General features: G+C 35.3%; 1 protein-coding gene across 3 annotated transcripts; it reads right to left on the bottom strand.

Annotated features, from left to right (window-relative positions):
* Window positions 1-22,113: 22,113 nt before the first annotated feature.
* Window positions 22,114-68,591, bottom strand: CRISPLD1 (cysteine rich secretory protein LCCL domain containing 1). 3 transcript variants are annotated; one of them, XM_017885861.1, is made up of 15 exons: window positions 68,143-68,591; window positions 66,826-67,145; window positions 43,904-44,022; window positions 43,447-43,579; window positions 42,330-42,445; window positions 41,514-41,614; window positions 39,675-39,815; window positions 39,443-39,503; window positions 39,267-39,333; window positions 38,941-39,071; window positions 36,504-36,547; window positions 36,338-36,410; window positions 31,165-31,240; window positions 27,260-27,390; window positions 22,114-24,468 (listed from the first exon to the last, which is right to left on the bottom strand). In XM_017885861.1, exons 1-15 carry the CDS (start codon window positions 68,582-68,584, stop codon window positions 24,417-24,419), a joined length of 2,007 nt encoding a protein of 668 aa, XP_017741350.1. In that variant the 5' UTR covers window positions 68,585-68,591; the 3' UTR covers window positions 22,114-24,416. The 3 variants fall into 3 exon arrangements, with proteins under 3 accessions (XP_017741350.1, XP_017741368.1, XP_017741360.1); XM_017885879.1 differs by lacking the exons at window positions 66,826-67,145; window positions 68,143-68,591 and adding an exon at window positions 53,523-53,774 and having other exon boundaries at window positions 23,370-24,468; XM_017885871.1 differs by lacking the exons at window positions 42,330-42,445; window positions 66,826-67,145; window positions 68,143-68,591 and adding an exon at window positions 53,523-53,774 and having other exon boundaries at window positions 23,370-24,468.
* Window positions 68,592-72,089: the final 3,498 nt, after the last annotated feature.

The raw sequence follows: 72,089 nt of genomic DNA, 5'->3' as shown, positions 1-72,089 counted from the left end.
GGGAAAAGGTGCTAAGAGGACTTAGCCATTTCAAATCATTTCAAGCGTGTGGGCCCAGAAACATTAGATTTTACAGAACTGAAAGAAAATTCAGAGGTGATCATGAAATCATCATCAGTAATGTTTGTGTAATTGTACAGTTGTAAATGGTTTTGATTGCAGGAAATATTATAGAAGACTTGAATAATGTTGGCCTATGAAATAAAGACTTAAAACTTTGGAGATAGGAAGTTGAGTTACGATTCTATAACTCATCAAAATTATTGAACTCCTGCATTCCTACATTTTTTCCATTTTGCTATCCTCAGCATATTAGCTTCAATAAAATAAATTATTGCCACTTGTTGGTCACATAATGAATATCACAGCTCCAAACCATTGTATCCTCGCACAACTTTGTTTAAGGTAAAGGAGTATCTATTATTGTGTCCTTTTTTTCTCATGTATGGAGCAAAATTCTTGCCAGAACTAGCCTGTCCCCCAAGCAGACGCCTTCCTAAATATCTTTGTTCATAACTGAATTACCTTCTTAACCCTATAAAATCTGTGGTGGAATGAATATGGTGGCCATGATTAGGTCAGCTATCTATGCTTTATCCCGTAGGGAGTAGGGGTAGTCCTGTTTTTCTTGAGCATACTGGCTCCTAAAAATTGAGGTTCTATAAGATAATAAGGACTACTGGATAGGTTTAATGGTCTCATTTGGCAGAGTATCCATGAAACATAGGCTATCAGAAGACAAAGATAAACAATATGTATTTTAAAATTACTTTTTAAAGTTTTATCATGAAAAGCTCATATTAAAAGTAAAGTGAATAAATCAATGACTCCCCCTGCCCAGTATCAATCCACCAACTTTGACAGTTTTCAATATTTTGCCAGTCTTTTTTCACCCATACACTCACACTTTTTGTGGGATTATTTAAAGGAAATTTAAAAATCATAATATTTCATCCTAAAATATTTTGTTTTTTTTTAAGTGAAGTTATTCAAAAGCCTAACAATACTCTTATGACATTGCAAATTATATATTAAAACATAAATATAACCAACTTGTGCCAACATTTTAAAGGTCATGAAATGTCTTTAAATTTTATTTTAGAATAATCTTTAGATTTACAACATAGTTGCAAAAATAAGCCAGATAAATTCCTGCGTACTCTGTATCTAGCTTCCTCTAATACTACCATCTAACATAACTGCAGTGTAATAATAAAAACTAAAAAATTAACATTGACAAAGTACTATTAGCTGAACTCTAGACTTCATTTGCCTTTCCCCAATTTTTTCACCAATGTCCATTCTCTGTTCTAGGATCTAATCCAGGATATGACGTTCTGTTACCATGTCTCATTAGTCTCCTTCAACCTGTGACAATTGTGTAGAAATTCTTAGTACCTTCTTATAAAAAAAAAAAAAGAGAGAGATTTTTCTACAAAAAAATAATAAAATATGGTAAAATCTCAACAGCCGTACAGTAAGATTATCGTTTAAGCACGTTACCATTATTCACTCAGACCTTTTAATTCATTCAGCAAATATTATTGAACACATACTACCTTCTAGGTAGAAATAAGTAAGGAGTGAAAAGTTTACTGAATGTTTTCTGATCTATGAGAAAGAAATAAGGAAACTCTTTGGGAATTTGTCCTCATTCGTGAAATGACCTCTGCACTTTAATTAGGAAAAAAACCTTGCTTGGCCATACTGCACTGAAAGTCAACCTAAAGGATTATTTCCTCCAAAATAAAAACATAGTTTACAGTTTATAATGCCAAAAGTCCAATGCTTAAATCCCAGAGCAATTTCCTCTTTTTATTTTAATCAATAACTTGAATAATGAGATAGACCATTACTGTTCAACAATACCTGGTACTCTTCCTGGGGAAAGATTATATTTCCCTGCCTCCTTGAAAATAAACCTGGCCAATCACCTTGGCTAGTGAAATGTGAGTAGAAGAAACATGAGTCTCTTGTAGCGGGAAGTATGAAAAGTCAGTTATGTCCCTACATTTTCTTTTCCCTCAAGCAAAATCAGCAGCTATGTTCCATATACTACTCTGTCAGCCTGGGGCCCAGAATGAATACCACGATGATGTGGAGGATGGAAGCATCTCTCTATGTACTTATGTCATTCATTTCCCTCAGCAATATTTTGTATAGCTTTCAGTGTGCAGGAAGTTAGTATGCTCATCTTCTGTACTAGCTTTTTGCAGAGTCTTAAAATATTTTTTGTTTACATAGAAGTTGACTGCTATGAAGAAAGATGGTTTTCTTCTTTCTTTCCAAATATAATCCCTTCTATATCCTTTACTTTCCTTATTTTATTCTGGAAACTACAGTGTAATGCTTAATGGATGTGGTGAGAGCAGATATCACGGCCTTGCTCCTGACTATAGGAAAAATATTGCATTTTATTTTGCCAAATATAATTTTGAATTTGTGTATTTTGCTTTACCATTAGATTGGGGTTTTTTTCATGTATTTTGAACTCTGTTATTAGGTGAATGCATAATTAAGATTTCCATATTATCTTCATGAACTTATCTTTTATCAGCATGAAATGTCTTTTCTATACCATATGAATACTGATATCCCTTGTTCAAAGGCTTACTTTGTCTGATGCTAGTGTAACCATTTTAGCTATCTTTAATTAGTGTTTATGTAACATATCATTTTCCATTCTTTTATTCTTAATGTATTTGTGAATTTACATTTAAAGTGGGTTGCACTCATCTGCATCATGGGTATCCTTTTAATTTTTGTATTTTTCTATTAATCCTAATTTCTTCTTGTTATGTATCATCTTGCTAATTTTCCATGTGATACTTTCAGCTATTCTAAATATCTAAACCTTTTTTTGAACAATTGATACTTGTGAAAATATACAATCTATCTTCGCCTATTTAACATCTTTATAGAAAAATCTGGATGAAAGGTTATTATCAGTGAGTTTTTTATTTGTTCTCCATTCGTAAATGTTTAGTCATCTGTCAATACTGCAAGACCGTGGTTCATTGTTCTATCCTCACACAAATTCAGTTACCTACATACATTCTATCTATAGAAGGGGCTTGCTTAAAAATGACTGTGGGATAGTAAGTATGATGATATTATCTTAAATATTTTACTTGTAGTTATTTTCAATGGTGCTCCTGAAAATAGATTTTTCTTGAAAGGAATTAATTATTTGCTCTTGATCATCAATGCTCTCTTTCAAAAAATAAATTTATTTGGCTTTCGTCTATCTTATCATGTAAAGAATAGAATAATTTATATGCATGTAGAACATAATACTCAATAAATTTTATTATTAGAACATTCATGCTATGGTCATATTGTTTTTTAAAATTCAGTTGTGCTTTATTTAGGTTATTATCCTACCATTAAATATTCTCAATGCAAGCTAATTTAAATCCTTGTTTTTTAAAATTATACATAGGTTTTCTTCCATTTCTTCTACGTCTATCAGGGTTTCAAAGACAGAAAAAAAAATTCTTCAACATTTCTTGACCTATCACGTCTCAGTGTGACACTTTTTAACAAGGTTAAATAAGAAATTTAATTCTCGTATAGGTATAAAAGGAAATGATGGCCAGTATAGATTTATCTGTGTTCATCTGAGGAAGACTCAGAAGAACTTAAACATATCTGCTAAGATATAGCACCAAACTAATGAGAACAAAAACAGCCCTTCTTTGTCTTTCATGGCAACATTTATTTTTCCTGGAAATAAATGTTTATCTTGCTTTGCATTAAGAATTGTGTTTCTTTTAATTGTAGAGAAATTGTAAGTCAATATTGTGGATGCTTTTATTTAAACACTCTTTTATTATATTGCATTGTTCAAAACCCATAGAGGCAACAGATGAGTAGCTGTGAAATACATATGAACATTTCTCACTTTCATTCATCATTCTAAAAGTTCCTATTTTTTATTTTTAAGGAAAAAAATTCTCAAATCCTTTGCCCGTGTTTTTTTTTTATTTTTTATTTTATTTTTATTTTTCTGAACTTTTCCATTTCTCTGCTTTTACCCTAGCCCAGGTTTTCACATCTATATCTGTTTCTCCTTTCCAGTTGAGTGCTCCAACCAGTGAGCAAGGCTGCCAGTAAGTAAAGATTTACTCAGCGTGTGAGGACGTGGAGGAGTATTTGGCTGGTGCATGCCCAGCCTAGCTTTCTCTGGCAGGGCTACACTGAAGACTACTGTCAAACAGAACTTCATATTGACCAAAAGACCTGGGGAAGAGCCATTAGAACTAGCGGAAATTATCTGTGGGTTGGTCTACTTTTTTTTTTTTTTTTTTTTTTCACTGTGAAGGACTATGCCTTCTTTCCTTTCAGGATTGCTATATTTCTTCAATTGACTTAAGAAAAATGTTTAAATGTTTAAACAAGATGGCATGTATAAAGAAGGAAAAACAATGCAACATATCCAACAAAGTTTATTATTTAGTTATACCTGTTAGTAAAAAATCACATAAAGAATTTCAAATTTATATTTAAGTATTTAAATGTTTGCAAAGGCCTCACATTTATTGTATGACAGGCCAAATGCTGTAATTTTAACACTTTATCATTGGTGGTATTGCAAGGGAATAGAGTGGGTGAATATAAAAGTAAATACTGCATATATAAGAAATTATTTGCCTAGCGATCCTATGTAAATGGTTCTTAATATGTTCAAATTATATGTGTATGTATTCTTGGACATAAATTACAAAATACACAAGTATTTGTGGATAATGTCTTCTTTTAAAAATTATTTTAGAGGCATGGTCTCACTTCATTGTCTATGCTGGAGCATAGTGGTTCAATCATAACCTCAGACTCCTGGGCTCAAGCGATCCTCCTGCCTCAGCCTCCCAAATAGTTAGGACTACTGGACTGCACTGAATGCCTGGTTAATTTTTCTTTTCTTTTTTTTTTTTTATCTTTTGTAGAGATGCGGTCTCTCTCTGTTGGCCATGCTGATCTTCATCTCCTGACCTCAAGTGATCCTCCTGCCTTGGCCTATCTTTGAGGCTGCTGAACTTTGCATGGGCTTTTGTAATTGTGATAGGTCCTGAAGATACCATTGATCTGATTTAATAAAAAATATAAAAATTATGGAGGTAGAGTATAGGCAAAAGTATAGGACACCTAATATCACACCTGTTTCTCAAACTGGACTATTTAACTAACAAAATTAACTTTATACTTTATATGGAAATATAAACATGTGTGACTAGCTAGAAAATTTCTTAGAAACACAAGTAATAAGCCACACAATGCATTAAAGTATATCATAAAGCAAATCAATAAAAAATTTTAGTATTGGATGATCAACAAATCAGTGAATCAGAAAACACATCCAATAATTATATCAAATATTTCTGAAAATTTAGCTCAAATATGGTAACATTTTCAAATTTATATGGAAAACATAGATTATTCAAAAAACACTATTAGGAAAATGGACAGTCACTTGGAAAATATAGTTGAATTTCTCCTTCCCTCAGTCCTTCCTACCAAAATAAGTTTTAGATTGATTTAACATTTGAACATAATCAATACCACTTTAAAGTACTTTTAAAAATTGAAGATTTCTTTAAAGCATGCTGGATAAGAATGGTTCATAAATAAGAACAAAATGCAGAATTATCATTTAAAAGATTTGATTGTTAACAACATACAGATGCAGATAATTAAAAGTGAAGAGAAAAATGACTTGGGAAAGTGTTTGGAAATTAATATTGAAAGTATTTATTTTTTAATTAGATAGTGTAGCATAATAGTTAAGAGAGTTCATACCCATGTTTGTACACCTTCATAAACACACACAAAGATATGTGTATGTGTGACTGTAAAAGCATACCAAGTTTAGCTGGCATTATAAAGGGAAACTGGGATTCAGAGTAATAATAAGACTTGCTTTCCATCCCATATCCTTCAATCTTCTTGATTTTTTAAATTGTTGTCATGGGTTACATTACCTTTTCTTTATAAAATACAGTTTATAAAAATAAACATTTCTGACCTTCTGGTTCCAGTCATAGTAGAATACTTTGATTTGAACTAATTCTCCAGCACATAACAACTACAAAATCTGGAAAAAATTTGTAAAACACATATTTGAAGGTTTTGAAAAATCAAGCCATGTCGGCAGGTCTTGAAGAGCTGTAATCCCTGACAGGAGGGAGGAGTACATTGACCTCTCATTCTTTCTGGCCTTTTCAGTGAAGTTTTTTCCCACATCCCAGACAAGGGGAATAGAACCCAAACACAAATGCAAATATTATTGTGATGAGAAGACTGAGATTTGCTTAAAGGACTGCCATACTTACTGGGATTTCAAGGGCAAATACCAGGTAGGAGAAAACCTCAGAGACAGAGTCCAAAATTGGTCTACAAATCTCTTCTAATCTATTGGCAGACTCCTAAACTGTACATTAACAAGGTAAAATTAACAAATGAAAACAGGAGAAAACAAAAAAACTCGAAGCAAACTAAAAGCAGAAAGAAAGAAAGAAAGAAAAAGAGAAAACAAACAACCAAATACAAACTACTTAGCAAGAAATAGCATCTGAAAAAATTAAAATGACAAAGCAGAGATGGCAGTAGCCACATGGTTGTTGGAAGAGAAGCTGGAGTTCAGCCCCAGCCACATGGGTGGCTTTGCTAAGTACCTAAGACTTTCAGGCCCACAAGGCTATGCTCTAATAATAAGGCTAAACCCTGGAAATAAGAACAAAAGTAAAATATCTAGCCCAAACAAAGCCTGAAAGCCTTAATAGCACCAAAGTCATACACTGGTTTGACTTTGAAAAGTCAGTCTGCTTTCCACAAGAAAATTTAGCCCCCCAGAGGAAGATGACATCATAAATGACCAATTCTATTTGAACTGTAAACAATATATTAGAGCTTCATTTAAAATATTATGCAAAAAGCAGCATTTAACCTATTACTCTTGTTTCAATTTATCACTGGAGTAATATGTCTTATGCTACATTTGTTATTAAATTAAAATCTTAAAGCTTTTCTTCTAAAATCTTGGGAAAATTTCATGCAACTATGTGACAGAAAAATATAATTTTATGTTAATATAATACTTACCATATTGGTTTATTAGATTTTCCATTTCCTAGAAGTGCATGGTTTAACTTATTTGTATAGCACAGTTAACAAAATCAACAAGTCAGTGTGTGATTTGATGTATTTGCTTTGAAGCCACTTATCTTAGAAGTTTCAAATAGGTTATGGATAAGTGATAGTCTTAACAACTTATGTCAGTTCTTGTCAACTTACAAAGTGCCATACATCTCTGTGTGTCTCTTGTTTACAACACATATAAAAGAATGTGAAAATATTTTTATTTCTTTTCTTTTTTATTTTATTTTATTTTATTTTATTTTATTTTATTTTAAGTTCCAGAATACATGTGCAGAATGTGCAGGTTTGTTACGTAGGTAAATGTGTGCTATGACGGTTTGCTGTATCTATCAACCCATCACCTAGGTATTAAGCTCCACGTGCATTAGTTTTTTATTCTGATGCTCTAACTACCCCCTCTCCCCCAACAGACTCCAGTTTGTGTTTTACCTTTCCCATGTCCATGTGTTTTTATTGTTTAGCTCCCATTTGTAAGTGAGAACATGCAGTGTTTGGTTTTCTATTCTTGTATTAGTTTGCTGAGGATAATGGCTTTCAGCTCCAACCATCTCCTTGCAAAGGACATGATCTCGTTCCTTTTTATAGCTGCATAGTGTTCCATAGTGTATACATACCATATTTTCTTTATCCTGTCTATCACTGATGGGCATTTGGGTTGATTCTGTGTCTTTGCTATTGTGAATAGTGCTGTAATGAACATACATGTCCTTGTATCTTTATAATATAATGATTTATATTTCTTTGGGTACATACCCCATAATGGGATTGCTGGGTTAAAAGGTATTTCTGGTCCTAGGTCTTTGAGGAATCACCACACTGTCTTTCACAATGGTTTAATTTTCATTCCCACTAACAGTGTAAAACCATTACTATTCCTCCACAGTCTCGCCATCATCTGTTGTTTCTTGGCTTTTTAATAATTGCCATTCTGACTGGCATAAGATTACAGGTATCTCATTGTGGTTTTGATTTGCATTTCCCTAATGATCAATGACATCATTTAGAATTTCTGTGATTTTTCATCCAATCCAGACACATGAGGCATACAAAAAGAAAGGAAAAAAGTGTGACCAAAACTCAAGAGATAAGATAAACAATATAGAGAAATCTACAAGTTAATTTAATATTTTAAGTACCAGTTAGTTATCAGTCAGGTTGGCAAAAACTAAAGATAGAGAAAATTGTAAGAGCAGCCAAAGAAAATGATAGTTTGTGTCCAAATAGACAATTTTTCCATGGACAGGGGACTGTTGGGGGGAAGATGGTTTTGGGGTGATATTTCCACCTCAGATCATCAGGCATTAGATTCTCACAAGGAGCTGCGTGAGCAGCTGGGTCCCTCGCACGAGTAGTTCACAACAGGGTTCATGCTCCTATGAGAACTAATGCCACTGCTTATCTCATAAAAAGCGGAGCTCAGGTGGTAGTGCTCGCTGGCCCACTGCTCACCTCCTGCAGTGCAGCCCTTTTTCTAACAGGCCACAGATGAGTACTGGTCTCATACTTTATACTTATTCTAAAAAGCTTATTGTCATAGAGAGTTGATGCACCTTAGATTAGGTTGTCTATATATCTAATGAAAAAGATGCTGTCTGTGGGACAGGAAATAATTAAATAAGAAAACAGAGTCTAAAGTGATATTTCAAGAGTTCAAATCCTGACTCCAATATTTATTTTCTGGGTGGATTTGAGGAAGTTACTTAACTCCTCTTACCATCTATAAAATGAACATGATAGTAACAATACTCTTCACATTGAGTTGTAGTGTGGGTTGTGTGAATTTGTGTATGAACTGCCTAGGACAGTGTCTGGCACAATTAAGAACAATATGAAAACAGCTCTAATTAGTATTACTTATAATCACATTTGATACACTTTAGAGTATTTCACATAGACACAGTTGTCTGGCAGCCTTTTAGTATCTTAGTGACAATGTATATGTTAGTTAAGATGATTTTTACTTTTTAGAAAATAACTTCTGATGGACCAAGCAAATGTTTCTAAATTGATACATTAAGCTGTCTGATTAAGTATTTCTTATTAATGAAGTGCACACCATTATATTTAGACTGCTTATACTCTAATCACTGATTTTTGATACTTTTGAAGTTTGTGAAGATGTATTAAAATCATTGAGGTATCAGGGCTCTAACATTTGATTTTAGGTCTTATTCTTGGCTTTTCTCAAGAACATATAAAATATGATTGGAAGTCTAAATACATTACTTTTATTAGTCACAGCTCCATGTAATTTTGGCAAAAACAGGGCATCTTCAACTTTTTTGATTCTGCAAACCAAGGGAATGAAAGATAGATTAGATGAACACTAAAAGATTTTTTTCACACACTTTCAATCTGTGAAAATGTAAATTTATACACTTATTGAAACTCACTCACAACATATACAGAGACTGTCCAGCTATAGTTCTCAAAATATCTGAAGATTTTAGTTTTGTATTGTCAATTAAAACCATGTCAAAGTTATGAGATGATTTCTAGCACATCTGTTATGGATAATACTATCATAATTTTTCCTTCTATTAAACATTATTTCCACAGTGCCAGAGCAATAAGCCAACTAGGAGCAAAAATCCTATTATTAAGCAGCTATAACAGCCTTTAATTCTTTTCTTCCTCTGATATATAATAATTGAAGTCAGTTATTTTAAGACTTCTGGTAGGTGTCTTTAAGTTTAAAACAAAACTTGTTTGTATTTAACAGCTATAAATAAACACCTCTTAGTTAAGTGCAAATTCATGATTTTGCTTACTTTGATTATTGCATTTACACTTGCAATAGTTTCCATATTCATTAACTAGTGAAAAACTACCTTTACACCAGTACAGTTCATTCAATTCTACATAATAACTTTTCAGGCAATTCTTCAATTTCCAAAACTGTTAAATGTGTATGTATATATATTTTATATGCTGTTAAAATGGGGATGTTATGAGAGCTTCCAAATTGGGTGTTTATCAGATACTTTATATGCAGAATTTACAAAACATGTGTCTGTGAACAATTTCCACGACACCTATGATGTAGATAAAGATATAAGATCAAGTCAGAGTAAGGAAGAGTCAGAAGATTTAGTGAATGGATGCCATTAGAGAGAGTGTGGTCATACTGGGAGTTCCCGCCACTTTGCGGCGGTAAGTAAAGAGATAAAGTCCCGAATTCCCAGAATGTGTCAGTGTGAGGGATGTGTGGCCTTGTAGGAAATATCTAAATTCTTTCCCCCTTAGATATAAAATTATCTCAAGGGCTGGGAGAGTACTTGTAGAAAGATTCCTGATTCTGAGATGAAAAACGAGTCCTCATCTTGTTCTATTTACTAGAATAAATATGTACATATTTATACACATTTATAAAAGAGACCCCAAGGAATGAAAAACTATAGAACACACAAAAAAGAATGACCCCAATGGGGTTGGAAACAACTGCTCGAAAGTAGGATAAGAAGTAAGTTGAAAGACCAGAAGATGACCAAAGTTGTAAAGTTAGGTAGCCACCAACTCTTGGTGTTTGCACGTGAGAGAGAAAGGAAAAGTCTTACCTTTGGATGAACATTGACTAACATTTAGGTAATTTCTAAATACCTTCTATTGTTTTAAAATTAAGTCCTTGTTTGCAACTTAAAATAAGCATTGACTATTTATTTCTGAAGACTGAGCAGAAAAATCATGAACTCTTCCCAAGTGTTTATCCACAGGCAGGGGAAATTACCCCACTGAACACATTTTAAAGAAATGGTCATAGAACAAAAGTTATGTTTCAGTTACATAGCATCTTGTTCTGGTTTAACATGGTTAGGGATTTTCTTGCATCAATATATCATATACAGTTTTAATTACTGATAACAGCCTGAATCAATATCTCCATCTCAAACCTTCCTATAGCTTCTTATGTAAGTGGATGTACTTTACGTGGAGTAAGTCACTTTTACATGGAAAAGGGAAATGCCATGGATGGTCCAGCTACTTCTGTGCTGACTACTGCTACTAAAATACTTAGCCATTCTGATATCTACAACTGGAGGCAGACACCAGTAGCATCATGTGGTCAATCTGCTTATAAACCTATTTACTAAATCTTAACTTCAGTTATTACATTGTTGCAGTGAATAGCCACCTGATTACCTTTTACAGATTCTAGTTCTCTGGTGAAATTGTCCATCTTGTCATCTATATTTTTTTTTAGCATGTTTATCATGGTTTATCTAAGTCTATGGCTAATTATTCTATTAACTGAGTCATCTATATATCTGGTTGTGTGTCTGTCTATTTTTATTCTATTTCTTTTCCTTTTTAAAGAAATTTATTTATTTTTGAGATGGAGTCTCACTCTGTCACCCAGGCTGGAGGGCAGTGATGTGATCTCTGTTCATTGCAAGCTCCACCTCCCTGGTTCACACCATTCTCCTGCCTCAGCCTCCTGAGTAGCTGGGACTACAGGCGCCCGCCACCACACTCGGCTAATATTTTTTTGCTTTCACTGTGTTAGCCAGGATGGTCTCGATCTCCTGACCGCATGATCTGCCTACCTCAGCCTCCCAAAGTGCTGGGATTACAGGTGTGAGTCACTGTGCCTGGCCCTATTTCTTTTCATAGCTTGGCATTTATTTTTTTGTTAAGTGCTGGGTATTTTGTGTTAAAATGATAAAAGTTGTTGATGTTGTTACTTCCTTTCAGAAATGATTCACCATATCCTCTGGCAATGAGCAGAAAGGCAGATCATTTCAAACCAGTCAGGGACTGTCTCCATCAGCCTCACACCACCTCTGGTTTATCTCCACTCCTAAGATGGAGCATTTTGGCATCTCAAATTTTCCTAGGGCCCTCATTATTGGCAAGTCTTGACTCCCATTGTCTATCACTGTGATATTGCCAAAAGTTTTTTTTTTTTCTAGTTATTCCATGTTTGGTTTTTTAGCATCTTGTCTTTCAGAGTATAATCAGCAACTTCCCTGACCTCAAGGGGAACATTATTCAGGCCTTACTACTACTTTGCGCCTTTCTTCTTTGCCAGACATGACACCTTAGATTTTGGCTGCTTTTGCGTCCGTAAACCTGAAATTTTCTCTTCAATGAGTAAAAAAACGCATTGTTAGTTTATGTCTCTCAACAGTCACTCTCTGCCTAGCTGTCCAGCTTTGTATTCAACACGAAAGTTAGGACTTGTCCTGTGGGAAAGAGGAATATGTGTAAAGTTGGTCCTACTTCAGTAATCTTGCTTTTCCCATGAAGTCTGGTCTTTTGTATCTTAGCTGTCTTAGCAGTTCTAATCTGTCTTCAAACGGATTGGTTGTGAAAAATGTTATCTGACTATTCTAATTCTTGGTAAGCATTGTTTCACTATTATAGTCAGAAGTGGAAATTCTACACTGAGTCTTGAAGGACAAATTGGGGTTGGCAAGTTGTAAAAAGCATATAGTATTACAGGCAAGAAACTACTATTATAAAAGCACAAAGTGAATAGCAACTATGCTGTGTCTTCTGGACATAGAATTCTAAGAACAGTTGTAGCACAAGATTGAAGAGGGATGAATTTAGACAGATGTTCTGGGTCCAGGTAAGCAAAGACTTTATCTTTCCAAGTAACTTAGGTTTTTATCCTACAGATATTGGGGTGCCATTAATGAATTTTGACATATAAATTATATAAGATATATATTGTAAAAAATAACTCCTATGATATTGTAAAGAATAAATTTGAAAGTGGCAAGACTAGCAAGAAGATCATTTAGGCTGGTGTTGCTATAATTCAAGCAAGAAAGCCTGAGGATTTAAAGTAAGATAGCAGCAGTGATAACAGAGAGGAGCATAACAGAGTCAGTGTAATTTTCTGGTGGATGAAACATAATAAAGGAAAAGACTGATTCAGAAATAGCTCAAGTTTTTGGCTGAAGGAAAGTATTACCATTCAGTTGTATATGGAATACAAACAACACAGATTTGTTAGGGAAGAGAAGAATGTATTTGATTTGTTGACTTTAAGATGCCTCAACTATATGAAGATATACAGTAGTTGGTTATACTTACGTGCCTGGATATTATTGCAGAGATCTTGGCCAGAAACAGATTAGGATGTCATTGTGGGTTAGGTAGTAGTCGTGAGAGTGGATAGGATCTCCTAGGAAAAACTTGGTCCTTGTTTTCCACTAGCAATCTTGCTTAGTTACAGCTTATCAGTCCTTCCCAATGAAATAAAGATAAAACCCAGGAAGAGTGCTTCTAGACGTCTTCTAGAAGTTGTTATAAATTTGTTTGGACTGCAACACATTTTAAGGTTTGCCAGAGATATTTGCTGAGACCAGCTCAGTCGGGGAGACCCTAACCCAGCAGTGCTAGAGGAAATAAAGACACACACACGGAAATATAATGTGTGGAGTGTGAAATCAGGGGACTCACAGCCTTCAGAGCTGATAGCCCTGAACAGAGATTTACCCACATATTTATTGACAGCAAGCCAGTGATAAACATTGTTTCTATAGATTATAGATTAACTAAAAGTATTCTTTACAGGAAACAAAGGGATGGGCCAAAGCAAAGGGATGGGCTCTGGCTAGTTATCTGCAGCAGGAACATGTCCTAAAAAGGTTCATATTGCTCATGCTATTGTTTGTGGTTTAGGAACGCCTTCATTCCAGTAAATCCACAACCTTCAGCGTGGGCATCATGGCCATCATGAACATGTCACAGTGCTGCAGAGATTTTGTTTATGGCCAGTTTTGGGGCCAGTTTATGGCAGATTTGGGGACCTATCTCCAGCATGTCCCCCTTCTTGTTTTTGCAGGGCAATAAAAGCAAAGGCAGCTTTATCACAGTGAGCTACTTCTCTCAGGAGTCGGGATCTGCATCTGCAGACTCTACAGAGAAAAACAACATGGATTAATAACACAATCATCATTGAAATCACAGAGCCTCCAAGTGTTTTTATCTATGTTAATGGGTTACTAGCTGCTAATCCATCTGAAGCTCTTTCAAGCACTCCAGTTCCTGGCATTAAGGTCAGGTGTGCCTGGGATGCTTTAAATATTTGTTCTCTTAATTTTTCAACATCCAAAGACAAGTTTGTAGAGTGTCCTTCTAGATGCTTATGTATTCTTTCCCAAATTTTGATCTTATTAAGAGCCATTAATAGTTTCCACAAATTCTTATGTTTAGCTCCTAGAGCAGGCCATATCATTTGAGGTTGAGGTGCCACTATATGCCATGTTTCCAGATAATAAGAACTCTTGCCATATTTCTTACTATTTCTACCATCTGACCATTTTGTTTAGACCAGCTGAACATAGTGTGGCCATGGCATGCCGATTGAGAGTTGCAATTCAAGCTAAACATCCCCTTAGGGGACCAATCAATAATGATTCCATAGGAATTGTTGCACAGCACCTCTGCCTGTTCTGCAGTGTACTCTTCCCAAATAAATACGTTCATTATTTCTGGCCAGGTCCAATTCTGTTTACAAATAGACTTTTCAGGATGGTATGCCTCAATTAAAGGAGCAGATTTATTATGGTAAATACTGAGATCAGAAAGCATGTGTAACTGTGTCATAGAGTGATTACAACCAGGCATTATTGCCAGCCAAGATTGATAAATATGCCCAACAAGTATAATTGTTTTCTGTGTCAGCCCTTGTTGAAAGAATACTCATGACAATGGTGATCACTGCTATCATAGATATCACTAAATTACTCATTATGACTCATTGTCCTGCTTTCCTCAGGTTTTCTTCTTCCATCTGTGACAGCTTCTTAATCTGTCCCCAGGTAGGTGGCTATGGTCAATGGGTGTTGCTCGTGACAGTTGGGGTTCTCCTCAGCATCAGTCTCGACATGGCTGCAACCGGGGGTCCTTGGGATCCTCCTGGAATCTCTTCCTCAGCATTGGGCTCATGACAAGGTTTCAGGTGTCTTGATGGTATCCAAATCGGCTGATGATTCTGGCCTGGAGAAACACAAGCATAACCTCACCCCAGGTTATTATTTTACCTATTTCCCAACTATTTGTTATTGGATCTCTCCAGCAAACCAGTTGTTCTGCTTCTGTCTTTGCAGCTGGTTTCTGTAGATGCTGTTTAGCTGCTGATAGCATATGACCTTTAGGCAGGCTCAAAAAATTTAAAGTGGATAATGCTAGATTCAATTGCATATGGGGTGTTCTGTAGTCCCTGTTTCCCCCTTTCTGCTTTTGCAATTGTCATTTTAGAGAGAGATTCATTCATTCTACAATGGCTTGTCCTTGAGAATTATATGGGATGTCAGTAATGTGTTTACTATTCCATACAGAGAAAAATGTAGCTAGAGTTTGGCTACTATAGCCTGGGGCATTGTCAGTTTTAATAGAAGCTGTAATGCCCATCACCACAAAACACTGCAAAAGGTGACATTTAACACAGGCTGAAGACTCTCCTGATTGGCATGTAGCCCAGAAAAAGTGAGAAAAGGTGCCCACATATACATGTACATAAGCTGGTCTCCCAAATGAGGAAACATGTGTGGCATCTATTTGCCAAAGAGAATTAGGTTCCAATCCTCGAGGATTAACTCCTCCTGTAAAAGATGAGGAATGTACCATTTGGCAAGTTGGTCATCCCTGGATAACAGCTTTAGCTTCTTTCCAGGTAATGCTGTATCTGCATTTGAGACCAGAGGCATTAACATGGGTTAAATTGTGAAAGTGTCTAGCATTAGATATTGCAGTAGCAACTAGGCGATCAGCCATTTCATTCCCTTCAGTTAAAGGTTCTGAAGAGGTGTATGAGCCCTAATGTGAGTGATGTAAAAAGGGTACATTCTACTCCTTACTGCTGTTTGCAATTGGGTAAATAAAGTCCTCAGTTGTTCATGTGTGTGAAATCATAACTGAGCATTTTTAACTAACTGTGTAGAAGGAACCACATATGAAGAATCAGAAATCACATTAACAGGCATATTAAAAGCAGTCAATACCTCAACTACAGTTACAAGCTCCACTTTCTGAGCTGAAATATAGGGCATCTGAAAAACTTTACCTTTCAAGCCAGAATAAGAAGCTTTACCATTACTAGACTCATTTGTAAAAACATTCTCAGCATCTTCAACTGGTTTAAATTTAGAGATTTTAGGGAGAATCCAATTAGTTAATTTCAAAATTGAAACAGTTCCATTTTAAGAAAATGATTATTGAGAATACCCCCAAAGTCAGCTAAAAGGGTTTGCCAAGTAAGACTATTTATAAAAGCTTGCTATATTTATGCCTTCATGATAAGGACAATAATTTTTCCAGGATCATACCCATGTAATTTAACAATCCGAGTTCTCCCATTACCTATCATAGTAGAGATTGGATCCAAATAAGGAGTCAAAGTCCGTGAATTAGTATGCAGAAGAAAAAGCCGCTCTACAAGATCTTGCTCTTGAATAATAACACCAGTAGGTGAATACTGAGTTGGAAAAATTAGAAAATCTAAAGCCTTTTTTGGATTTATTCTACTTATTTGAGCTTTATGGACTTGCTTCTTAATTAGCTGTAGCTCTACCTTAGCCTCCTTTGTTAATTGAAGAGGGCTAGTGAGACTAGGATCTCCTCTAAGGATAGAAAATAGATTACTCATGGCATAGGTAGGAATGCCTAGAGCAGGTCATGTCCAATTAATGTCCTCTAGTAATTTTTGAAAGTCATTCAATGTTTTCACTTGATCCCTACATATGGCTACTTTCTGTGGCACAATGGTAGTGTCATTTACTAAGGTTCCCAAGTAGGAGTAAGGAGTAGTAGTCTGAATTTTGTCAGGAGCTATAACTAAACCAGTGCGAGAAATCAAATTTTGCAGGTGATCATAACATTGGAGTAATATTTCTCGAGTGGGGGCAGCACAAAATATATAATCCATATAATGAATGACGTAACACTGTGAAAATTTTTTACGAGTAGGTTCAATTGCTTGCCCTACATAAGTCTGGCAAATTGTTGGACTGTTTAACATGCCTTGTGGCAACACTTTCCAGTGAAAACACTTAGCAGACTGCACATTGTTTACTGCAGGAATTGTAAATGCAAACCATTCAGTCTTGCTCAGCTAAGGGGATAGTAAACAGTCTTTTAAATCTTTGACTATTAAAGGCCAATTTACTTGTATTAATGAAAGGATGGAGCAATTTTAGTGTCTGTTAATAGGTGAAAGATAAGACAATTGCTGGATATTCATACAATAAAATACCACTCAATCATAAAAAGAAGAAAATTACTACTAAATGTAACAGTATGAACAAATCTCAAAAACATTATGCTGAGCAAGAAAGGCAAGGCAGAAGACAGTAATACTATATATTAATATAAAACTCTAGAAAAGAGAAATCTAATAGTGACAAAATGTGCAACAGTTGTTGCCTGAATCTGAGGTCATTTGGGGAATTGACCAGGAAGAACCAGATAATATGGGGGGGTTTGAACATGTTTTATATCTTAATTATAGTGGTGGCATATACAAATGTATACATTTGCCAATACTCATGTTATGGTTTGAATTGTGTCCCCACTAAATTCATATGTTTAAGTGTCCCAGTACCTCAGAAGGTGACCTCATAGGGAAATAGCGTCATTGCTGATGTAATTAGCTAATATGAGGTCCTGCTGGAGTAGGATGGGTCCCTAATCCTACATGACCAGTATCCTTATAAAAAAAAGAGACATTTGGACACAGACCCACACACATGGAGAGTGCTGGGTGAAAATTACATTAATGCCACAAGCCAAGGAATGCATAAAATTGTCAGCAAATCAACTGACGGTAGGAGAGAGGCATGGAACAGAACCTTCCCTAGTACCTTCAGAGAGAGCTTGGCCCTGCCAACACATTCATCATGAATTTCTAGCCTCCAGAACAGTGAAACAATACATTTCTATTGTTTAAGCCACTTAGTCTGTGGAACATCATTGCAGCAGTCCCAGGAAACTAATACAAGTCATCAGAATGAATAATTAAAAGCATACATCTTTTGTATTTAAATTATTCCTCAATACATTTGATTTAAAACGATTGAACATGGTTCATGAAAATCTGAAATAAAATCCACACAACCTCTGAGAAAATGTAATATACATATGGAATTATCATTTAGTTAGTGTTCAGCAAGTGCTAGCTAATTTCAGCCATGTTCTATCATTTAATTTAATTCTGTTATCAACCCTGTGAGGAAGTAATTATAATTCCCATATTACATATGAGCAAAATATGCTTAAGCAAAGTTTAATGAAACTTGAATGGCATTAGCCAACTAGAAAGAAGCAAAGTGACTTGGAAACACAACGTTTTCCCCTAGAATTGCATTGTTATATCACAGTTTATGCCTAATTTTACATGATTATTAATGATATCTAATGTTATGTATATGGATATCTATGTGCATTTTGCATTTCTGTCTTTAACAAGAAATTTTCTGTTACGTTTTTCACTTCAATGCTTCTCCCCAAATTCCTACATTCTAAGCACAACCACCAAGCATGTCATCATTCTTGCTTCCTGAAGTTCAATGGCTAAGTTTTAACTACTTTAACGTCTTCCAAAATATGGTTTTCTTATTCTTTGATGGTTTCTTTTCTACACTAGTCTGTTCTTGTTTTATGGGTGTACTGTATTCCCTGAGGATATTGATGGTAAGATTTTAAGAGGTACTTTTCTCTGAAACATCTGCTTCTTCTGGTGTCAGTTGATGTGATGCTTGCTTTTCTGTGCTTTTGTCTGACAGTTCATTTTGTCTGTTTTTATATCTGTTTGAAGAACTGGATTGATTAAAGTAGGTATCTCTCATTGTTAACCTGTCACCTGGATAAGAGAGGTCTGATTTAAAGTTGTTTATGTGTATCATGGCATGTTAATTAGTTGGACTCATTTGAGGGTATGTGGGCAGGGTGGGGTTGAAGGGTAGAGTGAAATCCAGGAGTCCACTTGAATGAAAATCAGAAGGCAGATTCTTCAAGCACTTTGCTTTATGGTTGTGCCTAAAGAGAAGCCTTCTCCTCAACTGCACCCTTCTCTTGGGTGGGCGCTGAGCTGAGGCTCCATGTGTTCTGAATTGTCAATATGATTTCAACTGCCATCTACTTTCAGGATATCCATGCTTTTATGAGCACAATATTTTTATTTGTCTTTATTTCCCTTTTTATGAATTGGTGAAAGGGAAGTAATTCAGTGTGTTTTCTTGAAAAGTAGTTTATTAATTCCAAATCTACAGAACACAAACCTCATCCTTTCCTGGTGTTCCCTGAATCAATGTTCTTTTTAAAATTTGTTGTAGTCTACTTTTAAAGAAAGCTAAATCTCTACTCTTCTTCTACAGATCTTTCTACATCTAACAAATGTATGGCATATTCAAAAATTACAGAATTCTGTATAAGAATATTTCTAAACCTGATGTAAGGAGAGCTAGTGAAATTATTCCCTGTCCCCATGGAAATGTCCAGCAGTAGCAAGAGATGGGCTTTGGATTTAGAGAGACGGAAACATGAATCACATTTCCCAAACTCAAGGCCCTAGACAGTGTAGATTAACCTTTTAGAATCTACATTCTGAGACATAAGAATGGGAAAATAATATTGTCTCACAAGTTTGTTGTGAGAAGCAAATACATTAAATGTATAGCAGTGTTTCTAAAATATTGTTGGTTCTCAATACACGTCATCCTCTCTTCCTGCTCTCAATCATCTTCAATTCATTGCTTATAGACATATTAATCATGTAAGAATCAAACTCCAGATCCCAGGAGTATTAAAGAACTTTATTGTAAAGAGTTATAAAACTCAAAGTTCGTTATTAATACAGAATGTATCTCATACTTTGCTCCTGTGCTCAAAATCTGAATTCCTGAGTGCCTTTTGAGTATACTGGTATGTGTCACATCATAGCGTTATTCATGTTGGGCATCTGTTAGAGCACCAACAGTGCCTTTTAACCCTAGAGATTCTTTCAACCTCTCTCTGCTCCCCCGTTTACATGTCCAGACTCAATACGGCATGCCTTTGACTTTTTGTTGCTGTTGTTTCTAGAGTATTCCTGTCATAAAGTATTTTGCATAGTGTTTATTTATGTAAGAAATTATTCCCCTTCCAAGTTACTTCTACTCATCCTTAAGTTCTTCTGAACTTTGTCAGTTCCTCAGGAAAGTCATCTTTACTCTTCCCCCAAGGTCAAGTCCCACTTTTCAATACTGCCTTGGTACTATACAGACTTTCTTTGTAGTAACAAAGCTCTATAATCTCCATTGTTTCCTGTATTTACTTATGTGATTACCTAATTAATAATGTTTATCTCACTAGAATCTAATTTCCTGAGGGAATTTTTGTTTATAAACATATCTACAGGGATCAGCACAAACCTATAGCAGATTGTAGGAACTCAGTTTTTGGATGAATGAAAGCAGAAAGCTTCAGAACGGGTTATTTGTTTTCGTTATATTGTCCCTAATCATGCTGCTCTCATATCATTTTGTAAAAAATTCTTATCTGTATTAGCATAAGGACTCAATCAGGTTAGGCTTTTTAAAAGCATTTCTAATTTTTTTTTTTGAGACTAAGTCTTGCTCTGTTGCCCAGACTGGAGTGCTGTGGTGCAATCACAGCTCACTGTAGCCTCAACTTCCTGGGCTCAGGTGGTCCTCCAACCTCAGCCACCCAAGTAGCTGGGACTAGAAGCAGGCAACACCATGCCTGGCTGATTTTTGTAGAGATGGGGTTTCATCATGCACAGACTGGTCTCAAACTCCTGGGCTTAAGTGATTTACTCACCTTGGCCCCACAAAGTGCTGGACCACAAGCCTGAGCCACCACACCCAGCCTCTAATGATATTTGTAATCTGTTCGTGCCTTTTAATTATGTATCTCTAATTTCTACTTCATCTTCTGTACATGTTTCTTTTTAAAACTGAGCTTATCAGACACAGTCATGTGTAGGCCCTTTGCTTTTCATCTTCATCAGTATAGTGGTAAACATAATTGCCAATTCACTATTGTTAGCAATCATTGGAAAATTAGTTTTTATAACTTAATGGTCCAGTGCAAGGATGTTTGCTTATCAGCATTGTTTCACACTCTGGTAATTCTGTGCAAAGTGACATAAGGATTAGGGGATAAGAGGAAGTAGAGAATATCTAATTGTTAAGAGCAGCGTTCTAACGAGTTTGCCTGCCTTTTTAAAATCTCAAACTGATATAATTTCGACTTAATTACAACAAATTAATAAAAGAGGATCAGATTATTTCACTAAACTATTTCTTCAGCTCCTGAATATTATGGTGCCAGGGTAGAAGTATCACCTCAGATAAGTTTTTAAAATCAACTCTAACAATGTAATTCTTTGTGCAATGAATTAGCTTAAAGTCCAAATCTGAAATTTGGTGTGTCTGCAAAAACGATAGCTCTGTTTCTTTGCTTGGCTCACCATGCTATTTAGAAGAGTTTACATTTCTTTAAAAACATTTTAGAATGGCTAGAGAACAGTCAAGATATAGAGTACAGTATTGAAAAGTGGACCCTGTGATATGCAAATTATCTAATATTAGTAATTTATTTTCAAAATACTATGCTTGAAATACATAATAATTTTTAATACGTGAAGAGCATTAAAGTAATACATGGTCTGGTAAACTTTAAATGCTAAAGTAATATTAATACTATTCTATAAGCATTGATCTGTTTTAAATCCACATGTCTATCAATAAATTATTTTCACTAGCTATAGTACTTTATGTTTGTGTTGACATCACATTATAATGTGGAAAAAATCATTTTCATCAAAATAAAATTACGAATTTTTGGAATGCTCACTCAACAATACTGATAAACCATTTGTAGAGTCCACGGACGTAAAAATCATTGAGATAATTGTGCTCTTGGGTAGAGAGTATTACCATTCACAAAGAGCTTATCTTTTAAAGAATATAATAAAACACAAATTAAATAACTAAAATGGCCAAATTAAAAGGATATCATATTAGCATTTAATTCTTACAAGGAGAATCACAGGAAAATTCCTGGAGGATTTCACATTTACTTAAGTGCCAAAGGATCAATAGTATATGACAGACGAATAGTTTCCCCAAACTAAATAACAAAAATTATGATTATAATAATAGAAAATGGCATCCAGTGATCACATACGTTTATTATTCCTTTAAGTACATTACACATAATGTGTCAATTAATTCGTAGAGCAATCTCAAGGAGATATTATTTGCTCCATTTTACAGGTAAGGTAAATTGAAGCTAAATAACTTACCTGAGGCCACGCCTTGTGTCGAAGATAGGTAAACAATATGAACAAGACTACGGAAGTTCTCAAATGTTTTTACAAGGGTTTTCAGTTTTTCTTAAGCAATGGAAACTCACGGAAGAGTTAATTTCGAGGGTTCTGGGGCTGGGAAATATGAATGCATTAAAAAGGAATGGAGAAAGACACAAAGAAGAGGCTCCAGCTGAAGACATTACAATAGTAAGGGGAATTGATGATGGAGATCTAAACTAAGAGCAAATAGAAGAAAATCTTATACTGACAGAACTGATGGGGCTTCCCTGTTGTGGGAGGAGCAGTAAGGACCAGAAAAAGAGTCTATGTAAAGTCACGCTATTGAAGAAGGTGGTAATGTATCCTTTCAAAAAAATGTTCCCATAAAAATCTGCTTTTAAGTTTTGCAATCTTTAATGTATACATCATTGTTTTAATTACCAGTATTTGAAACCACTTAGCTATAAGCCAATACTTATGAAACGATCAAAAATGTTGATGTCTTTATAATTTGCACTCCAGAAGCTATTTATGTGAGTCCTTCTTCTTTTACTTTTGTATTATCCGCTCTCTTGCTTTCCTTGATCACTGCATGGTATTTATCTCTTTTATTCCTCCTAAGCTCCTAATCATTTACCTTCTAAAAGTATTTAAAGTATTTATTGTCCTGTCAATTCTTTTATAATCACTTTGTATCTTTCAGATTTTTTCCTACTTTATAAATTCATCTCTCTTTATTCAAAATCTCCCTTGCTATGTTTCTAAATATGTGTTTCTCTTTCACATGCAAATACTGAAATAATTAGGTCGATTTTGTAGACATCTGGTATGAAGTATGTTATTGATACTAACGTCAATAAACCAAATTTAGAAGACTTACAATAATTTTGTTCATTTATCTTAAAGTGATTTCTAAATCAAAATAAGCATGCAAAAGGAACTGAAAATAAAACTTTGAAACATGATTAATTTTAATATGTTTATGGGAAATAGTAAATCCACCAGCAGCAAAAAAAAATTACCAAAACTAACATTTTACAGATTTTAGTTTCAAAGCACAATACATTTTTCATAGAAACAAATATATCACCATTATAGGCACCATGATATGGCAATATTTATACACAAGGTCATTTACCATTTTAAAAAAAAATCAGTGGCAATGGTGATGTAATACATTAGTTCATCTTTGTTCAACTTTTTGCAATTATACTTCCTGGCCTGCAGGAGTATTTGCCAGGATACAAAAGAAAATATGTGATCTCAATTTTAACAGTACATAGAAAGCTCTGGCTGCCCATGCTTAACCCTACATTTACTACCTGATCACTAGGAATGTTTTCATACCACTACTCTGACTTTATTACATTTATTTTTAAGGCCACTCCCAAGGAATCAAACATTTTAACAGATTCATTTGGATATTAAAGGATTATTTTATATAAAATAAGGGCAATATCAGAACTTAATATTCTATATGCCTAAATTAACAGAAGAAAAACACTTTAGTTATTAAGTGGAAAATTATTTGAGATTATTTGGAGTTGATAATGGCATAGCATTGAACTGGGGAAAATGTGATAAGGTTTCTTTCAGTTTTATAGTCGATTTTTTTAAATGTACTAGGTGATTTTCTGAGGGCCATTCACATTCAATGTTTAGATTCATTTTATTAGTGGCATATACAAAGCACCATATAATATATGAAATGTAGAACAATCATGACTATGTAATTAACTGTAGAAATAACTGCTAAGAAAATATAGCAATATTTAACACAGGATTTCTAAAACCATTATGTTTTAATTACTTTTCCCAAAGCTAATGTCCCATGTTTTATTTTATAGACTTTGTTTATCAAGATTTATATGTATTTGGCACTTTTTTGGGCTGAAAATAGTTGATGTACTCTGTACAGTAATGTTACAGTTTTATACAAAATTCAGAAATACTGCATTTGGAATAGTCTTTACGATCCTCTTCCAAGTATTCCATTTCACACAACAGCAAATACTCTGAATGCCTTTCCTCCTGGAGGATTCTGTAAACTGCAAAAAAAAAAAACAAACAAACAAAAAAAAAAACACAAAGTATATTGATATCTCTATACATAATCCTTCTTATAAATCATGCTTTCTTATGACAGTCAAGAAAGCAGCCCTACGAATCCAGATGGTCAAGTTTCTTAGACTACTATAATTTCTAGTTATTGGAAAGCTTGAACAAAAGAGCTTAACTCTTGGTTCCATGCTGGGCTGCAAGTACTAACGACATTTAAGATGTGTAATGGTAATAATAGTAGTTGCTACAGAATTTCATAGATTCTACATTATGTTTTCCTATATTACCTCCTTTCATTCTAATAACAGTTTAGCAGCTGTTATTCAATTTTAATGGGGAATACTGAGACTCAGATTTACAATTGATATGCATGGTTACAAGCTAAAAATACAGCTGATACTTAGGCAATACTCTAGAGTACTAGCTTATTATCATTGTCCAAGTCTGACAAAATTTAAATTACATTGCTATCATACCGATTAATACTCTTAACATCTATAATTTCAAGAAAAATATTAGTAAGTATATTTAATGGTCAAATCTGAAAGGACCCAAGAATATCTTCACTGAAATGAAAAAATACACACACACACACACACACACACAGACACACACACACAGACACACACACACATACACATACACATACAGACACACACACACATACACACAGACACAGACACACACACACAGGGAACACACCCACACACAATACACATACAGACACACACACACATAACACAGACATCAGACCACACCACAGACACACACACACACACAGAGCATTCAATCCTCATTTTGAAAGTACATTTAAATAGAAGTTAAAGTAATGCCAGACTCATAAATTTTTACTCTTTATTAGATCTGTTTAATTTATTAGCAACATATAATCAGGGTATTTTTGTTTAAAAATTCTAGTTAAACAGTTGGCTAGTACCATTAATTCATTATTATTGAAATCAACTGTAGCTTTTGAGTTTTACATAAGTTTTATTTCCTTAATATTACAAAAGACTTTTGGATCGCAAGTAAAATTAGAATGCTAAGAAAGAGACAAGTGAAATTATCTTTATATATATTGTTCGTACAGAAAAAAGGAGAGAATTTTTGAGTGAGCAAAAATAAGGGTATCCACAAAGGTGCAACACACAACACATAATATATGTGCTGCATGCATTGCCAGGATTTTCATGCAAGTAGAGGCCATCAAACATTGTGTACACAGTAATATACTGGAAAAAGCACATATCTCTGAGCCTACGGATGAATCTAGCTTTGGTTACAAGTTTATATGAATTTGGGCACATCATTTAATCCGCTCGGGAGTCTCAGTTAACATATATTATATGTCTATGGTGTATATGATATGTATATGTGGTATATATGATATATTAAAATGTATGTTAGATATACACATCATACATACCACAGAAAACACATATATTATACATAAATATACATATGCACCTCACAATATATAGCCACACACATATACATACACACACGTATATACACACATTTATACATATCACAGGACCACAGACACACACACATATACATACACACACACGCGCACACACACATATCTATATCTATATCTATATCTCTATATATATACATATATCTCTGGGTATAGGCCTGACATTTCAAGGCTGTTGAAGCTGAGCTAACATACTTAGAGTGCTCAGGAGCATCTAACATCTGGAATATTCATAGTAGGTACTCAATAATTATTATACCGTTTTATTAGGATATCATCTATCATTTTATAGTTTTAAAATAAATCTAAGAATTATGAGGCATGAATAAAACCATATCACTCAGTTTAGCTTATAAAGTTGCATATCCAATTTCATAACTCAAAGATTCATTTTATATATTATTCTGCTTAAAGAGGACATGAGCAGGTTGTAGAGATGTCACTTTCTCAACACTCACCTCTTGATATAGTCTAATATGAAAACAGATAATGCAGATTTGTATTTTTGAGAGGATGACACCCAGATGGTTATGTGGAAGGTAATCTAGATACCCCGTATGACACATCCTTTGGTGTACATATGTGTGCTCTCCATTGGCAATTTTGAAGAACCCAGGAAATACCTAAAAGTTAGGGATTTTTCTATATACAAATAAATAGGACTTTTAATATTACTTTTATAAGTAACAATGATTTAAAAAATCACCATTGCTTCATTCATTTTAATATTTAGTGATACCTGATAAAGTGAGTTACAAGAATTTTCTCACATCACCAAAATATATGACACTAGTGGGTGGATTAAATAATATGAAAAATGACCTGAAAGAGTTCATTTATATCACACTAGGCATCTAAATTCAAATCAATTAGAGTTTGGTTCTAGGGAAAATCAGACATTGTTTTTGTCAAATACTTTGTCAGATAACTGGATTACAGAAATATTCTGTGCCTTGCTCACCTAGAAAGAATTAAATATAAAAACTAATCTAGAAAATCCAAAAGAGGATGAAAGAAAGTTCCTAATTATAAGATCAATTAACAAAAGAGTAGTTCTGACTTGTAATCCGATTTTCATGTTGATTTTTATAAGCCTGCAGGAGACAGGCACCTCTGGTACTACAGCTTCTCCCATCCCTGGAAGGCTGACTGGTACACAAGTGTGCAAAGAAACACACTGACTCTGCCACTTAACTTTGAAAACAATTAAAACTATTAAAGTGGGTCAACTGTGCAGCAATCATGAATAGAGTGATGGATGGTATTTAAAATTATACATACATATGTTTTGTTTTTACCTTTCTGAGAAGATTCCATTCTGAAAAGAAGCAATGTAGGTCTTTCTTTTGTCCACAGGCATTACATCAACATAACCACCGTGATTTCGAACCACTCCAGCATGTACTGCTGCTCTGCAGATACTGGACAGCTGCGAAGGCAAGGAAACAAACCAACTGCCATTATTGGAAATTCCTGTTGGACTTGTCCAGCCTATTCTTCCATTATTAATAGACTGAAGTCGCTGACATCCTGATGTCATGGATAGCCAGTGAGCAGCTACAGGATGAGGTTTTATGCATAAAGGAGTGTTTGAAATGTCACAAAGTCAAAGCCAATTCGGAGCAAGCCTGAAAGCCAACCTTAAAGGTGATGCAATGGTAAGACCCCTCCCCAATCTAATCTAGCAAGCACCTGTTCTTTCCAAACAGTAGGCTTTAGAGTATCAAAGCAATAAAAAGCAAATTAGCTTCTTTTATCTCTTCTAGCTCCTGTTTGTCATTCTTCAGTTTTAGCCTTTGTTCTATACTGGGCTCACTCTGACTAAATGCTCACAGGTTAGATTATTCATCCCTCAGGTATGTTCACTTTTGCCTAATACAAACTCCACCATAGTTCTACATATGACTATGGCCCCTGTTCCAAAATACAAGAAATGGGGTAGTTTTTTTCTTAGTAAATAATATAATCTACACAGAGAAGCTTTGCCTAATAACCCTAAAAAGAAAAAAAAATGAAGAATCATCATAGCTTCTACCTAGATTTGTAATGCCTGTCAATTTAGTTTGAATGGTCTGACATGAAATACTAGGAAAGTCCTGTGATTACATTGTACTAGTCGTATAATCTGAATTGAATGGGATTTCTATGGAGAAGAAAATTATTGTTTCAGTTCCAATACTTTCAAATTTTTAAAACTAATGAATTCTAAAAGTCAGATCATTTCTTTTGGCCCATTAAAATCTTCAAGTTTAACATTTGCTTTAGTCCAAATGTTTTACCAAACTTTGTCAACAACTAAGTACAATCCAAGGAAATCCGACCAAAAAAAATATTTTAACTGTTTCAGTATAAAACAATCCATGTCAAATGCCCATGGGTCTTTTCTGATTCCATTGGTGTGTTCTTTTCTCTCTATGCACATGTGAGTGATTTAATATGCTTTTTTAAGTTCACATAAGCATGTATATCTTACATGACCTTGCTTTATTACTGTGCTGTGAACTCTAGAGCATCAGTCAGTATTTATTAGATCAGAGTCTGAATGCCAAGCTGTTTAATCCTTTCCATGCTTTTGCTGTATCGCAAAATACCATGTATCTAAAACTTCTATCCTTATTCAAAGGCATTTTCTTCAACATTTAAAGTCCCACTGAATTACATTTGCATCCAATATGGTTCCTAACAGATAGAATTAAAAATAATTCTGTGCACATTTCAGTATTTGTTGTGTTAAAAGAGTATTAATCAACATTTTCCCCAAGGCAACAAAAGTGCTTAGATATAACGTTTACTAAGTCCAAGTACTTAATATGTTTTGAGGCTATTGTATTGCCTGCAATTGTGCATTCAGCAGGCATCTCTATTTGAGTTCAAAGGTCAGAAGACATTTTCTTTTCATACTCAGACTTCATAAACACTAATATATGATGAAATTATTTGTCTGTAAAAATAGAATTTTTAATGAATGCAGAAATATATAATAAACTATAAATAAAAGTTCAAATAAACACAATGTACAAGGTCTAACTAAAAATGGAAGGAAAGAAAGAGAAAGGAAGGAGGGAGGGAAGAAGGGAAGGAGGGAGGGATTCTGGCTGCTTGTTTCTCACATTTTCATACTTTATTTGGAGAGATAATGTATTTTGTCAGGCCAGGGAAGACTGGCAACTAATGATTGGATCTCTGATTTCGTACTTGACATTTGACAATAATCTTTGTATTTCCAACTTACTCTTCAAATGACCTATATAATACACACATTACACACCCATTTCACTGAGGGTAGAAAGATAAAATGATCTCAGGATATGAGTTCTAACAAAACCTTAACTCTAGCAAATAGATGGCTTTAAAGGTATAGAAGTATACAGGATATTTTGAAAGATTTTCACTGTACGTGACTAAAATTAAAAGTTCTCCTGCTTAAAGGGAAAATCTGAAAAGTATTATTTCTTTGGAAATCTCTGTTGAGTTCAGATATGCACATTCCTATATATTTGTTAATCTACTTGTTTCAACAAATATTTATGTGCAAGGTACTTGGTTAATATCTGATGTAACTATGTGCTCTAAGCTCTGTTCAGGCAGGACGTGCCTGTCTTGTTCACGGCTTGGCAGACATCAAATTCGTGATCAAAAAACGATGAATGAATAACCCAGCTGCTGCCCTTGAGAAACTTACAAACTAATAAAAGAGATAGGGTAATAATCATAATATCAAATACAACAGGCTAAGTGCCAAAAGGAGAAAATGAAGTGATAGGGGTTGAAATAGGAGCAACTTCATACTTGGGTTGGAAGGTCCAGCAACACATCCTCACAGAGAAAGTGGCAATAATTTAGGTTTTGAAGAATGATCACAATTTTGACACAAAATTTTCAAAAATACTGCATTTCAACAGAGGCAAGAATATAAGCACAAATGTGAAGACTAGCACGTTCAAGATACCAGCACGACATTTCAGTAGCACATAAGACTAGTTCAAATCTGGAGCTTGAGAGAGACTCAGAATCGGAGAATAACTGCAAAAGTAAAGCTGAACTGAAAAAAATCTAGACCTAAGTAAGCTCACCAAGAGAAATAGGTGGTAATATACATATTCAGTCCTCTTTACATGATCAAATTCCCTTAATATTCTATTGAGTATGTGCATAAGACATTTCCTAAATTTGCATTTGTAACTCTCTGGTTTAGAAATCTGTAACGCTTTCTAAGCGTTTGCCTCATGAAACGTAAACTCATCAGCATGCGCTTTCAGACTTTGTCCGCACACTGATGTGAACTGGATTCCTCTCTCTCTCAGACTAATTTGGTTGAAGCCCCTTTTCGTTCCGATTTTCAGCAGATCAGAGACAAAGCTATCTGCTAGACTGATGTGCAGCTCATTTACTCTTAACTCCATTACTTTGTAAATGTCACTTATCCCACTAGAACATGTTCCCTGATTCTCTTTACCAATGGACACTAAAACCCTGGCTCAACAAGCACTTAACAGGCCTGGCACCTTGGAAGGCCAAGGCAGGAGGACTGCTTGAGGCCACACCAGCCTGGGCAACACAGTGAGACCCCCTCTCTACAACAACAGAAAAAGAGCCAGGCATGGTGTCATGTATTTGTTCTTCTAGCTACTTGGGAGGCTGAGGCAGGAGGATCACTTGAGCCCAAGTTTGAGGTTAAACTGAGATAATGACTATGCCACTGCACTCCAGCCTGAGCCATCACAGCTCATATTCCTTGTCCAACTCCACTAAAGTCATCTCTTAAAACATCCCCTCAATTAGTTCTCTTTTGCATATATTTTAATGTAGCATCTCTATGACTCTATGCTACATTTTAAATGGCTGTTTGGCAGTGCAGATATTATTTAGACTTTTGACGAATTCTTAATTATCCAGTTTAGACTTCAAATACTAAAGAATCAAAAGAAAAACGAAACACATTTTCCTTCCCAACAATGACTATAGACTATTTCATATGTGTCTTATATAAAACATATGGGGAGAATGTGAAGAAAAATTTTGTCATATTTTACATATGGATATTAATTTTTCAGTGATATGGATGTTTAACTCTTCTGAGAATGCCTATTAACAAAGTCTGTTTCTTTGCTCTGTATATAAATATACATATATACATTTAAATGTGTCTATACATTTATATATATACATGAATGTTGAAAGCTGTATAAATTAGGATACTTACATCAGAATAAATTCGAGTTCCAATTACACGAGCATAATGTGGATTTGCTTGCATACAGTTACGAGGACAGTATACTCTGAAAAAATAATATATATATATATTAAGTAAGCTGGTTACTTAAGTCTTTCTTAGTAAAACCACAGAAATGCATACACAAAGTAAGCTCAACATTCTAAACCCTACTCATTTTTTTCTCCTGAAATAGGTCAATTGTATAAACCCAGGCAGTAGACACAATTGCTTCTGTTTATCTGTTTCTATCTTTTGGCATAAATGTGATTTAAAAAAATTAGGAAGCTCTCTAATGTGGGGATTTCAAGCCAAAAGAAACACCAGAAAGCAACTCTATGTATCTGAGAAGTTGGTACCCAATATATCTGTAGAATTTAGTAAACCAATAACTTGGAAAATCTGAATCACTGTCTGCCTCATACATCTCATAGTTTCTCTTCTTTATATTTACATCTTTGGAATCTCATTCAGTTTCATGGTTTTAATTATCATCTTCAAATGGCTGATTTCCAAATTTACATTTCCAATTGGGACCTCTCAATTCCAAACTTGAATATCCTACTGCTTGTTCAACATCTCCACTTAGCTATAATAAACATCTCAAGCTTACCACATATGAAACCAAATTCCTAATCTCCTTCTCTAGTTCCCAAATCTGTTCTTTCCGTAGGCTTCCCATTGCAATAAATGGCACCTCCATGATTCCAAGTGCTCAGGCCAGAAACCTTTCTATCCTCAATCCCTCTCTTAATCTCACACCTTACATTCAACCCATCAGCAATTTATATTGGCTGTACATGAAAACATATCCAAGATGAGAGCATCCCCAAGCACTTCAATCATGGTAACTCTGGGCTCTATCATCTACTGTTTAACTGACTGCAATAGGCTCTTCTAGGCTTCTTCTATGGTCTCCCTGCTTCCAATTTGGCCCTCTCCAATCTGTTTTCCATACTTGTATCAAAACATAAAAGTCCAGCCAGGTGCCGTGGCTCACGCCTGTATTCCCAGCGTGGGTGGATCACCTGAGGTCAGAAGTTCGTGACCAGCCTGGCCAACATGGTGAAACCCCGTCTCTATTAAAAATACAAAAATTAGCTGGGCATGGTGCTGGGTACCTGTAATCCCACTTCTCGGGAGGCTGAGGCAGGAGAATTGCTGGAACCTGAGAGGCGGAGGTTGCAGTGATCTGAGATCATGCCACTGCACTCCAGCCTGGGCAACGCAGCAAGACTCTGTCTCAAAACAAAACAAAATGAAACAACAACAAAAAATGTACAATTTCAAACACATCATTCCTCTGCTCCAAATATTTCAGTGGCTTCCATCACATTCAGAGTAAATGACAAGAGCCTCAGGAAGGTCAATAAGTCCTGCATCTTCTATCCTCACTGCCTTTCCAACTTTATATCTAACTCCTTTCCCACTTTCTCACGCTACTCCAGTCACACTGGCCTAATGGTTATTCCTCAAACACACACAATAGCCTTCTGCCTTAGAGCCTTTGCATTTGTCTTCCTCTCTGCATGGAATGCTCTTTCTCTAGAAATCCCACTGCCTTACTGATATCTGGTTGGCTTAGCTCACTTAAAAGACATTTCCCAACACTTTTTTTGTTGTTCAGGCTCTAATACAATATGACCAAAAGCTTTTATTTAAACATACGATCCAATTATCAATATTTAATCAATCACATGATATTTTTAAAAATCTACTCCCAAAGTTCAAGAAACTGTCAAATGGCACTTCACTTTTTATCAAGTGGCTCGTGTGCATTCTCACACACACACACACACACACCCATCACTAAAAGGAAACACAAACTAAAACTGGAAAAAACACAATTTTAAGTAGTAAATGAGACTCTCAACATAATTATGTGATAATCATTGGTGGATGATAGCATCAACAATTTTCCTAACAGTATTCTAAATATACTTCAGTTGAAACTACCCTTGCCAATTGAAGCAGATCTTCCTTAAGATAGCTTTTAATAAATAGTTATAGTTCTTATTTCTAAAATTTGTATAACACTGTATACTCTAGCGTGCACATACTTCACATAACATGGAAACCAGAACCATTTAAATATAAGTAATAAATACATCTGAGTTTCTATAACTTTGAATTAAAGGATTGATTGTTGTAAAAGATGCTGTCTGGGGTTTCTGCAGGAGGAAGGGTGTCCCCTTTGACTGGAAACTGGTCCCATTGTATTTGAGAACTGCTAGGCGTTCACTGCTATCCTTACGGTTATAAAATCACTTGCTCTGCATGCTCTGCACTCTATCTTGCCCATATTCAGCTATTGGTTTGCGGAATGCCAAAGTCAGTAATCCGAGTTGAGTTAGTTTCCACTTAGATGAGTTCAGGTAAAACAAAGATTGGGGGAAGTTTTTGCTTGTTTGTATTCCAATCTGTTTTAACAGCTTGTTACATACTACTGAGAAGGTAGGTACTGGTCCAGCAAACTTTTTTTGTTTGTTTGTTTTGTTGTTGTTTTTTGTTTTACCTACAATTTGCTGGTAAACTTTGAATGAAAATGCTGACATACTTTTACATCTTGAGCGTTTAATAAATTTTAAAGATCTAATTGTTTATAGATATACGTAAAACTGGATAACATTTCTTATAATTTTTATAAGACATTAAGTAATAATTACTACAGAGTAACCAAATGGTTACTAAGTAAGTTAGATAGAGTTTATTTTGAATTGTTCTACCCGACATGGAAACTTTCAAGGACATGACTTGTAGGTAAATCTTATTTCTTCAAGGTGTTCTTGAGCTAATGTAATGTAATTTAATTTATTTATTGTCATTTTTTCTCCAGAATAGACTATGCCTCACCCTACTTAAGTGATATGAAATTCTAAAAGAAATGTACCAACTACATGGTTCCCTAAAAGTTATAACCTGTCATATATATAATATCATTATAACCTAGTTTATGAAACTATTACAAATTTTATATGGGAAAAACAAAAGACAATTTTGTTTCACTGAGATAAAAAAACCGGGAGAAGCTTTTCAGACTACTTAAGGTCAATATTATGTATAAATTGTCATTTCTACGGATTTATTATATTGGTAACAGTAAAGGCTAAAATTAAATTTAAAAAATTTATATCATTTTCCCTATTTCGATGTTTTGCCTTCTGAAACAAGCCAAGAAATAGGGAGGTTGTTTATTAATGCTTTACTTGATTTATCCCTTTTGCAACAATATTGATATAGCTTGTTTTGTAGTTACAAAATTACCATTTATTGAGCATCTACTATTGAGAACCTTATGTTAGAATGCTGGACAGAGACTATCCTTATTGTTTGGTCCTCATAAACCTAGTCACATGGCTGACATAAGGCTAGGCATACTATTGGTACTTAGTAGGTATTTAATAAATATTTATAAATTTAAATTCTAAAGTTCCTGTTTTTTTCACATATTACGATGCTAAAATTTACCAGCTTCACCTAGCAATACATCTTTACGTTCTTCTATAAAACTGCAATTTGTAAGTGTAGGGGTCTTGAGAAATCTGAAAAAAAACATTTCTGCAAAACTGTCTAAGACTACAGAGCAAACAATGATTTAATCAAATATGTGGGCCTTATAAGAGCATAATTGGTCAAGCTCTAGTACGGGAGATTGTATTTTTATCACAAAAATATTCAGCATATAATTCATTGGTGAACAAATGGCAAAAAGTATATGATGCACTTCACCCAGTAAGAGGTCCTCAAATTATCCTGCATACTTGGTAATCTGCGGATTTCAGCAAACACAAGCTGAGGACTTCTAAAATTCTCAATTAGAGTGCACCAAGTTAGCTGACCAAAAATACTATAACAGCAGTCCTGCATTAGTAGAGACAAATGATTTGAAAAGAACAAGGCTATGTGTATGTGAGGAAGTCTATTGTTTATATCACATCTGTAACTTAGAAACTGATAGAAAATGAAGTACTCTGTTATCTGAAGATCACAGTCTTCTGTTACAAAGATTCCGTTATGTACCTTGTGAACAGCCAATTCCATTCTTTAAGTGAAATGTTGCTTTCATTGTAAAAGGGTAAGTAATGACGTTTTCCAAAGTAGGTAAACTTTTCCACAAAATTAAGCTCCTTAAATTTTAGGTATGTTGTCAAATTACAATTATATCTTGAAATCTCATTACTAGTTTTAGAAGTAGTGTGGATATTTGCATTAATGGAAATAGTGCAGATAGAACTAAGACTGGATATATGGAGACATGATTCATTTTTCCTATCTACTGATTATGGATTAAACCATAATACTTCTAACAGTTTTCATCTTAGCTTGGCCAAGATAAATAAAGCTTTTTTCATGATTTTATAGTACATAAATTCTATTATAATTCTGTAAAAGAGAATATACAAAAAATAAAAGAAAGGCAAAGATGGGCTTTTTAACTTACCAAATGCAATCAGATTGATCTAATTTAAAAAACTGTACAATAATGTTAAAAATATGAATTATGCCACTTTAGTTTCTGTTGTAAGAAACTGTTAGGAACTGAATGATTTTGTCCCTTCAAAGTTCGTATGTTGAAGTCTCAATCCCCAATTTGACTGAACTTGGAGACACAGGGCCTTTATGAAGGTAATTAATGTTGAATGAGGTCATAAGGGGGGGTCCTTATCCAATAGGATTAGTGTCCTTATAAGAAGAGATGTAAGAGAGAGAGCTCTCTTTCTCCCTCCACCATGTGAGGACACAGAGAAGGTGGCTATCTGTAGACCAGGAAGAGAGCCCTCATCAGGATCCGAATCAGTCAGCACTTTGATCTTGAACTTCTCAACCTCCAGAACTGTGAGAAACAAATTTCTATTGTTTATACCACCCAGTCAATGCTATTTTGTTACAGCAGCCAGAGCAGACTAATAAAGGACTCTTTGTAGCACAGATGAATATACAGATTACATGCATAAACCCTGATATTATGAAATAGCAGAGAATACTTTTGCATTGGGAGAGAGTACACTCGGCCTGCCTGGAGTGCATGTAGTTTATGATGTTCCATTGCTCCCTCCAGCTTAGCAGTTCAAGATTATACATCTTTTGAATCCCAGAGACACCAGAATTTCAGGCGAAAACAGTTATCGTAGGGCCAAAGTTCCCTATGTGTACACTGGTTTACCTTGGGCAATGTGAAGCAGGCTTATGAAATGGACAGAGCTGTTCCACAGTTGTTTCACAAGTCACAGCCTGAACTGAAGAATTAAAACACAAAACAATGAGTGAATCCTTTGAAAGCAATAACATATTACATAGTACTAAGAAAATAAGATGACGAATGTGCTAACCTGTTACTTTAGAGACTGTGAAGGAATTGGCAGACTGATATTTGCTGAAGGTAAAAATACAGAAATGTTCATTATTTTCATATAGTCATCATAAGCAGCAGCATCATTTCCGGAATCTTTCAAGTCTATGAACACTTAATTTTCCTTTTAAACACTTATTACACTAGACAAGTAGCAATATAAGAATGCATCATCAGTTTTATGCTAAATCCATGTTATCATCAGTTATTAACCAAATCAATACCATTCTTAAGGTGATCTCTTTTCATTATTAATCTCAAAAACTTATAGATAATAGCATAAAGCTATATCTATTTTGATTCCTATCAAAATTAAAACCCTCAAATACTAATTTCCTGCCTCCACAAGACCAAACTATTTATTCTTTCACAACAGGAAATACAAGACAATGCTGTTAAAAGACCACAAAAAATAAGTACCAAAGGGAGTGTACATTATTACTTTTTTGTTCCCCCTAGTATCTAGCAAAATGTCTACAGTAAAATGAATTAACTTCTCCTCTTTACATGCATTATTACAATGCTGAAATATAAGATCACACACACAATTACACATCAAAATTTTAATTGGTTGATGTATATCCATATTTTTAGAAAAACATCTATTGCAAAAGGTAAGGCTACTTTAACGTGGTACACTCTCTGAATACATTAGCTCAGAACTGAAGGTGTAAAATTTTAACAACTCTTTATTTCTGTCAGCTTCAAATTCAGTATTTAATATTCCTCATCTATAATGTATCCAAAAGAAATAACATTCTCTGAGGCACAAAATATACAACCTATTAAATATAGCCTTCAAGTTTCAAGAGAATTTCTATAATAGAGATAATTAAAAATTAAGAGGAAAAAAAGTAAATAACAGGATAAATGTCCTTTAATGGAACACCCACCGCTTGGCTTACTAAAGCTAATAACTACTATTTATTACTTATTGAAAGTAATTAATAAATGTTTGCCAAGTGAATAGGTTAATTAATGAATATTTCTATAGAACTTTTGGCCAAGTGTGGTGGCTCACGCCTGTAATCCTGGCACTACGGGAGGTTGAGGCTGATGGATCACTTGAAGTCAGGAGTTTGAGACCAGCCTGGCCAACCTGGTGAAACCCCATCTCTACTAAAAATAACAATTAGTTGGACATGGTTGCAAGTGCCTGTGGTCCCATCTACTTGGGAGGCTGAGGCAGGAAAAGTTGAACTTGTGAGACTCTGTCTTAACAACAACAAAAATTGCTAAAAAGAGTTATCACTAACAGCTAAAAACCACCCATCAAGCCTTTGAATAAGGCTGTATATGCTGGGTGCGTGGGCTCATGTCTGTAATCCCAGCACTTTGGGAGGCCGAGGTGGGTGGATTAACTGCAGTCAGGAGTTCAAGACCAGCCTGGCCAACATGGCTACTAAAAATACAAAAATTAGCCGGGTGTGGTGGTGCGTGCCTATAATCCCAGCTACTTGGGAGGCTGAGGCAGGAGAATCACTTGAGCCCGGGAGGTGGAGGTTGCAGTGACCTGAGATCACGCCACTGCACTCCAGTCTGGGTGACAGAGTGTGACCCTGTCTCAAAAAGCAAAAAAAACAAAACAAACAAATGAAAAACAACAATAAAAAAAGATTACATAGGAGATCATTCCACAAATTTTAAGAGTTCCTAATAGTTTTTTATAGTTATTAATTCTAACTTAACCCCACTGTGAAGATTTCATGCAACTGTATTGTAACAAAAGAGACAATGTCAAATTTCCTAAGAAAAGGCATTCTGTATGAAGTTCAGTAATGTTTACTGTTTTACTTAGAGGAAAAGACACTAAAAGGTATTTCAAAAGCCCCATTTTCTACTTTCTATACAGTACATATAAAAATGCACAGTGTTTTGGAATAAGGTATTTGGTATACCTTATAGGAGAAACATTAATAAAATTAAATGCTTTTATATTGAGATACTTTTAAATGGACAAAAGAAAGATGACATAGCATAACACATATTTAGAGAACTTTTCAAAATGCTCTTTTCTGTAATGTAATTTGATCTTATCAACAAAGTTAATGGTACGTGAAATAAGCCATTTTCCCTAAATAGGACAAGAAGAACATGCAAATTAATTACCCTTCTCAGGGTATTTTCTGTCAAGCTAAAAAATTATTGCTTTACATTGAGAAGTAACTGTAAATTTACACATTTTAATGCAACTCAAAATTTGAAGTTTTAGCATGCCCATTACAAGCAAAAGAGTTCAACTTTGTCCTTAGATGCTTTATCTTCTTTCTGTCTAATAAAACTACAAGCTAAATGAGCCTTGAAAATTACCAAATCATTTCTTCTTAAATTATTCTATGCTTTGCTCTTAAAAAAATGTGTTAGCTCATTGTTACAATTTAAAATTATCTGGTCCAAAAGATTATTTGTGTACTTACCCAATTGTCTGAATACCATTTCTATTAGACTTGATGAAATAATGTTTTCTTCCTTGTCTAGTGATATCTACCCAACCACCATCATTGTCTATTATACCATAATGAATTGCAGCTCTACAGATGCTGGATTGCTTGGAAAAAAGTAGGAGATAAAAGGATGTTAAAAATATAAGAGTTCTGCATAAGTCCAAACTATTTACCATTTATATGATTTTAAATTAAACTTTTCTGAGCAAAATATACTTATGTAAGTTATTTTGCACAATAAAAATCAAACATTATATGGAAGGACCCTATCCTCAAATAATTACATTTATAATACTTACCATTTCATAATGTACACTGCCAATAACTTTAGCTTTACTATCCACACAGCCAGCAGGACATTCATACCTAAATAAAAGTAATTGAGCACAAAATTTAGTTTCTCTGAATGTCAGTACAAAATACAAATATTTATTATATTCAGTCAATTAATTTTCAAAATAATAACAAATATTACCTATTGCAGGTTGTTCCTTTGCACTGATCTCTTAATCTTACTTCACAAGAAACAATTTGGGCTATAAAGAAAAAAATACCAAAATAACTCATATAATATAAAAGCAGTTGTAATTCATTATATAGCCTGATGACAAAATTTTTCCATTCTATAAATGTTCAAATTAATAAAATCTTGATGGACATACCATTTAGGTACCTAAGAAATTTTATAAGTAATGTAGAGGTCTTACACATTTGCTGTGTGCTTATGACTTCATTTCTGCTACTATCATCTGATCTTGTCCGGACATGGGTGTCATGGACTTGTGACTGTTGGCGTTCTACTTCATTTGTTTCCTCTTCTCGAGGGGTATAATACCTGTCTGACCCTTCTGTTAGAGAAAGCAGATTTAGGAACTATTAACCCTATTTTACATGTGCACAAATTATCAAATAATAATATACTTTGATACTCCTGTTAACATTGAGAACTAGAAAAATCAGTACTTTTTTTTGCACAGGATTTGGCTTCAGGCGGTTATCTTAGGTACTGCACTGGAGTAAATGAAATACACACATAAGCCTTTTAAGTCCTTGATTCATTTATGTTAATGTTTGGCTAATATTCAATGAAGCCGCTTCTAAACTTTGCTTATATTTCAACATATCATTGATTGACTTTCATAATGACACCATGAAATCTACACAGTGATCTAATAAGGTCATGGCTTAGCAAAATCAAATGTGATTTCAATTAAAATCATATTCTTAATATTTTCAGGAGGATCACATTTAAACTTCTCCCAAATGGAAATGTGGCCTAAAGAAGGACTGACACACCCTTATTATTTATGACAATATCCATCTCCACAGCAAGTTTTTTTTCTTTAGAAGAAAATTCAATGTGCAGAAATTTAAACTTGACAATGGAGAATAATTTCAAACTTTGAATTTAATGGTTTTTTTTTTTTTTTTTTTCCAGATTGGCCTTTATTAAAGGCTTGACAATGGCATATTTTGGAGAGGCATATTATTTTGATGCATGCCCAAGAACTCAGAACCTAAAAAAAAAGTATGAAGTCACAGGAAAGTCAGCTTTAAGTAAAAGATAATGGTCACTGGGGAAGAGGCAGGCAGGTTGGAGGTTTGGACATAGAGAATATGAAAAACACCCACACAAGGAAAAAATGCTGCAAATACTTCCAGGAATTTTTAAATGGCTTATACAACACAGGGATATATATGGGCACTTCTCTACACATTTTAGTTAATGCATCATTAAGGGGAAAAAAAGAGACACGTGTCATTATGAGCACTGAAAAAGGGCTGTAATTGTTCAAATATTTCATATTATACTCAGTCTACATCATTCCTCCTTCAGTCATCATTAAGAAAAAAAGTACAAGGCAGTAAAAAATGTTCACTTGAATGCACAAGTGCATGACTTTTCACAAAGCTTTGTCATAACAGTTTATCTTTATGTGCTATAAACAGGACACCATATTTACTATTTAAGACATCAAATGCACTTGAGAGTACTACTCAATGTACTACTCAAGTAATATAAAACTAGTTTTACAGTTTTATATAACTATTATACTTTTCTTATTTTAGCATGACAAATTGAATAGTGTGCAGTGAGAAGTGAAAAATCAATATAATTCATTGAGCATGGTTCAATAAGATACACAAAGGGGTATTTTGTTAAAAATGTTTAAAGCACTAAAATAAATTGTGTTAAATTGCTAAATCCTTTAAAAAAAGATGACAGTTATGGAAATAACTCTAGTCAACCATACATCAAGATGACTTTTAAGAATATAAATATGCTTGTCATTCTGGGGTTATTTCAAAGTAGAATCAGAAAGTTACCTGAAAGAATCATGGAACTTTAAAAATTTCATGTTAGTATAACAAACTTCTTATTAATATACATATTTGTAAAAGATTTCTTCAAAATATTTGAAATAGAGTTCTAGAGACTTTTCATGTAATCATTAAGTGTACTTCTGGCTTTTTAAAACATAAGTAATGCAGAAGCTGGATTAAAGTATAAATCAACATGAATACTATAACACAATAGCACTTACCTTTGTAGCACAGATTTTCTCTACAGCCCCCTCCAAAACTAGGTGGGCAAGCAGAACAGGGCCGCCCATGTTTGTAAGGGGCGTGGCCCCACCAGTTTCCCCTTTAAGAGATGATATGCTCTATTAAAAAGTAGTCTAACGGCATAATTTATAAAATATTGTGAAACATCACTATATATGAACATTCTAAGTACTTATTTTGGTGTATAGATTTAATACATTTATATAATTTATTACAGAGCCCTTTTGGTTACTAGGTTTAAATATAAATTACTGCCTCATTTTGAAAATTTCCCAAGTAAATTAAAACACATATTGTTAAAATTATGAAATCAAACTTTTGCAGAAAGCCAAACTCTGCCATGGAATATTCACTATATTTCATTTGCTTTAATAAAAACCCATTATTAAACTTGAATTTGACCCTAAATATGATTGTGTCACATTGTTAACATAATCCCTTAAATGGTCTTTACACAGATGAAAATACATTTCTCAATTAATGTATAGTTTTAATATCTAATAAATAACAATTATTCATTATTTATGGATAGCATAGTTTAGTGAGTAAAACTGAATACATAAAAATATGCTTCCTATATCCCCAAAGATTATACTTTCGTATTTCATATCCCCCTTTATGCATTTATTTTATGCATTAGGCAACTATAATTGTTGCCATATTAAATAAACAGAATTAAAATAATACGCTTCATTCAGTGATACACACGGAAAATGGGGAACAATCAGGAACATAAAGGTATTTTCCTTTTGTTAAGAAAAATGTACATTTGAAATAGTGTTTTGTCTACTCACTTTGGGGAGTAATTGCACACCAGGTAGACAGCTTTGGGCCATATCTGCCCCCAGATGTTCATGTTATTACACAAATTAATGGCACAACCAATTCTGCTACTAGTTGCCCACACCACCTATATTAGAAAATGAAAGGCTCAGAAAAGCAGGCTGAAATCAAATAGGACAACACTTCTGAGAGAAAAATGCATAAAATTTAAATGTGAGAAACCAACGTTTATCATTCAAAATGAACTCAGATCAAATCAAAAAGGGTTTTTTCCCCGAGTCTTTGAGTAATACCTAGTTTAATTTTAAAAGAGAGCTACAGAAAATAACTGTGTCTGGTTATAAAATGCAGGCATTTTCAAAAGCAAACTTAGTAAATAATTCAAAAGTTACATCCTCACGAACCTAATGTCATATTAACATTTCTATGAAGAAACTTTTCTGACAAAGGAACAGAAAATCACAACCTACACAGCAAACACTGGAGCAAAAATTTACATGTTCAGATTTCTTATACAACATGATCTTTTCATCATGCCACAGGTTATCAGGTAGTTTGATGCTGGTCAGTCTTGTCACATGCAAAAGCATTCAGAACAATTAATCTGCTTTATATTCACTGATAATAAGTCTGATCAGCAGTGAGCTTTATTTAGTTCAATCTGCCTTTAGTTGTTTGATTTGGAAATTTAGAACATACCAATTGTGAACATGAAATATAAATATATATATATATATACAGATGTTGCATATGTAAATATTGAATGTCTTTGGTAAATAAAACTATATTTTTATTCCTTGAGATAAAACTTTGACATTGAAGATGGTCAATTTCTCCCCATATTACTGGGGCCATATTAAAAATGTTTGATATGCAAAATCACTGAAATAATGTCTTTTTAAGTAGATGTTTGGACTTTTTTGTGTTATAATTATTTTCATTGTTTATAGAAATTTGTAAGCCAATTCAACATAATCAATATTCATATAATTTTTTTAATAACCATATTAAATGATATAAGAAAGACAAGTTCACTAGCCTAATTTCTTTCATAGTTACATTAACTATGAAATTAATAGTTACATTAACTCAATTTGGGGAATTAAGTATAATACCCCCTAAACATACCTGTGTATAATGTGTACATACAGGACCAGAACACCTGAATGGACAATATGGGTTGCATTCATGTTCATATGGGTAGCTAAAGTCTTTCACTTCATCATACCATGCTTGTACATGAAACGTCGGGGGCCTATATCTATTAGAAAGAAAACAGTCACAGAAGGCAAGCAAAGTTGGAGAAAATACAAAACTAAATATTCCAAAATACATAGATATAATTTGCTAGAAAGATACTTTGGTGTAAATGATTAAACTTAAATATTTATGCCCATTACATTACTAATAAATTGATGATTTAAAGTCTAAAAAATTGCTGATTGTTCTGGTATGATATTTATTTTTTGTTACTTGTTTCGTGATGATTTTCTTTCAAGTCTTTGAAAACTGCACTGATGAATTAATAAGGATTTCATTTTAAACACTAATGTTTTCAGAAACAAAATGTTGTGCTTTAAGATACCTTCCCCAGTGTGCTCCCAAATTCTGTCCAATTGATGGAAGCAAGCTTGCAGGTCCATGTTCCCACAAGCAAGTTTCAGCCCAGGATTCTGCAGATCTTTCCAGCTCTACATCCCAAGTCTACAGTTTAAAACAAAAGCAAAATGTGCACATGTAGCATTTGGACACTTCTTCAGAATATAGCGTTGAGCAGTTCTTACATTTTCTCCTTTCTTTCTTTACAAAGTCAACATCATAGTTTGGATTCTCACCAGACTCAAAAGTCATCTAAATTTTTGCGCTGGCCTCCAAATCAATCTCCATGTCTCTCTCTCTTAACCCTCCAAATTGCCCCACATGTGTTTAGAATTACTTAAGTGAACATGAATATGCTGAAGTGATTCCTCTGTCTAAACACATAAAACAAATCCCCATACACATACAGTCCAAGGTCCGGGGTCCCATTCTTACCTATCATAAAGCATACAAGTCCTTGCTCTTGCTGACATTGTTTCCTCTGCCTAAGCATCCTTCTCCCAGTTATTTGTCAGACAGGTCCCTACTCTTCCTTCACAATCCAGCTTTATAAAATACTTTTTCTGTGACATCATATCAATTTTCTTAGATGTAAGCTACCCCTTTGGGACTCTTAAGGCTTTGCTACATTTCTTTGTTTAGCACTTATTACATTGTAATATTAGTATTTGCTTACATATCTATCTCTTTCATGAGACTGTAAATTGAACGGGGCAGTGCTGCTGGTATCCTTGGTCTATTTTCTAGTGTCTATCATCTGGACAAGGTAATTAATAAACGCTTCTTAAATACATGAATAACAAATCTAATTCTCATAAAAATATATACATAAAATTAAAATTAAATAACTAATTCATTTTTAAAAATAATTTTAAAAGAAATAATTCAAATCACTAAGTTATTTTAGTGAAATGATTACTGAAATAATTTTGCAAGTTCTAGGTTTAGTATTCAACTTATTAATTTGAAAAATATGCAGTATATTATGTGTGGTGGTAAAAACACTGAGTTAGGTAGACCTGGGTTCAATCTTAGCACTACAATTACAGGACTCTGGGCATGTTATGAAGACGGGAAAACAAATCTGGGAATGGAAACTGAGGACACAACTTAAGTGGCAGTGATGAAGCTGGAAAAGAGTAGACAGTGAAAAGATGTTTAGGAATTTAAATTCCTAGAACTTGATAAATCGCTGGAGTAGGTGGTAAGGGAAAGAAAAGGTGAACACTGACGATACTACCAAATTGGAAGAAAGGAAATAGGGAGAAAGAAATAGATGGTTGTAATAGAAATGTGTGTCTAGGTATTTCCATGCATATTTCAAGGGTGATGTATGAGGGCACATATGCCAAGTAGAGAGTAGAACTATATGACTGGGGAGCCAGAGGAAAAAATGTGCTCTGAAGATATGAATCATGAAGTTATTCAACCAGAGATAAATTTATTTGGGAATATGATATAGAATGAGAAGAGGAATAAAAAGAAAATTCGGAGGTTATCAAAATCTAAAGGGAAAAAACTCCAACAAGATAACAAAAGAAGTCAGGCAAGACAGAATAAAAGAGGTTAAAGAAAAACTAATTAATACAAAATTATAGAAGTAATGAGAGAGAAAATATATTTTGGGAGTAGAGAATGGGTAACAAGTTTGAATGACACAGAAAACCAAGATTTCCTAAGCACTAATTCCTGACTAAAAGCAACTTCAGATTAATGATGGGTGAAGAAATCAGAACACAGAGCATTAATAAGTGAAGAGAAAGTACGGAAAACAAATGTGAGTTATTTTCTCAATACTTTAGATAGGAAGAGAGATGTGGCAGAAGCTATAGATGAGATGCCAGAGTCTAGGGAGAACTTGTTCACTTGCTTTGATTTTTAAAGGAAACAGGAAATCTAATCACATCAATACGCCAACAGGAAAACACCTTAGGGACAAAGAGGCATGGAAAAAGAAATGTATGTTTGAGGAGAAGAAGATTCCTAATTCATTCATATAATTTTTCATAGGTGAACATCCCTCCCCATTCCATTGTGGTACTGAAATACGGATCAAATCACAAAGGAAAATTTATACAAAATTAGAATAAGTTTATCATTAGTGTATCTTAATTTTCTAGCAAAATACAAAATAGTGTATTTATATGCAACTAAAATATAAGAGCAGCAAGAGTTGTTGCTTTTCATAAAAGTTTTAATTTTACTTTCAATTAGTGTCAAATATTCGAGATGACTGGTTTTAAGATATGGACATTAGACACAAATGCTGTAAACAAATATTATCAGGTAAGCACTTTATTTGCCAATTATGGGCATTTTATAACTTTACCATTTAACTTTGACCTAATTTTATAATTATACATAATGTTTATTATATAAAGTATAATTCAAGTTGTGGTCACTATTTGTCCAAAGAAGAATTAGGTAAGAAACAATGAATTTGGCTGAAGTCCCAGAAAATGGGCAAAATGTTGATTTCCTTTTGTATCTAGAAAGTTGGAGAAGTAATTGTCTCTCAAAAGCAAGCAGGTTTCCAGGTGGAGTTCCCTAAAGACATAGGTTGTCTTTAAGGGACAAATTATTATCTGCAATCCAGGAAATTAGATTCTTGCAGAGTTCTCTAGTTATACACACGATATAACTATACTTACCTGTAGGGTTTTTTTGTTTTTTGTTTTAATATATCAATCTCATATTCAAAGAGTAGCCAGAAAATAGGAAAAACAGAAATAGTTCCTAGAAGGCTAAAAATAATTGGCTTTGAAACAATTGTGATGGTTTTAAAATGCCCTTTCCACCAAAGGTGGAGTTGAATTCCCCACTCTCCCCTTGAATTTGAGCTAAATAGTGACTCACTTCTAATAAACACAAAGAGGCTGGGAGACTTTGGGTAGCTAGGTTAGGAAAGAAGGCTTCTGTTTTTAGTTTGTTTGTTTGTTGTTCCTGTTAAGACACATCATGATAGACCTAAGCCAATGAATTAGGAGTCCAGTTACCATGAGTAGATAGCTGGAAAGAAAATATGGAGAGACCACAGAGAATGATGCAGATGATACTCCAGAGATGTGAGTTTTTCCAGCCAAGGCATGTGACCTGTGAGTTTACGAGCCCTCAGATGATGGCAACGCGTCAGGGCAATCGTGAGACACCTCAAGTGAGGACCATTCAGCTGAGCTCTTAAAAGAATCCTTATGGCCTCTACTCAAGTTCAATTTACTCTCGTTCTCACATATGATTCTACAATCTTAGGTGTCAGTTTTCCCTATGAAATTGAAAATGGATCATTTTTAGAAAAGATATACAACTAGTTCCACACTAGTTTAATACACTACAGCGTATCTAAGTGTTTCAAGTTTGCTTATATTTCTGTTGTATAGAAATCAGAATAAAACATAAAACATATCATTCAAATACTTTGAGCTAATTGTTCTTATTTGTAAATTTGTTAGCTGAAATAGAAGGTCACTTTGAGGACTAAAATTCAATGTTGAATATATACAATGCATAAGCTGTATTTAAGGTATGATTTATCATTTTATTTAATCCATTAAAAATAGTGGGAAAAGCATACTGAATAAACTATAATATTGCTAAAATAAGGGCATACATTTTTAATATAAGTGCTGAAGCAGAGGGGCATGCAACCAAAATTTAGTTCTTTATCAATATTAATATTAATTAGTGACTAAAAGTAATTATCTATTCATAGAATCGAATAAAGCATAGCTGTTTAGGTCAAGTTCAATAATACAAATCAAGTCTTAAAAACTTATTGAAAGAAATTCTACTATGACTTAACAATAAGCATGGTACATATTTTTTAAAGCTACAACATATTTCATGTTTTAAAACTGCCAATAAGTTATACCCACTCCATTAAATGTAGGTTAGTCTCTATACATTTCTATTTAAAATCAGGTTTGCAAATTAAATCAAGATAGCCTAAAGAGCTTCTTTTATTCTTCCTCTGAACTATTTACCCAGCACTAATTTAAAGTCAAACCACACTACAATTTACCATTTCTCTATTAAATGAGTAGTTGGGTACCCATTTCTATACACGTGAGGTGTGCAAAAATGAAAACAACTCTATTTCCCAACTACATCTGAAAGTTGTTCCTTCTTAGAGCATTGCAAAGGCAGTTATGCTGGAAGTCCAGATCTAGGCTGGAGGCTCTAAAGTCTTACTTTTCCACTAGTGAAAGCTGAAAATAATGATAGAATTATTTTTAAAACTGTCTCTTAGAATTTGCAATAAGTTTTGAACAATAAATTCCCCAAATATCCTTCTTTTGAGACACGTAAGTGTACATGCTTAACTCAGAAAAGCACTCCAATATCTCTAATCCTACCTATCCCAGTTCTGCGCAGTCAAGGGCTGACAGAAGTAATGACACAATTATGCTTTAGTTTCCAATGGTGCTGAAAATACCCCTTCTTTAGTGCTGTGTGTTCTGGACCTATATAAGTCAAGGGCATTCGTGATCAATTTTTTTCTTCTTTTATTATACAGACAGAGACAAAAGTTTGCATTGTTCAAATGACTCAAACCATAAAATACATGGAACACCCTGGAAGAGTTCTCTTTCCCATTTAAATTGTTTATTTCCAAACTTATATCTTTGATTACATCAAGTTTGGTTTCTATTTCCTTATCTCTAACATTACGGAGCTGAAATAAGTCTTTCCAAATTCTTTCATACTTAAATGGAAAAGACTTAGCTTTCCAATTCCATTGTCTGTACTTCATGGTCTCTTAGATGACACCCTGTATTGCTTGTAGCATCCCATAAGAATTAGCTGTAAAATACTATTTCTGGTGACAAAGGCATCTGATGACAATTAAGATGACAATGAAGAGCATCTCTATTACCTAAGAAGCAAAGGCTGTTTTCAAACAGCCGTTTGAGAAGCGGTTTTGTGATAACCAAGGAGATTTCAGATTTTCTAATTACGAGCCCATGACAGCAGAGCTCAATTGTTTCGAAGTATTTGTTTTAATATTGTTCATAACAGATAAATGCAACAGAGAACCTTCAATAAAACTTTCCATTTAGTTGAATAAGAAGATAATCTTAATGAAAATTTAAAACCAGGCCTTTCTTCAGTTTAGTACTGAAAATATGATGGTAAAATATTTGAAATAAAACAGACTTCTAAATATAATTTTTTGCACAGCTATCAGGAATACCAGAATTTTCAAGCAGCTCATGAATGCAGAAGTGATTTGAGAAAATCAAAGGCATACAGAATTATCTTTTAAAATACTGCTTTAAAATATAATTCTTGCTATGCTACCACTTCTGAAATAAAACAGGTTTGTAAATCATCCATCTTAATTCAATCCCTCCCCGAATCTTTTGTTTTCCTTTTTAAATCAGAAACTACAATCCAAGAATCTGATAGAGTAAGTTGTCAATGTGATCCTAACTACAGCAATAACCTGACTTCCAAGATATCCCAATGGTTCGTTATTCTATGAAAATAACACATTGGACAGTTCAGAATACATCAGATTCAAATTCCAAATATAATGACTCATTATAACATCTGTAAAGCTACATAATTTTCTCCCAAACAGACATCAATGAAATAAATAAGTAAATAAATCTGTGTGGAAAGAGTGGGAGATGCTTTTGTGACTAAATCATCTGGTATTAAATGCACTATGGCAAGCAGCTGTATTGCATTCCTTACAATTCAATTACTTCAGGTATTTTAAGTGTGCTTCACCCATTCTGAATAGACTTTGTAGTTATAGGGAAAATGCACGAGGCTCAGATTTCAAAGGAAACACTTACGTTACAGGGCACAGTGACTTTGCCAACTACTGAGAAAGAAGCATTACCTTAAGGCAATGCACAAATTAGGGTCTCCTGCAAATTGAGAGATGTGAGGCATGTGTGGCAGTGTTTCACTTAAAATCTAAAACAAAGGCTTAAAACCTTAAAAAAATAGCACCCACCCTAACAATTTAGAAAACTCCTCTATATTTTATTAAAATTAAAATATCTTTTGTAATGGAAATGTAATATGCAGATATACTCACAAGATTATTTCAATTAAACCCACTGTATCAATATATACAGATATCATATTGAACATTACATCAGATGCATGACATAGGGCTTACTGTCTTTGTGGGACAGCAAAGCCATTAATTTTCTACAGAATTACAATCCTTACATTTTCTATAGAATTTCTACTGATTAAGCTCATCTCATCTCAGTGTCAAGGTCCCCCTCCCCAAGTTTGACCATACCTTACCTACCTCGCTTATCAAGAAAATCCTTTAGTAATTGCAAATGTCTCATATAATTGATGGTACTTTAAGTCTTGATCTATACATATTTTTTACTTCTTGATCTTTAAGTCTGCGCTATAGACATTAGGCCATTTTATAAGAATAAACATCTGTGTTCAGTTTACTCATAACCCAGTAAATTTTATATAGATGCAGGATTGATCTAAAAGTCAAGTCTATAAAATGCATGATAGGAAAACTCATTAAAAAATCCCTCTGCAGTATCTACTTATGAATTAATTAGTTCATGTTTCATACTCAAATATCAAAATAACCATAACTTAGGTTTTGAAAGTAAATAAAAAATAATTGCTTTTGTGTATTTATGTAGGGACACCAAATTTTCAAAATGAAATAAAAAAAAGATCTAACAAGTGAAAAACTTCTTGGACGAAAGAAGAAAGTTTATGGAGACATAGAAACTGAAATCTACAATTTGACATCCAAACTTCAATTTAAACCAAAGATGACTAATATAAGAAACATTCAAATGTATATTTACATACTTTTAATGAAACGGCTATGTTACATTGCTCGGTGTCTCTATATTGCTATATTAAGAATTCTGTGATAAGTTTTCACTAATAATTCTTGCCTCAAGAATGATAAATTGCTGTGCCTGCAAACAGGCAGTGAGAGCTACAAACAACATACAGTTTCCTGTTTTCCATGAATGCCATGAAGCTCAAAGCTGGTTTAGGAACCATAGCATCCTTAATCAGATTTTTAGGCATTCCTCAGGAATATGACTATAGCATTATTTTCCTCAATATTAAAACAATGACTAAAAGGATGATTTTTTAAAGAATGGTTTTCAAAAGTCCTTATGTAAAACTCTGAGAAAGAAGATGGTGCTAAATATTCATTTACCCCACAGAGTCAGCTCAGCCCCTTACTGCCAATTTCTATGTCTTCACAAGATAGCTCCACATACTGAGTTACCTCAGGCTCTCCTGCCCCCTGGCTTCTGGTTAGATTTGACCAACAAAACACACAAACAGGAATTCCGAGGGTGGAAGGTGAATTTCAGAATGTGTTGCCCCTCTGAGTCCTCTAGGCCTCACCGCAATGGTGACCGGGTCCTCTCACACGACCCTGCTTCCAGGCACCTGTCTTCACCAGCCTGTGTCAGGACCACAAAAGCCTGGGCACCCTGCCACACCCCATGGCCCACCTTAATCCTGCCCACAACTCTGCATATAGGCCCTTCATTATTATTATTATTATTTTTTACTGTTGAACCCTAGTTATTGTGGCATTTGTTTCCTGTTGAGAAACAAATATTTGAAAATAAAAATCTTTCACAGAATTTTGATTAGCAAACTGCCTAACAACCTGTTACCTGACACATACTAGATCTTAATGAATGCTCTCTTCTTCCCCTGTTCCTATGAGAATCTGTTTGATTTGCTGTAATTAACATAGCCCGTCTCTTCACATTTGGAACATTACTGGTATTTGTATGAGTAAGAGAGAAATTAAAATTCAAAATTTTGAATGATTAAAAATAAGATAGTCACTGCTATCTAAAGCTCCAACGAGAGAGTAAACAATCTTATAATTCATGTTTAAGACAACATGAATTACAAAACAAAGGTTGGAGTAAGTTACTCCTAGCTTTGCTGCAAATTCTTAAGAATTAGCTAATTTAATACGTTAGTTAAAAAGAAATCTTTCTGAGATTCATTTCCAACTGAAGTCTCCAAGTACCCCGAGGTTCAGGTGACACTAACATACATACATTATATATAAAAAACATTTTTTAGGTCAAGAAAGGTCAAGAAACTCAAAGTTTGGAAATAATTTGTAATAAATGTTTCACTTTAAAAGGTCAGACTAATACTGTCATATTACCTCAAATAAAATGCTTCATCATAAGAAGCAGATAAGACAATGGAACAGTGCTATGCTGCTCAAGTCTGCCATGATTCACACTTGACAGAATAAGGTTGTTTCCACATTTGGGAAAATCTGACCAAGCCTAAATATCTCCATAATTGAGGCTTAGATCAATTCACACAGATTGTGACAGCCATTTCCTCCCCATTGAATCAGCTGGACGCATATTTTCACAACAATCCCTTACTGATGAGGGTCTCACCATATTCCCTTCCACACAATGATGGTAACCTCTACCAAATACTATTTCAAAACATACCTCTTCTAAGAAGCTTTACTCGTCACTGCTTTATTCTGAAATTTTTCATGATTTATATGCAGTGTAAAATATATTAATTTGTACTTCTTACCATACTGTGACTTACATTTTGAAAACAGTTCATCAAGAGTTTTGGCATTCTGATCACTGTATCTCCTGGAAGATCCTATTCTGAACTTCAGAGGGCTTCTGACCACCCCCAAATCGTGAGACAGAGACGTCAGAAACCCAGTGCAACTCAGAAAGTCACTGAAATCCAGTGATAATTTAGCCACCTGTCATGTTTACTAAATGAGTTTGCACTAACCCAAAATGAATGAGTTTGCCCTAAGCCAAAAACTATTCTACTTAAAAACATAAAATTTTGTTTTATATAAAATTGTTTTATATAAAATTATTTTTTGCCTAAATTCATTTTTAAAATATATAAAATTGTTTTACATAACTATTTTTTATTATGTTTTACATAATTTTATATTTTTCAATAGAGTGCATCAGGATATGTAAAACAGTATTTACATATCACGTCAAGCTTGCAATGATATATAATTATGTAAAACATTTTAGTGAAAAGCTTTCACTAAAAAGAATGCTTTTGCAATTTTCTAATAAAACTATTTTGTCAAGAGAGAATTAAATCCTTTTCATTCTGTCCACTTTAAATTGTTGTTGAAAATCTCGTCATCTTTTCATTTTTTTCATTCATCCCATTTTGTTTTCCTTCCGGCTAACACAAACTGAGCTTAAGGCATGTGTCAGCCACACAACTGGGGAATGCAAAGATTACCATGGCACAGTCCCTTCCTACAAAGGAATGTGAGGCTAGAGAAAGAGACAAGGATGTAAACACTGCAAGCAGAGGCATGTAAAGGAGGCTATGGAAGCCAGGGAACTGGGTCTGGGAGGCACCTAATTCTGTATGGAGGGTTTAGACAAAAGCAGGTTAGGCTCTAAGTGAATCTTAAAGGAAGTAGAAATTCATTACAAAGAAAACAAGGAGGGCGATAGGCATTCTGACCATCTGCAAAGGGGAGCAGGCTTGGCAAGATCTGTTCAGCATCAAAAATCTCAAGGCATATGGAATAACATGGTAGATGTTCATGTGAAATAGCACTGCTTTGTATTTGTTCAGGTTGTACTCACTTATTCACAGTACCCTTGATTTAGCAGACCTCTTGGCCTTTTCTTTCCACACAGGAGTTCCCATGTTCTTATTCCATCTTCATTCAAGAGCTGCCCCTCCCTCAACACTTTTTTTCATTTTGATTTTCCTTCTCTGGACAACATCTGATCTCATTCATTATTTCAGATATGGATTTAACAAGTCTTGAGCAAGTATAAGATATAGTTTTATGTTTTATTACCAGCAGCCCCTTTACCAGATCGTCCAGCATTTTGGTGGTTACTTTGTATTGTTTGACTTGCAACAACATACAGGGGACATTCTAGAAACACTAAGTCCCATGTTCACTCCTGGTCTTGCCTAATAGCTCATTATCCTTTTATCTAGTGGCTGCCCTCCAACCCCTCATACTTACCCAACTGAAATTCTACTTCCTCCCTTCTTACTCATATGGCCTTTAAGGTTTATTCTATCAGTGGCTGTATTTCACTTTTCACTATCCAGCAGAATTGTGCCATTAACTAACTTTGAGATTCATTTCCCATTTCTCCTCCAATTAGACTGACTTCAACATTAGGCCTTAGAGGAGAGAATCTTATTGTTCAAACTTCTCCAACATTATGCATTATAAGTACTTTGTAAAAAAAAAAAAAAAGAAAAAGAAATTCCATTTTCCTGCCTTAACAGTTACAGTCACTACCTTACATAAAAAAAAGGGAGGAGGATGTGATAGTTGAGGAGGGAGAAAATAAAGAACCTGTATTTTACAATTATTCATGTCCCAATTTAAACCTCACTTCCTCCAGGAAGGAAAAGCCTTCTACTTAAAATGAGGTTGCTAGAACAGCAGCCACCACATCACCCGGCGGTTTGTTAGAAATGCAGAATATTGGGGTTCCCAGACCTATTGAATCGAAATATATATTTTAACAAGATTCTCAGGGGATTCATACGCATATTAAAGTTTGAGTACTATTAGACAAAAGCACCCCTTATTTCTACCCCCAGAAATCATACCTACTTGCTTTGCCATGACAAAAATATGCTTTCTATCTTTAATATTCTGCTATTTTCAAAACATGTTTTGGCTTAAAACTTAAAATATAAAGCACGCATGTCTTACTAAATAGACTGTGTCCTTTTTCAAATGTTTGTCTTTGAGTTTTATGAGCTGCCATTATAGAAAATCTGCTGTCTTTTTCCCGATAAGCATGTATGTGTAAGTAGTAGACTTAATCACACCTTACTGATTCTGTTAACAAGTCAAAAGAAGAAAAAAGTAAGCTTCGCCAGATCAGTTTCAGCTTCTTATTTTTAGCCAGTTTAATAACCCGGTAATCCAAGTAACGTATTTGGGTCAACAGTTCCATAATTTTCATAATTTAGATTCCTGTACACATGTATTTAGCATTCAATTGCAATATGAACCCCAAACAAGCTATCTGGTATGTTTCTGTACTAGATCCATATTATCTAATATCTGAGTACTTAAAAAATTAACCCATTACTAACATGTCTTTGATTATCTCTTTCTAATCTCCAGATGTTGCCTAGTCAAATGTCTCCAAAGGGCAAGCAGGTGACACCACGTAAAGTGGCTGGATAGAGTGGTGTGACCAATGGCAAATCAGAGAAGAAATTATTACTTTAAATCTCTGATTCTTGTCAATACCTTGAAATAATATAGTAAACTTCTTCGCTGCTATTAAATCTCTGAACTTTACTTTTTTTTTTTTTTTTTTTTTTTTGAGATGAAGTCTCTCTGTCACCCAGGCTGGAGTGCAGTGGAACGATCTCGGCTCACTAAAATCTCCATCTCCCAGGTTCAAGCGATTCTCCTGCCTCAGCCTTCCAAGTAGCTGAGACTACAGGCATGCATCATCACAGCTGGCTAATTTTTCTATTTTTAATAGAGATGGCATTTCACCATGTTGGTCTGACTGGTCTTGAACTCCTGACCTCAGATGATCCACCCACCTCAGCAACCAAAGTGCTGGGATTACAGGCATGAACCACCGTGCTGGCTCCATCTCAAAACAACAACAACAACAAAAAAAAAAATTCAAAATAAAACAGAAATTTTTGTTCACCTAAAAGGCCAAAAAGGATTCTGGGGCCAGGCACAGTGGCTCTCGCTATAATCCCTGCACTTCAGGAGGCCAAGGCAGGAAGATGACTTGAGCTCAGGAGTTCAAGACCAGCCTGGGAAACACAGCAAGACCAATCTCTACAAAAAATTTAAAAATTAGCTGGGTGTGGTGGTATGTGCCCGTAGTCTCAGCTACTGAGGAGGCTGAGGTGGAGGACTGCTTGGGCCCAGGAGTTTGATGCTGCAGTGAGTCATGACTGTGCCACTGCACTACAGCCTGGGTGACAGAGCAAGTCTCTGTCTCAAAAGAAAAAAAAAAAAAAAAAGATTCTGACCCATGCTTTTATGTCTACCTTATTTTCTAATACTTACCCTGTTATGGAATAAAATTCAGTCCCATAGTCCTTCTTTGTTAAATTCCAACCTTATTCCTGACTTGAAGACTTTGTGCCTAGTATTTCTCCTGGCTAGAATGATGGGTCTCTGTATCTTTCCTTAGCTGACTCCTTGTAATTCACCAATTCAGAAACGCCTTCTCCAACTACCCAATAGGATTAGCTCCACCTCCCTCATTCTCTATCACCTCACTCTGCTTATTTTCATTAACTTGTCAAACGCTTTATAAACTAATGCATTCCTCAGCATTAAGAACAGCGTCTGTCAGGCCAGGCGCGGTGGCTCAAGCCTGTAATCCCAGCACTTTGGGAGGCCGAGACGGGCGGATCACGAGGTCAGGAGATCGAGACCATCCTGGCGAACACGGTGAAACCCCGTCTCTACTAAAAAATACAAAAAACTAGCCGGGCGAGGTGGCGGACGCCTGTAGTCCCAGCTATTCGGGAGGCTGAGGCAGGAGAATGGCGTAAACCCGGGAGGCGGAGCTTGCAGTGAGCTGAGATCCGGCCACTGCACTCCAGCCTGGGCGATAGAGCGAGACTCCGTCTCAAAAAAAAAAAAAAAAAAAAAAAAAAAGGTGTCTGTCACATAAGTGCTCAATCAATATTTGTTGATTTAAATGCCTTTTTAAACGTAAATTTATCAATAATAATAAATCACTTTAATCAATTATAAAAGCCTTACAAGTAGCTTTTTAAAATTATGAAGGCAACAAATATTTAGGAAAATAAGAACATGGTTAGACATAAATACTGTAATATCTTCACCAGATAATTCATTACCACTTGAATTTTCACATTTTTCTTCCTGTAAACTAAATATCATACCTATACATGTATTATATATGCATACATGTATAAACATCCTCCATGATGTATGTGCGTGTATAAATATAACATATGTATATTTATGCATATATAAATAAAGCAATGACCCATAGCCATTTTTATAAAGACTTGGCTTTGAGTTAGTAAAATCATTAAAATATGAGAATTTAAATTTTAAAGCCATGTGCAATGATTTGGTGTATAAATTCCTGTAAGGAATATGTGAGACAGAACATAGCCTGAACAATAGCAAAGAGAGAATTTTCCTGAACTAAATGTAACTCTTAAGTGTGACTATATGATTATTATATTTCCGTAGTTAAATAAAGGCATTCAGTAAAGTGCAAAAATTATGCAAATAAATTACATTTTCCTATTTATTGTCATAAAATTTGAGATACGTTCCCAGATTGAATTATCTATTCTAAAACTAAGTTGAAAACTTTAGGCTGGAAGAGAGTTAAGATTGTGTATTAGCTGGGCCTGGTGATACATTGCTGTAGTCTCAGCTACTCAGGAGGCTGAAGTGGAAGGATGGCTTGAGCCCTGGAGGTCAAGGCTGCAGTGTGCTGTGATTGTGCCACTGCACTCCAGCCTAGGGGACAGAGACCCTGACTCAAAACAAAAGACTGTGGGTACCACCTGACCCATAGGAGATATTGCATGTTTGATAAATAAGTAATGAATAATATTTCTGATCCCATTCTTGAACCAGTCTTGAACCACTATGACTTCATCCAAACTGTATTATCAGATTTCACTAGCCTCTATATTGTCAAATATGTTGTAAAATTGTCATATCTGCATTTTACTTGAGCTTTATAAGCAGCATTTGACAGAGCTGATCACCCTTTCTGTGTTTCTTCATTTTAATTCCAGGTCATCATGTTCTTCTGGTTTTCTTCCTAATTCTCAATTTTCTTTGTGTTTTTCCTTCTCATCTTCCCTACCTCTACACTTTAAAGTGTGTCAAGAACTCATGTCTTGAACATCTGTATCTATACTCATTCCCTTGACGATCTCATTTCTCCTCATGAGTTTAAATACCATCTAAATGATGGTGAGTCCTAATTTCATGTTCAAGATTGGCCTCCATATATTAACTGTTTTGTATCTAATGGCATACTTGACACATTCATTTGGATATCTAAGCTAAATCTCAATTTGAATATGTCTCAAACTGAGCCCCAACTTTCTCTACCTAAAACTGGTCTATCCATATTCTTCCCCATCTTAGAAAAAATAACAACTACAATGCTTCCAAGATCTAATGGCACAAACTGTATAGCTATACCCCATATGCCAAATCAGTCTGCCAAAATGAAATAAAATCCCAAAGACATTCCCATGATAGTGCAATTAATAGTGATTGCTGGGCAGAAACTAGACAATTTCCTGTTCTACTTCTCATGCAAAAGTTCTCATCTTCTGTTTTTATGGAGGGAGGAAGGAGACTGAGTTTTGAGAGGGAAGGCAGACTAGGTGAGGAAACAGCAGGTGTATCTATTCCAGGAAGGGAGGAGGCAGAGGTTGGGTTCTGCCTCCTCTAATCTCTTGAAATTGTGTGGGTAAAATGGGTAACCAGTGATTTCTGGAATCTCTGCAACCATTCCAGAAGTCCTTGCAAGCTGAAGGATCCAGAATCTTCTCCACTGATATTCAAACCAGAGGGGAAACTGCCATCAGTTTTCAAAACACGGCAGCCAAGGCTTGGATGGATTTAGATCTTGCATCAAATGCAGGAAATCCCAGCCTACTGGCTGGCTGGCCAGCCAAGTCAATTTCATTCATCTTGCAACAAGGCCTCCTTGAATTTTCCAAGATTAATTTTATGATCACATAGGGATTTATATTCATACTCTTTCCATTTCTTACTACCTTCATGGCTGTCACCCCACTCCTAGCCACCATCAACTATTGTACGATTACTGCAATTGCCTTGTCTTCCTTTTCACAGCTGTGCTCCTCTTCGCACTGCCTAAACTATGTTCTCAACAAAGCCAGAATGATTCTGATTAAATGTAAGGAAGGTCATGCTATTCATATGTCGAAATGCCTCAAATGGCTTCTTATCATTCAGCTAAAAGAAAGAGTTTTTACGATGATCTGCATCTCTTCCCCAGTTAAATCTGTAACCTCATCTCCTACCACACTCCTCATACTCCCTCTGTCTGCCACATGGGCACCCTGGCTGTCTGGAGACTCGCATCTATTCCATGCAAGGAAGAACATTTGTTCTGTTTATACTAGGACCCTAGATAGTGCCTGGGATTTAGTAAACTCCCAATACTTGCTGAATAAAGGAATGAATAAAAGTACAATTCCAAAATGTTGTGGTATATCTCAGGCTCTGGATGTTCCATTCTCCTATTGGAACTACTTTTCTTCTCTTGTCTTTCTAAACCCATAGATATGTTGCTAATATTTAAGGGAGAATAGAACTGGGTTGTAATGTCACTTTTCTTTCTATAGGTATTGTCATCTATGGTGCAATCTTCAAAAGAAAATACACTCACTTTAAAGTTCGAAGTCTTAAAAATATTCAAAATAAGGTTTTGTAAACTTTAAAATTCTGTAGAAAATGATACTTAAAACAACTTTATTGTATCTCAATATTACTATTAAAGCAAAACACTTTAGGAAAATTAAATAAGCTATTTTAAATTCAGAATAAGGGAACTTTAGTAATTTTAAGTAATAATGATATTCTTTAAATAAACAGAAATTTCATATACCTTTAGGTGTATGTAGATACCATATGTCAAAGATATAAAATATTTCATTTTGAAAATGACCAGTCAAGCAACACTATACAGAGAGAAAACTATTATTTTAGGATTCAAGAATTGCAGTAACCTTAATTGCCATTAAATCTTAATTGCAATAAAATATTTATTGCAATGAATTCCTGGCACTTGTACCAAGATTAGGACACAAGCTATGAGTAAGTAAGTCATAAAGCCATCATTTCTTAATCTACATTTGTTCTGGACATATATCGCTGATAGCAAATATGTTAGAAAATGTGAATTTATGAGAGTAAATGAAGCAATTCACAAGCTAAAGATCACTTTTGCATATTCCAGATTAGCATTACCCTGTTCAACAAACTAGGTTGTCTCATGTCCAGTTTCTGGAGTTATCTTCTGTACTGAAGCACAGAAGGAAAAAACCAAAACATAATTTCTAATTTTAAGCATGGCCTTAGAAAGAACATAAGTAACCAATTGAAACCAAGACATTGTTTGCATCAACATACACCCAGGACTGAAAGTACCACCAGTTATTTGGCCCTTGGGTTCTGGTTCACTAGCGAAAGGAGAGGTATTCAGATGTGTTTCATTTTACAGTTAGAAAAGTGTCATTCATGTGAAGGTTCTGCCCATAGCCTCTCCAATACATGAGGGGAGAGGAGGCATGCATAGCAATCAACTCCCCAGCAGAGTGTCTGCCAACACTTCTCAAAAAACAGGGAAACAGCAATAACAGCAAGAAACAGTTTACATAGTTGACCCATGTGTCCTTTTTAGGTCACCTGCCCTCCCTGGTTGCTAAAGTACATTCTACATTTAGGTACACTTTGTATAGTAACAAACTATTTCGAACTTCATCTATAATATTTTACAGACTATGTTAAAAATATGCAATAAGGGGTAAAGACTCATTAACCTGTTTTATTATTTAAATTCCACAACATTTCAACACATTTACTAACAGTTTAGTAGCTCTGTGTTATACAACAATTTTTAGCAGCTCATGAAAATTTGAAAAACTAGAGAAAAAATCCTGAATTATTTGAAGCATTTATACCTTTTTCTCAAGTGTTTCCAATTTCCCACATCGATATCTCTGGTTTTGGTGATATTCTACCTTCCAGAACTTTTATTATTTTAATTTCTCTGTCTTACCTGTCCTCCATATTTGTTTCATATAATCTTACCTATTCATCCATCCATCCCCTCATTCAACAAGTATTTATTGAGCAACAATATTCTATCAACAAATGTTTACTGAGTAGCCCTTCTATCCACCAAGCTTAGTTACAAGGATAAATAATGTATGATACTTATCCTTCTAGTAATTCAGTCTTAGAAAGGAAAACAAGTATGATATTTCACTGCAAAAAAAAATAGGCTTTAATACTATAAATAGGCTTAAATAAATAGGAATGCAGCAGTGGAATGGCGAGACCAGAGGGAGCTTTATAGGAAAGACAAAGTTTAAGCTGTTTTGAGGGAAAAGTAAGAGTTTATGGTCGCGCCCGGTGGTTCACACCTGTCCAGCATTTTGGGAAGTTGAGGCGGGTGGATCACCTGAGGTCACGAGTTCGAGACCAGCCTAGCCAACATAGTGAAGCCCCATCTTTACTAAAAATACAAAAATTAGCCAGGCGAAGTGACACACGCCCGCAATCCCAGCTACCCGGGAGGCTGAGGCAGGAGAATCTCTTGAGCCTGGGAGGCAGACATGCAATAAGCCAAGACAGTGCCACTGCACTCCAGCCCAGCACGAGGGCATGAGGAGGTATGCCCATCTTCAAGAACACTGAGTAATTAAATGGGAACACAGGTTCAAATAAACAGAAGGGAGTTGACCACTCTGGGGCAGATTGCATAACATGCTTCCGTTTATAAGCTAATCATGGTGGGCTTTAAATTGTGAGCAGCCAGAAGTCAACAGAACTGTTGTGCAACTAAGCAACCAGCACAGACTGGTTTGAGGGAAAAGTCACCTTTACCAATGGTGAGGACAGTGAGCTAAATTAGAAATAAAGTAGGTACAAAGACTGGCATGGTGGCTCATGCCTGTAATGCCAGCACTGTTGGAGGCTAAGGTGGGCAGATCACTTCTGACTAGGAGTTTGAAACCAGCCTGCCCAATGTGGTGAAACTCCATCTCTATTAAAAATATAAAAATTAGGTGGGAATGGTGATGTGCACCTGTAATCTTAGCTACCTGGGAGGCTGAAGCAGGAGAATCGCTTACACTTTGGAGGCGGAGGTTGCACTGAGCTGAGATTGTGCCACTGCCCTTCAGTCTGGCAGACAGAGCGAGATTTAGTCTCAAAAAAAAAAAAAAAGAAAGGAGGAACAGAACAGACTGGTATAGTCTGCTGGGTGGGAAGCTGTGGTACCAGTGTAGGTATGAAAAGAGCAAAGATTAGAATGAAATAGAAGAGAGGGATTCAAAAGACATTTGAGACAGAATCTACACAATTTGGCAAGTAATGGTGTATTGATGTTTGTGTGTGCATGACATATGGAAATGTGTGGTAAAAAGTTAAGAATGTGACCAATTTTCTGGGTATTTTTTTTTTTTTTTGTATGTTTCTTAGAAAGTACTGAGAAGATGTTAGTGATATTCATCATCAACAAAGAGGCTGGCAGGTGAGGGTGGAGGAAAAGGATAAGGCAGGTTTTTTTTTGTTTTTTTTTTTTTGTTTGTTTGTTTTTTGACACTTGCAGTGTGCAGTATTATGTCTGTGTAATAATATTACATGGAGATGGTCCAATAGGCAGTAGGAAATACAAAAATGAAGCTCAAATGAAGCTCAAAGAGAGCGCTGTCAGCTGGAGATACAGAATATGGAGCCACAAATACAGTATATTTAAAGTCAAAGGAGTACAGAAGTCCCTGTAGAAAGGGAAAAGGACAGAAGTGAAAACTTGGGAAACAAACTTTTCAGAGATGTGTAGGAAACAAGAGCATGGGGACATGGAAGAACCAAGCAATGCAGTCTTAAAACACATAATGCAAATGCTTGAAGAAAGCAAAGCTGTTCCACAGTAGCAAGTGTCTTATCTCATTACAACCTGTCAGGTTTGTATTCTTTTTTTTTTAATAGACTTAAGGAGTGTAAGTGCAGTTTTGTTACATTGATATATTGTGTAGTGATGAAGTCTGCACTTTTAGTGTAACTACCACCCAAATAGTGTACAATATACACATTACATGATTACATATATTACATAATGTAACATACACATTACATAATTTCTCATCTCTTGCCACCCTTGCTACCTTTCCAAGTCTCCAGCGTTTATTAATTCACTTCCTATATCCATGTGCACATAGTATTTAAACTCCCACATGTAAGTGAGAACATACGGGATTTGACTTTCTGTTTCTGAGTTATTTCACTTAAGATAATGATCTCCAGTCCCATTCACATTGCTGCAAAAGACATGATTTCATTCTTTTTTATGGCTGAGTGATATTGTATGATTTATGAATTAGTATTTACATGTAAGACCTGAAACTATAAAAACTATACAAGAAAACCCAGGGAAAACTCTTCTAGACATTGGCCTAGGCAAATAATTTATGACAAACACCTCAAAAGCAAATGCAACTAACAAAAATAGACCAATGGTGCTTAAAGTAAAAAGCTTCTGCGCAGCAAGAAATAACCACAGAGTAAACAGACAACCTATAGAATGGAAGAGAATATTTGTAAACTATGCATCTGACAAAGGACTGGTATCTGGAATCTATAAGGAACTCAACTCAATGAGAAAAAAACAACCCCACTAAAAAGTGTGCAAAGGACATGAACAGACATTTTTCCAAAAAAAAAAAAAGCAAAACATAAAAATGGCCAATAAACATATAAGGTTTATATTCTTTCATTTATTTTGCCAATGAGAAGAACAACGCCTAGAATGCTTGCTGACTATCAGGGTTCACGTGCCAATAAGCAGCAGAAGCAAAATGTGAACCTGCTGAAATCTAGGTCCAAAGCCAATACTTTTTCCTCCAAAACCCACTGCCACTTCAGCAACAGTATCACTGAATGACCTAAAAGTTCCAGTTTCTCCATTTACCCCAAATTAAATGTAGGTAATCTCCTTCCTTAGGATTACTGGTTTCTATCACCAATAACTTATTTCTCCCCATCCTGACTCTGCCACAAGGTCTGTGCTTTCATCAACTAATCTGCTTCCATGAACTTAATCTGCTTCCAGTTCCCTACAACCAGCCTGCCAATTCCTGCCACCCTGCATTTTTCTCTTCCTCTTCCTCTAATTGACATATACCCCCAACTCTTTCCTACGATTCACGTTTCTGACCACCTTCAGAAACAATATATACCTCATCTCATTCACTGATTAGCACTCAAAATTAGAAATGTTCCATTTGTTCTGTGCTCCTCTGGCATTACTCACAGACATGAACAAAGAATTCTTTGTCCTTGCTTACAAGCAAATTTCCAAATGAGTCTATTTCTTTATTCTCAATCAACACCTAAAGCTCTTTAAAAGAAAATAAACTTTCCAGACTCAAGTTTTTTGTTTGTTTGTTTGCTTGCTTGTTTGTTTTAAGGCACTGTCTCACTCTGTCACCCAGGCTGGAGTGCGGTGGCGTGATCTCAGCTCACTACAATGTTCCCCTCCCGGGTTCAAGCGTTTCCGGTGCCTCAACCTCTCAAGTAGCTGGAATTACAGGTGCATGCCACCATGCTTGGCTAATTTTTTGTATTTTTAGTAGAGATGGGGTTTCACCATGTTGGCCAGGCTGGTCTAGAACTCCTGACCTCAGGTGATCCTCCCACCTCTGTCCTCAAGTGTTGGAATTACAGGCGTGAACCACTGCATCCAGCCCAGACTCAATTTTTAAACCTAAAAGTTAAATGAGTAAAAGAGTAGGGGTAGAAATGTAACATTAATAATGTCTGGACACGGCCTGGCTCCCATAGGTTTAAGGACAAAGAGTTAACTAAAATATGCACCAAGTATAAATAAGGTAACTGGCTATTCAAACATTTAACATGAAATGACAGACACATAGGGTATAAGGGGCCAAAACCAGTAGTACTTATCATAGGACATTGCAGATTTTACAGGAAATAGCCCTTTAGCCAGTTTAAAGGTTCTCAGAATAAATACATTTTAATAAATGTATTAATAAAATAAATAAAATAAATAAAATAAATAAATCTGAGAATAAATTTCTCAGAATAAATACATTTTAAATAATGATTTGAATAAATTGGATTTTCATAAGAATGATCTACATCTCATTTACATTGTTATAAAATGCCTAAATCAACAGTATTTCAAATAAAATAGTATTTTAGACTTCACCTTAAATGTGTACTCTAGAAAATGTGTATTACAGTTGGGCAATGCACTTCTCTGCAGATCAGTTAATGGCCAAGACACAGTTCCAGTGCTAATAGTATCTAAGGGCAACACAAAATAAACCCTGGCTAGTTTCTGAATCTACATTTCAAGGACAGACTGAAACCAGTGAAACTAAAAAGAAACTCATATAAACATCCAAGACCAGATATCATACAATAGGCAGTTATTATTATTATTATTTTTTTTGGAAGCCAGACATGAGAACAACACAGAACTGTTCTTCCATGATTTCCATATCACTTAAAACACACACAAATATTCTCAGATTGCATTTTGTGGGTTTGAACTCCCAAGTTCTTCCTTAAGTAAAAAGCAGCTGAATACCTATTCACATGGAATAAGCATTCACTAGCCTAGTTGGAAAGGCTCCAGAACTGGCCACTCTGTTTGAAGTCTCACGGATGAAGAAGTCATAGAATTTTTCACTTGAGACAAACACTATACAAGAAGCAGAAATATGAGACATGACAGATGTCATGTCCTGCACAGTATTGTGAGAAGAGCTGGCAATTTCCTTAGATATTATATTTAAACCATATAAGGAAACATAAAGTTAGTTATACATGTCTTGGTAACATTTACTGAGATCTTGAAGTATGTTTGATAATGAGCTAAACTGTGTCCAGGTTATCTCCTTTTATCTTCACAATAATCCTTTGAGGTGAATATATAATGCTAGACACCAGGAAATTGAAGTAGAGAGAAATTAGCAAATGCCCAATGTCACATAGCTAGAGGGTGTCAGTGCCAGAAGTTTAATCCAGACAGCCTCATTCCTGAGTCTCAATTTTTAATCCCTGATTAGTTCTCTTGAGTGCCACCTACTTTCTTTAGGGTAAAATAATTTTTTTCTGGCAAAAGTTAAAATAGTGTAATGCCATACTTTATAATGGGCAATAGGAACTCAGAACTTCCATGCTTCATGAAAATTATCCAAATAAAGAATATCCACCAAAACTAAGGTAAATGCAGAAAAAAACTAATGTATGAAAATTAACTGCAATGAAAATGCCATTTCCAACGTTTGTTAAGTAAGTTTTGCCATCACCAACAACTATTTGTTATCAGGCTTTGCTAGTGCATTCCTCATTCATGGAAGGAATATAATAACTGATTTTTGAAGTTTTCTAAATGTTTAAGGTATGAAATGGCAGTATACTCATAAGTTACATGCTAGTAGTCTTAAAGAAGTAATTCTGTCCCTTAAAGTTACAAATTTACTCAGAGTAAACATAAGGTTGTTAAGGATAAGTTGTATATTTTAAATTAATCCTTTGCCCAGGCTTATTTTCATGCTTCAAGTTCACAAATAATAAATCCAAGGGGAGAAAAAAGCCATTGCCAAAGCACTGTTTAACATAAAGCAACCATAAAAATGTATCTTTTACAATGTCATTTACATGTTTATAAGAAACAAAGACCCATTAGAAACTATATATACCAGCAATCCAGAAACTTTCTTCCAATTATTAGTCCATTTTCAGATCCACCATTCATAAAAAGGTTCTATCAGGAATTAGAAAGTAAATTTTCAGTTAAGTCAATTAACAGCAAATATACCAGCTGTTTTCCATTTTCACTATATTAACCTTCCTGGTAAGAGTAGAATTTACAGCACTTAGTAGGAACATTGCATCTAAAGGCATTTAGTCCTACTCTGAAATGTCAAGAGCTCTTAGAAACAAGAGGAACATTATTAATAAATGAATACGTAGAGGAAAATACCCTCAAAGAAAATCTTTTCTTAAAACATATAAAATCTTCATATAAAACAAATGATTAAAGAGTAAAGAACAGCATCAGGACTGCTGACTGAAAGCATGAATCAACATTTCTTTCGTACATACCACTTGAAAAATGTCCTTACCATATACTCCATATTAGAAGCTGTTGGATACACCTGACTTCGTAATTTATTATGAAGGTCCAAAATACTCTGCATGTCATTGTCTGTGATGGCCCTTTTCCCTCGTTGTTTGGCTGTCCACCACTCACCATCCTCATCCATGTACTTTTCCAAAAGTTTCTCCAATAAAGTGGCATTAGGAACCACCATGGCTGGAATTGCTCTAGCCATGAATAGCACTGTGGTTACTCTGAGCCACTCCCGCGCGGTACACTTCATAATGAATGACCTCAGGATTTCCCCAGGAAAATCTCCAAGACAGGCTCTTCCACTCCTTTTGGCTATAACGACATGTCATGTGATTAAGATGAAAATACCGGCAGATATGAATTTTCTAATAACACGAGCAAAACAATAGTTACAAAGGAAGTGTGTCAGTTTGATCTATCTAACAACAGAAAATGGACACCCACATTTTGAAATAACTTATCTCCAACCCATTTTTTTTCTTCCAGAGGACTTTTCACAATGCAGTTTCCACAAAATAGAAAACTGTATTATCCAAGATAATACCCCTGAGGCCAAAAGTAAAAGGCAAAAGTAGCCTAGAAGAGTCAAAGTTTGAAAATACTATGTGAATTGCAAGACTGTAAGTGGCTATACATTACACATATTCTGCAAAAGATGTTATATCTACCTAGAATGTTTGATTTCAATCTAGAGGTTCATGTTTCTCTGTGAAGAGTTTTAAGGTGTTAATATTTTATTTGGAATTATTCCAGTGGCCCATCTCTGTTGCACAGACACTCAAAACGTCCACAGCATTCTAAAATTGAGAGTGAATGTTTCAAAGAAATACAAAAGGCTATTCATATATGCATCCAAGAGTACATCTAGGGGGCCCCGTGAACTACTGCAAATGAACGGTTTGGGTCCCTCGGGTAAGTTTCTTCTTATTCAGGCTCAGGTCAAGAACTCAGTATTTCCTGGAAAGTTTGTGACTAATCTATGGCCTGCACCCGAAGAAGTCAGCAGCTCCCCGGCAACTTGAGAGCTTTTCGTCTCAAGTGTGAAGGCACACACTGTTCTCTGAATTCAAATGGAAAGCGCGCGACAGAGAAAGGAGGTGAAACCAACAAAGTCACTTACAAGAACTGGAGCTCCCGCTATTCTCTATCGTCGCTGCTTTCCGAGTAGCCCACCCACCCCTCGAGCCTAACCACTCTGTACCAGTAGGCTTTTTTTTTTTTTTTTTTAAGTGCAGTTTAAGAAGGAAAAGGGAGATAGGAAAGGGTGGCAGCTTGACGACCCAGCGATGCGTTTTAGAATCGCCCTTACCTCTCCAGTGTGAAGTTTCCTGGCAGAGCTGAGCCAAACCGGACGGCCGGCCTCTGCAGCCACCCAGAGCCTTCACACCGAACCGCAGACCGAGAGCCCCGCTCGGGAAGGGGCCGAGCACCGCGCGTCCGGGGGGCGACGTGGGCTCTGACTGCAGGAATACGCGAGCCTCCGCCTCTTCGGCTCCCTCAACCTGGAAGAAGTGGTAGGCAAAGCGTCCAAAATTAGACCTGCAGTTGGGGTGACAAGGGAGCTGCTTCGTTAGTTTGCCAGGGTGGGCGCCCCAGAGTCTCTGAGCATTATCTGCAGGAGCGACCGGCGGGGACACGAGCAAGGCTCGGCGGCGGAGGCTGGAGGCGACCTCTTGCTCTTGCTGGGTGCAGCCGGTGCGCGCAGAACCAGGCGCCGAGCGCTTTCGTCGCTCCCTCGCGCTCCAGAGCATTTATTGCGGCCCCAGCGCGGGCACGTGACTTCAGCGCCCCTCCTCGCCCACCCCCACCTCCAGCCAGCCTTGGCCAGAGGCCCGCCAGAGCCGCGAGAAGCAGCCCGCCCTGCTTCTCTGGGACGCAGCGAAGCCAGGGCGCTCAGCCTTTGTAGGCGTGCTTTGGGCTCCCCTTACCCGAGCCCGGAAGGTCTGGTCCCCCAGTGGGAGATGTGTGCAAGGAGGGCCCCAACCCCCGTCAACCCTGCCAGCTCCCCTGCGTTCAGTGATCCTCCTCCCACTCAGTTCCTTTCTGCTGATACGCTGAAATGCCTTTCAGGGTCCTTACAGAGGAGGGGGCTGCCCCAGAGAGCATGGAGTGGGTGGAGGATGGGGTTAACACCTTCAATCCTGGAGGCACAAAGGGGGGAAATAGGGGACGAAATGGAGAAAGAAAGTCTTTTCCTTTTATTTTTCCCAGGGGTCCGCATCCTTGATGAGGACCAGGTAGGGAAGATGTTCAATAGAATTTGGGGTCAATATGTGACTCAGAATGGCCTGACAGTTGAGACACCCTCTTTATTCATAAAATATGAGGCATTGTCTTCTCAAGGTGGCCATAGCACTTTTTTTCTGATAATGTATACATTTAAGGAGTTGATATAAAGGATGCCATTAGTTAATTTATCAGGGATTGTTGACAGGAATTGAAACACCAGAATAGATAGTGAAAAGAAAGGCCGTTCCTTTGTTCATGTTGTAATCTGGAGTAAGAAAATTGCTAATTTTAAATTCACAACAGCTTACTCTACCGAGTGTGGGGCTGTTTTTTATTTTTATTTTTAATTATTTAATCCATCTATGTTTGCTTCCCTAATGTGGTGAATCATAATCTCAATTTTCCTTCTTTCTAAATGCTAGAGTATCTAGCATATGATCAAATGAAGTACAACATTGTGGTCATAACTCAAATCATCCCAAGCTGTTGCCTGTCTCTTTCCACCATTCAACTACACCGTATCTATCAAACCTAAAAACTCAAATGTAAGCCTCAGCTGAAGGTGAGACCTTGCTTCCTGTCACAAAGACAAGGGAAGCATCACTCATTAGAAAGATGCAGAAGGTGAAAAGTTTTGATGCACATAAGACTTTTATGGAAGTGTAATTTTGCAATTTTATAGCAGTTTTAAGTACAACAAAGTTCTTAACTTTGTATTTTCCTAATAGCTATTCATAATTTCCATGTACAGGGTTGAGAAAATTGGCTTTCCCTCCTAGAAACTGATAGAAAACCTCCCAAGTTTAGACTAAAATAACTATCATTTGTTACAGCAGATGAAAACTCTTTTTATACTACAATCTTCATGTGGCATTGAAAAGTATACTGAATGTTGAATAAAGAGCCATTGAAAGTAATAGTATTACTTGAAACATTTGCAATGAGAATTCAAATTAGGAAGAAGGGAATTAAATTGATAGGGAAGTGAAGTTAAATGAATTTGTGACTCTTGAATATATCAGTTATAAACATTCTTACACGATGTATGAATCTAACACCCTAAAGGCTTCCATTAAAGAAAATAAAAATTGTTTTAAGACTTTAATTCCAAATCTTTCTCTAAACAAGGAGAAAAAATTATCCTTTGACTCAGCATTTCTTTTGGTTTCCAGTTTGGGTACTGCAGGTGATTTAAACATTCATCATGTTAACTTTAGCATTTCAATAATACATCTGGTCATTCCTGATTGAGTATATATGTCGGAAATGCCATTTGGAACAGTAAAATCAAACACAATATTCTTGAATACTCAAAGATGATACTGTTCACATTTTTTATTTGTTGAGAAATCTGTGTGTAGACATAAGAAAATGTCTTCTTCACACAGAATTCATGTAAAAGTGGCACTTTGGTTTGTGGCTAAGGCTGTTACTTGTAAAGCCCTGGTTGTTTTTAGCATTACTACTTTCTTGTGGCAAACACTGGTGGTTGCCTAACCAACAACTAGCCTTCCACCCCTTTCTTCCTTCCAAGCCCATAGCCTCCAATTTACTGGGGGTATCCACCCTCTCACATGCTGTCAAACTGGCATCTTCAGGAGGCGAATGTTGATTAGTCAAAGCCAGTCATCACAATCTATCCCTGCCACCAGTGACTGATTTAGCATGGGCATGTCATGCAACCCTAGCTGTTGAAAGAAAGACTTGGGGGTAAGGAGGAGGGTTGGCAAAGGTTTTCTTCTGTGATAAAAAAAAAAAAAAGATGCAAAAAGAGAAAATGTCTCTTTAGGTACCAATGTGTAAGTCTGTGAAACTGAAAGATGCAGCTCTTACTTTGCAATGAAGACAGACACAAGCCTGAGGGCAGAAACCCATTACCCTGGCCAAACAGAAAGACAACTGTACCTGACTCCCCTGCCATTGACCAATCACCACAACACCTATCTTCCATTTTTCTTGCTAAAATAAATAATGAATGTTTAAATCACAGTGACTTGGGTATTCGGTTGTGTGCACCACAAAGCGTTCTAACAGATACATTTCTACAAAGAGATACATTTTTCTGTCAATATCGTATTTTCTCCATGTGGCTATTATTTTCTGCTTATGTGCATAGTTATCTTTAAATCTATTCTTATGTGTTTTCCTATCCCTGAACTTGCAAAAGTGGGTATATAGAGACATTTTGTTCACTGTATAATTTCATGACTCCATGTCTGTTCTATTACCACTTTTTTCGTTAAGTACATCCTCTATTGGGGAGGTGTAAGAATAGAATTCCTGTTGCGTTAGGAGATAGAATCAGTGTAGGGCAATGTTTTAAAACATGGAATTTAAATTAAGCTGCCTAAATTACATTCATGAAGTGCCATTAGTCATTGGACTTTGTACAGCCCTGGATCCTTTCTCTCTAAAGGGAAATAATAGTAGCTATCTCATCTGTTACTTTTGTATTAAGGTGAGTTAATGCACGAAAGCACTTAAAACATAACAGTAAGTAGAAAGTAATTGAATAGGGTAAATGTTATTTAAGTCCAGAAACTGGCCTTAGAAGACCCAAATACGGAATCAAGGTTGTGGAGTGTCCCATCTCAGGAAGGAATGCTGAAAAATTGATTTGCATCCTTGTTGCCTCTGGCCAGACCTCCAGATGGCCCCATTATTCAAGATAACCATCACAACCACAGATGCTGACCTGCATCTGGTACCCCTCACAAGGTTTGCCCAACCTAGCCTGCATAACTTCTTACACATGATGTCAGTTCTCTTGATCTGTCTGATTAAAAAATCCATACCAGCTTTTTCAGGGAGTCAGCTGGAGGATTCTTTTGCTTCTGCTGTCTCCCTTACACTCAAGCACAAGCCCCAAATAAAAGTCTTGTCTGGGAAATCTGTTTGGCCCGTATTAACTTTAATCACATTGGAAGCCAAAGAGTTTGTGGTCTATAATAATCCCATTGTCTGGCTTCTTTTTTGTCTGTTTTCTTTTATTTCAATATGTTTGTGAAATCTATTCCTGTTGTTGTA

This window comes from Rhinopithecus bieti, unplaced genomic scaffold, assembly GCF_001698545.2.
Source record: "Rhinopithecus bieti isolate Rb0 unplaced genomic scaffold, ASM169854v2 scaffold_1380, whole genome shotgun sequence".
Lineage (NCBI taxonomy): Eukaryota > Metazoa > Chordata > Mammalia > Primates > Cercopithecidae > Rhinopithecus > Rhinopithecus bieti.
Note: the sequence above shows the minus strand (reverse complement) of the source record. Positions and strands in the feature narration are given on the sequence as shown.

What these genes read in the sequence shown, in the direction of transcription:
- CRISPLD1 (XM_017885861.1), bottom strand. Translation starts at nt 68,584, where the DNA reads ATGCTCTGGAGCGCGAGGGAGCGACGAAAGCGCTCGGCGCCTGGTTCT. An exon ending in CATAAGCACACAGCAAATGT is followed by an intron (nt 39,504 to 39,674) that starts GTAAGACCTCTA and finishes TTTTCTTTATAG; the next exon opens with CCCAAATTGTTTCTTGTGAA. An exon ending in GCAGTGTACATTATGAAATG is followed by an intron (nt 39,072 to 39,266) that starts GTAAGTATTATA and finishes CTTTTTTCCAAG; the next exon opens with CAATCCAGCATCTGTAGAGC.